Source organism: Zalophus californianus, chromosome X (assembly GCF_009762305.2).
Source record: "Zalophus californianus isolate mZalCal1 chromosome X, mZalCal1.pri.v2, whole genome shotgun sequence".
Taxonomy (NCBI): domain Eukaryota; kingdom Metazoa; phylum Chordata; class Mammalia; order Carnivora; family Otariidae; genus Zalophus; species Zalophus californianus.
This window is the reverse complement of record NC_045612.1, coordinates 87,671,229-87,743,012: the sequence shown is the minus strand read 5'-3', so window position 1 is coordinate 87,743,012 and position 71,784 is coordinate 87,671,229. Positions and strand designations below refer to the sequence as shown.

Genomic DNA, 71,784 nt, shown 5'->3' with positions numbered 1-71,784 from the left:
TATCATTGATTTCTGCTCTATATTATTTCCTTCCTTCTGCTGGTTTTAGGCTTTGTTCTCTTTCTAGCTCGTTCAGGTGTAAGGTTAGGTTGTTAGGATTTTTCTTGCTTCATGAGGTAGGCCTGCTTTCATTCCCTGTTAGAATCACTTTTGCTGCATCCCAGTGGTTTTGGATGGTTGCATTTTAATCTTCATGTGTTTGCATGTACTTTTAAATTTCTTCTTTGATTCCCTGGCTAACCCATTCATTCTTTTTCTAGCACGTTGTTTACCCTCCATGTATTTTTGGTCTTTCTGGATTTTTTCTTGTGATTTACTTCAAGTTTTGTAACATTATGGTCAGAAAAGGTGAATGGTATGACTTCAGTCTTTTTTAATTTGTTGAGGCCTGTTGTGTCCTAATATGTGATCTATTCTGGAGAAGATCACATGCATGCTTGAAAAAAAATGTGTATTCTACTGTTTTGGGATGGAATGTTCTGAATATATCTGTTAAGTCCATCCGGTCCAGTGTGTCATTTAAAGCCATTGTTTCCTTGTTTATTTTCTGTTTGGATGATCTATCCCTTGAAGTAAGTGAGGTGTTAATATTACTGTACTATTTATCAATTAGTTCCTTTATGTTTATTAATTATTTTATATATTCGGGTACACCTTTGTTGGGTGCATAAATATCTACAGTTGTTAGATATTCTTGTTGGATTGTCCCCTTTATGATGCTATAGTGTCCTTCTTCATCTCTTGTTACAGTCTTTGTTTTAAAGTCTAGTTTGTCCCACATAAGTATGGCTACTCCAGCTTTCTTTTGATGTCCGTTTACATGGTAAATATTTTTCCATCCCCCTTTCAATCTGCAGGTGTCTTGAGGTCTAAAGTGAGTCTCTTGTAGGCAGCGTGTAAGATCTTGTTTTTTTTTTTATCCATTCTGCCAGCTGTGTCTTTTGATTGGAGCATTTAGTCCATTTACATTCAGGGTGATTATTGATATGTGTTTAGTGCCATTTTTACTTGTTTTGTCATTGTTTCTGGAGATTTTCTCTGAATCTTTATTGTCTTTTGTCATTTTTGGTATTTCCTTCCCACTCGAAGAGTCCTCTTTAATATTTCTTGCAGAGCTGGTTTAGTGGTCATGAACTCCTTTAGTCTTTTTCTGGGAAACTCTTTATCTCTCCTTCTATTCTGAATGCTAGCCTTACTGGTCAGAGTATTCTTGGCTGCAGATTTTTTCCAGTCAGCACTTTGAACATACCATGCCACTCTCTTCTTGATTGCCAAGTTTCTGTTGATAAATTTGTAGCAAGCTGTATGGGTCTTCCCTCGTAAGTCAAGGACTTCTCTTGTCTTGCTCCTTTTTTATCAGCACATTTTGCAAGTTTAATTACAGTAGATCTTGGTGTTGGCCTGCTTTTGTTGATTTTGATGAGAATTCTCTGTGCCTTATGGATCTAGATGTCTGTTTCCATCCCCAGATTAGAGAAGTTTTCACCATTATTTTCTCGAATGAATTTTCTGCCCCATTTTCCCCTCTCTTCTCCTTCTGGAACTCTGATAATACAGTATTACATTTGATGGAGTCACTGAGTTCCCTGAGTCTGTTGTCTTATTCCATCATTCTTCTTTCTCTCTTTTGTTCAGTGTCTTTGTTTTCCATTATTCTGTCTTCTGTATCACTAATTCACTCCCCTGCTTCTTCCAGTCTGCTCGTCATTGCATCAGGCCTGTTTCCAATCTCAGTTATTGCACTCTTCATTTCTGTTTTTTTTTTTAACTCTTTTCTCTCGGTGGTGAGGGCCCCCATGAGGTCTTACAGTGAGTCTTAAGCCCAGTGAGTATCCTTATCATTGTTGCTTTCAATTCTCCATCAGGCATGTTACTTAGATGTGTTTCAGTTAGATCTCTGGCTGTGGCCTTATCTTGTTCTTTTCATCTGGGATGAATTCCTGTGTCTTGGCATTTTGTCTAAGTCTCTGCCTTCTTCTCTGTGTTGGAAAAGCCAGTTATGTTTCCTGCTCCTGAGAGTAATGGCTTTTTGAAGAAGAGGTCATGGAGTGCCCAGGGCCTGATGCTTCAGGGAGTGTCTCTGGTGTGTGCTGCATGCACTCTGCTGCTGTGTTCTGGCTGCTCTGTCCATCAGGCCCGTCAACTGCGGAGGCTCTCCCTGCCTGCAGCGCGAAGTGTTGTTTTGTCCTTGGCCAGAATGTAGGGAGTTTGCACTAGGTGTGCTCTGGTCTGCTTATGAAATGAGACCTGGTGCTACTTCCACTAGAACTGAAGCCCTGCAGAACTCTGGTCAGGAGACATGGTGCGGGCAGGGGTTTGTACCCGTCTCTGGGGAAGGGGCCCGCTGTGTGGGGACTGAGGCAAGCTCGACTGAGAAGGGCAGTCCCACCAGATCAGAGCGGGGAGGGGCTTGGTGTAAGCAGGTTAGGCAGCCAGCGCCAGCACTGCACCGCTTCCCTCCATGGCTGTGTTTATGCTGAGGAGTGGGAGAGGGAAATGGCGCCAGCCAGCTCCTTTGTCCCCAGAGATGCGTCTCTGTGAATGCTGCCTGTCAGGGAAGAACTCCAAGAAGAGTGAATAATCTCCCCCATATGTCCCAGGTGTTTTTCGTTTTTCAGATAGCTGTTTCCATGACCTCTGCTCCCGAGTTGTTTGCCTCCTTTCTCTCCAGGAGCAGGGCAGTGCCCTCCAGGCTCCATCCCAGCCAAGCCCGCTGACCTTTACAACTCCAGCCTTTAAGCCCCACTCGCTGCAAGAACTCAAGAAAATCAGCCCCTCTCCTTTTCCAGCCAATAGCTTTGGGGAAGTATTCTCCTTGTGCATTCCCCTATGTGCTTCTCTCCCCCCCTCCTCCCTCTCTCTCTCCCTCTATCCCTCCTCTCCCATCTCTCCCCCCTCTCCCCTCTCTGTGAGTACAGCTCCCTCACTTCCATAGCACCTGCAATCCATTTGTCCCCTAAATCACATCTCCGTGGTTGGTTGGTTGGTTTTACCTTGTTCAGTGTCGCTTCTTCTCCCCGCCCCCTTTTTGTGGAGTTTGTTCTACAGGTCTTTCTGGGATATGGAGAATGATTTGATAGTTACCTAGTTGTGTTCATGGGATGAGAAGAGCCTAGCGTCCTCCTACTCTATCATCTTCCTAATCCCTCACTTTATTAAATGTTGTTTGGTTCATAAACATTCATTACCATTATATCTTTTGATGAAGTTTACCTTTATTAATATAAAATATCTTTCTTTGTCCTGCTTAATGTTTTCTCCTTCAAATTTATGTCCCTTTCTCATTATTTTGTTAGCATTTGTCTAATCTTTTGGTTTATTATTAAATCATTTTTTTGAAATTATTAAATATTTCAAACCAAAAGATATAGAGAAAAAAACACTTGAGTATTCTGCCTGGTTTTAATATTTTGCCATATTAGCTTCAGATATTTCTTTTATAAACCATTACAGATGCAGTTGAAACTTCCTGTGTATACCACCCTTCTCTCTTTCACCTCACTCTCCATAGTGTTCATGAATATCCCAAATTTAGAGGTTCACGTCCCCATACCTGATATTGGTATAGACGCATCTAGTTTCTTGAGTTACTCTTGACATCATAGGTCTTTCTCCATCCTTTTGCTCTCTACAGTTTTTGAAGATTTTATTTATTCAAGAGAGAGAGATCACAATCAGGGGGGAGGGGTAGAGGGAGAAGCAGACGCCCCGCTGAGCAAGGAACCCGATGCGGGACTCAATCTCAGGACCCTGGGATCATGACCCTAGCCGAAGGCAGACACTTAACCAACTGAGCCACGCAGGCGCCCTCTACATTTTTTTATAATAAAGACACCTCACTCTTCTTGAATGCTGAAGACAGGGGTGGCTCTGTAGTCAGAACACTAACAGATGAGCTGATACACGGGCCCACGCATGTAGCTCAATCCCAAGGGTTGGTGGTGGACCTTTATAGCTCAGAGCCCAGAATGCATTCCATGTTCACTGTGAGCATCATCCAAAATTAGTGTGTCAGTACCATTCTGGTGGCCTAATCTCATGAGAGTCCACGAGAGAAACGTGGTACCATGCAGTAAGTGCTGTCTGTTTGCAATACTAGAACCAGCCCTGGGGACCTACCCAGATGGCACTGGCCCCAGCTAGTCTCAGGCACTGGACAGAGACAGTTTAGAGGCAGCCACCCACACAGGGCCTGGAGTCCCCACTTGCGGCGTCTAAGGGCAAGACCAAAGAAAGTGGTCTCTCCTATGTAGCACATGCTGTAGTTGGGCTTGGTACTCCTCTGGTCTGACAACTTCGGTCTTGGAATTCTCTGTGCTCCTGGCCTCTCAAATCTCCATCTCCCTAGCAGCTTTATGATGCCTCCAAATAAATAATGTCTTTTATCCAGTTGTTTAGTTGATCTCAGCAGGAAAATTGGTCTGCTAAAAGCTTCTCTATCATCACCAAAAGCAGAACTTTCTCCAATTAGATTGTTTCTCCTCCAACATGTAACACAAACCAGGTTGAGCACAGGCATTCTTTGTTTTGTTTTTTTAAGATTTTATTTAAGAGAGAGAAAGAGAGAACATGCCTGAGCAGGGAGGAGGGGGACAGGGAGAAGCAGACTTCCCACTGAGCAGGGAGCCCGATATGGGGCTCGATCCCAGGACCCAAGAATCCTGACCTGAGCCAAAGGCAGACGCTTCACCGACTGAGCCACCCAGGTGCCCTGCAGGCATTCTTTCTTGAACAGGGAAAATGTTGCCATATATCTTCCTCATCACCCAGGGATGGCCATTTAGATGTAGTCATCACGTGTCATTACAAACTCAGGACGTTTGAGGATGAGGAAAAAAGATAGCTTTCAAGACGTAAATATGAAAGGTTCTATGTAGGACACGATAATCATGAATGCCAGATTACCCGGGCGAGCCTTCCTTGCCCAGGGACCAGGTGGCTGTCGTTCTGTGACATGACATCTCCACACAGAGGTCTCTGAGCAGGGCCACTGTGCTGTCACTCTTGCCAGCTGAAGTCCTCAGCCTTCTCTTCCGATGTCACTGATCTTGTGGTGGCTCCATCTGAAGCGGTCATCTATTAGTGAAGGTCATCAAGAAGATGTGACCACCAGGTGACCTGTGAGCTGGAGCCCAGCAATGAGAGGCCCCTCACCCCCTCTCCTGTCCTTGGAATGCCCGCCATTCCCACGGTGGGAGCCGTTTTCAAGGATGCAGCCTCAAGAGAGTGATGTGTTGTTGACACTACTTGGATTGTATATGTGACCAAACACTGTTAAAGGCCTGTATAGAAAGTTTTAAGATTCTGGCAGGCAGACACCGAGATCTACTCATCTCACGGCCACCCACGACAAGCCTCGGAAGTTCCCTTGCTTATTAGAGCTGCCATTTGCCAATCTGGAATGGGTTGCCTCTTTCTTTGGTCTCCCTTGCTCTCCATGTATGGGGGCCAGTTTGTGAAGCAACAGCTGGTGAGCCGTCCCAAAGTCCAAACAAATGCACCAGCTTGCAACCCTCTCAGGAGCTTTCAGGGTATAATCTGAAACTGGCCTCTGGTACTCAGAGGGCGGGGAGAGAACAGAGAGTCAGGCCACACCAGCTTAGTATGTAGCCGGTTTAATAAGCAAAGGAAACTTACGTACAGGATTTGTCTTGGGGAGAAGCAAGATGAGTAGATCCCGGCACCTGTCCAGCAAATCTTAAACATTGACATAGAGGGTTTGACTGGGTTCCGTCAAGCGTGCTTGCTGGTGTTCTCAACACCACATCACTATCTCAAGGCTCTGTCCTTGGAGCAGCCTCTGGGAGCAGGAAAGGCAAGTGGAACCCACACTTCAAGGGCAGGGCTGGGGAGTAAGGAGCCTCTGATTGACCGGCTCACATGTTAACTGTCAGACACTTCCTCTTGATGACTTTCTCCAACAAAATGGGCCTTGGGGAAGAAGGATCCACAGGAGAAATCCTGAGTTGGCCATCAACCTCTCTGGGGCGGGGGGGCGGGGGCGGTTCAGATGTTAGATGCTTGTGGACTGCCATGTGAGTGTGGAGATGCCCCACAACACTGGCCGGTTTGATGTGCTTGCCTGAGGAACCACGCAGAGTGTACCGCAGCAGAGAAGGAAAACAAATGGCAGTTGCAGTGGGCTGGGCACTGCTTGAAATGGTCCATCTGCCCAACTAGAGGCTGAAGCGCGAGTTAGAAAGTTGGGAGAAGCGCTGAGATTAGAGAAAAACATGCAGTTGTCTACTGCTATACTAGCTTCGGGGCTAGCACACCAGATGGGGGAACGGGATAATAAGCTGGAGACCTTAGCGTGCCATTTTGTGAAGCTATGAGGGTGCAAGCTTCTACAGATGAAGGTCTGAGCATTTAAAAAAATTTTTTTCATTCATTTACTTGAGAGCGAGCACAGAGGGAGAGGGAGAAGCAGGCTCCCCACTGAGCAGGGAGCCCAACGTGGAGCTCGATCCCAGGACCCTGGGATCATGACCTGAGCCGAAGGCAGATGCCTAACTGACTGAGCCACCCAGGCGCCCCAAGGGTTTGAGCCTTTGTGGCAAAATCTAATAAGGATGCTGAGAGGTGGAATCCCTGGAAAAGTGAGAGTGAAGAGGAGGGTGTTGTGGTAATTGATGGTGGAATAGACGAAGTGCCCCCGTGCCATATGATCCCTGATACAAGGGAAATTTTTAAGTAGTAGTTGTCCTAGACTTCTGATAATAGAGAAATATGCCCCAAAACTCTTAGGAGAAAACTTGCATTCTTTCTCTGTCCCTTGAAATTGCAAATCTTATTGTGTCTTTGAAAAGGAAACACCCCAGGAAATAACGAAAACACTGTCTATGATTGCCTGAGACTGAAGAGAGAAAAAGGGAAAGAGGCTTTTTAAAATACTACTAGAGAAGAGTGCTTGCCCAAAATCTAGCCCACAGCTTCCGTAAGATTTCTAGTCAAAGGCAAATACAAGTCTTCAGATCTTCTCCACAAATGTCAGTGAAAAGCTTTAGCCATGTAAGCTGGTAACCTTAACTTGTTCCATCTTCCAGAGATACAATTTGGATTCAACTGTTGGCTATAAACTAGTGAGTTTTGCGTTGTTGTACCTGATTCGTGACTAAAGTTTTGGAATGATTAGCTATGGAGGCTCTGTGCCTCTATGTTTATGTTTGTCTGTGGATATTAGGCTATAAATAGAGGATTTCCTACGTCTGGAGGATATTGCTAAAATCAGTTTGTAAAAGGGCTTGACTTAATTGGCTTAAATAAGTTTTAATATTAATAGTGGACTTATGTAAAACTATAACTTAATTTTGTTTCGTCTGCTAGGACGACAAAGTTTTCTTGTACTGTTGGTCTGTTCTTCAGGAAGTTGTGAAAAGTTTTTCCTTAAGTAACCTGCCTAGAAAACAAAGATTCCATGTTTTATCAAAGTAGTTTCCTGTGCGCAATGTTGTCTTTAGCATATCTGTGATTACTCAAGAAAACAGTCCTCTCTATTGAAAGCGCTAAGTTGTTTTTATAACTATGTAACTTTCTATATTTGCCTTTGAAGTCTTTGTCACTGATTAAATGGATAACTAAGTATTGTTTCACAGTGATCTATGATTTTGTTTAATGAAGTGTTTTAAATTCCTTTGATATTTTTGACAAATGTTATAAAAACAAATTCTGAAGTCTTGTTTTTTAGAGATTTTATTTATTTTAGAGAGTTGGGAGGGAGCAGAGGGAGATTATCTTGAGCAGACTCTTGCCTGCTGAGCACAGAGCCTGATGTGGGGCTCGATGCCACGACCCCAAGATCACGACCTGAGCTGAAACCAAGAGTTGGACGCTAAACCGACTGAGCCACCCAGGCACCCCAAATTCCGAAGTCTTTTTGACCTCAAACTAACTTCGGGATTTTCTAGATGTTCCCTGGAACATCTCAAAAGATGTGTTCTCTCTCCTTATAAAAGAAAGATATTAAACTAATTAGGCTTATTTGATATGTTAAATTACACGGGAAGCATTGTCAGATAAGTGATGCTAAACTTTTATTAGGTTACATTCATATAAATATGTTTTATTTATTTAAGGTTTTTATTTATTTGTCAGCACAAGCAGGGGGAGCGGCAGGCAGAGAGAGAGGCAGACTCCCCACTGAGCAGGGAGCCCCACCCGGGACTTGATCCTAGTACCCTGGGATCATGACCTGAGGCGAAGGCAGATGCCCAACCGACTGAGCCACCCAGGCGTCCCAAATATATTTATGTAAATGTAAGTGACCCAGAAATTATATGAAATTTCTAAAACTCTGATATTTCCTGGTATAATGTTATCAATCGTAAGTCTAGTTGTTATTTTTTTAAAGATTTTATTTATTTATATGCCAGAGAGAGCAAGCACAAGCAGGGGGAGCGGCAGGGGCAGAGGGAGAAGCAGGCTCCCCGTTGAGCAGGGAGTCCGGTGCGGGGCTCGATCCCAGGGCCCAAGGATCGTGACCTGAGCCGAAGGCAGATGCTTAACCGACGGAGCCACCCAGGCGCCCTAGCACCTGTTTTTTTTTAATAGTTTTTTTTTAATTTTATTTATTTATTTGACAGAGACACAGCGAGAGAGCGAACACAAGCAGGGGGAGTGGGAGAGGGAGAAGCAGGCCCCCGCCAAGTAGGGAGCCCGATGCAGGGCTCGATCCCAGAACGCAGGGATCGTGACCTGAGCCGAAGGCAGATGCTTAACCAACTGAGCCACCCAGGCGCCCCTCTAGTTGTTATTTTTTTAAGGATGTCACAGAAATAACCAGATTTCCTCCAGATCTTCTCACCACGTTCCACAGACTCCTCCTCTCCCAGCAGGGCCTTAAGAGGCCTATCATTCCCTTCCTTGTCTCCTGAGCCATAGCAACACTTTCCTTGGTATGTCTTTTGCTTAATATGCCCCTTTTTATATAAATAAAAGATACGTTAGAGTTGTTCTCTCCGAAAAAAAGAAAAAAAAGTCCTCGTTCATTGCATTATCATGAACTCTCATCAGATCTTTATGACTATTTTTAAGTCTTCTGTCATTTATAGACGGTTATCCTTTTACTGTAATGCTTTGGCAAAAGTGTTCCTACAAAAGTGCATCATCTTCAAGGGGATTCGTGGAAGAGGCTCTGACAGGCACGGGTTTCTGAGAACGATGATGAATGTGCCTTCATGTGGGAGGGGCAGCAGTGGATCTTCCAAATGGTTCCCCAAGGCTACCTGCACAGCCCCACAGTACATCATGGGACGGGAGCCTGAGACCCGTCCCCGTTCTCTTTCCCCACATTGGTAAGATGGGCCCATTGCATTGATGATATCATGTTAACATGTGAAGATTTGCTTCTGCTGCGGGACACTCTGAAGGCTTTGCTGGAGCATCTGTGAGGGAGAGGATGGGCAGTGAACCCACAGAAAATTCAAAGCCCAGGCATCACTGTAGTGTGGGGAAGCTGTTTGGGTAAGATGTGCGTTGTCTCAGAAGCTGTGACTGATCGGGATGCCTGGGTGGCTCAGTCGGTTAAGCGTCTGCCTTCGGCTCAGGTCATGATCCCAGGGTCCTGGGATCGAGTCCCACATCGGGCTCCCTGCTCAGCGGGGAGCCTGCTTCTCCTGCCTGCTGCTCCCCCTGCTTGTGCTCTTTCTGTCTCTCTTTCTCTGACAAATAAATAAATAAAATCTTTAAAAAAAAAAAAAAAAAGCTGTGACTGATCAAGTACCTACCCAGCCGCTAAGAACGTGAAAGAAATGCAGGCCTTAGTGGGAAGTTGGCGGTTTAGGAGGACTTGTATTCTCCACGTGGCACGGTGCCTTCATCCTTTATACCGCCTCGTAAAGAAAGGGCACGTGTGGGCTTGGGGATCAGAACAGCAGGCCCCCTTTGAGAAGGCAAAAAATATTAATGAAGCAGATGAAAACTCTGGGCATCTCCCAAGCCTGTAAGGCTGCCATTTGAGCTAGACGTGACTCCAGAAGGTATGGGTTGGGCACTGTGGCAGAGACAACAGGAGGAGAGACTACCCCTAGGAATTGGGGCCCAGCTCTGGAACGGGGCAGAAGCCCAGGATACCCCCGTAGAGAGAGAGCTTCTAACGGTACACAGTGCTCCTTCAGGTCGAGCCTCTCATGAAGGAACAACACATCATGGAAAGAACTTCCCTCCTTATCAAAGGGCGGGTTGAGAGTACATTCCATCTACCCACCTCTGCCATGGTTCAAACCCCCCCCCTTTGAAGAAGTCCCGTGCCTATTGGCAACAGAAGCGCACCCTGTCAGCCCACTGTCTCCAGAAGTACGGGGGCCCCTAGGTCCTTTAGAGTATGTAGATCCTCCAAATGCCCCTGCCCCTATTCCTGTGGCCACCTGCAGCCCGTAGAGTGGGAGCGGGGGCAATTCCCGTTGATGCCTAGAAACAGGAACAAGCCACAGGAGCCATAAAGCTGAACTCAGAGCAGTTTGGCTGGTGATCACTCCTGAGCCCCAGCTGCTAACCCTTTGCACTGACAGGTGGGCGGTTCTAAAGGGATCAACCCCGTGGCTTGGACACGGGGAAGCTGAGTGGTGGATGATCATGAGTAACCCTCTTGGGGTCAGGATAGGTGGAAAAGCATTTGGGTGCACGTTCGAGAACCTGAGGCAGTCTTCTCTGTCTTCTACATCCTAGGTCGTAAGGCACTGACACCCCCTGGCAACCAGGTAGTTTCTTCCCAGCGTGGGTACAAGCCCTAGCAACAGATCCTTCAGTAGATACAACAGATTAGGTGCATAGGAGGAGTGGCCCCCATAGCACCTGTGTGGGATAGTATATTGCCCTTGAAATGCAGTGACTTGGTTAATGCAGTGACAGCATGTCCTGTGTGTTCTAAACAGTGCCCACACAGCTGCTGATGGAGTCGGAACATCCACGGGAGTTCCCAGCTGGTGAGAGATCGGCAAACTGATGATACTGGCCCCCGCCTCCCTCTTGAGTCAGGGTTCTATATATGCCTCGGTTTGTATGGACACTGTGTCTGGCCTGACCCAAGCTTTCCCCAATCACTGTGCAAACCAGGCTGCCACCATTAGGGGATTAAGAAGCTGCGTACCATGTACAGATACCCTCACTGACTAGACAGTGATTGGGGGTCACAGTTCAAAGGTCATAATGTGCAAGACTGGGCAAAAGAACATGGCATTGAACAAAGCAGCAGGGTTGATAGAAAGGAATAATGGAATATTAAAGCAGCAGATTAAATTACTAACAGGTAAACCCACCTCGGCCAGGTGTTATAGCCATTTTTTTTTTTTAAGATTGATTTATTTGTCAGAGAGAAAGAGCACAAGCAGGAAGAGTGGCAGGCAGAGGAGCCCGATGCAGAACCCGATCCCAGGACCCCAGGATCATGACCTGAGCCAAAGGCAGACGCCCAACTGACTGAGGCACCCAGGCGCCCTGTTGCAGCCTTTAATACATTTGAATGATCAACCAGTAGGGCCTGTTGCCCCCTATGCCAGACCAGGGGCCACTGCTGAGATACCCAACACTATGATGATATGGAAGTCACAGGAGATGGCCATTGTCCTGTCACCGTGGATCAACGTGCTGTGCTGCTGAGAACATACCTGGGGAAGACATTATCTGCTGGAATTTGCAATGGGGCATTTCACCAGGATGGGTGAGTTACATCACACCCCTGGTGAGGGGGAGCTACTCAGTCTCCACTGGGATGCCATTGTCCCACTGCAAGCTGGACCCGTTGAAATGCCCTATGCCTGGAATGGAACATGCAACATTGAAAGAAGGGAGGAGGAAGTCCTGTCCCTGGTCATTCTCACGTCTGACAGTACTGCCTCCACCAGCCAAATATATGGCATGCACAACCTGGTCAAGTTCCTAAGGCTTCCAGTCTCCCTTTCCTTGAGGCCAGGTGGGCACATTTTCTTTTCCACCGGTATGATCATCTGGCCACCATCTTTGTCCCCTCCATTGGCCTGGAGGGTGTTACCGCACCCACAGAAACCTTACTAATTCACCCAACAAAATGATAGCCAGCAGACCCTTCCTTGTATTGAACACTGAAATGTCTCTGATGAGAACTGTCCTCCAAAACAGGATGGCCTTGGACATTATTACTGCCTTGCAAACAGAACGTTGTGTGTTCATACCTGATGAGTCTGCTAATGTATCATCCTTATTAAATCACATGAGGCCCCAAGTGAACATCTTGAGTGATCCAATCCCCAGCACATAGGAATTAATAAACCAGTGGTTTGGGTCATGGGGTTCTTGGGGGAAGAAAACTGTTGCTTACTTTGGGAATTATCATCTGAATCTGCTGCTGTGGGGGTCTGCCTCCAGAGGAGCCGCTTCCATGCTATCGAAACCTCTTGCTGGCTGATCAGGGCCCATTGCAGAAGAGGGACATGTGTAAGATTGTAAGAACCAATCGCAAGGGCTGGGGTGTTGGAGGAGGTCAGCGAGAGGACGTGACTTCCAGTTCATCCGTGAGCTGGACCCAGGCAATGAGAGGCTCCTCACACCCTCTCCTGTCCTTGGAATGTATACTCTGTCCACCATTCTCACGGTGGGAGCCATGTTCAAGGATGCAGACTTCAGAGAGTAATGTGTTGTTGAGACCATCTGGCTGGGGTATGTGACTGAACCTACTTAAGGCCTCTGTATACTTTTAAGATGCCGGCCAGCAGGTGTGAAGATCTGCTCATCTTGTAGCTACCCAAGACAAGCCTCATAAGTAAGTTCCCTTGCCTATTAAGCTTGCCACATACCAATTTGGAACAGTCTGCCTCTTTCTGTGATCTCTCCTTGCCTTCCATGTACAGGGGCCGGCTGGCAAACCAAAATCATCCCTGGGTGACAAAAAGACGTATAGGAGCTCCTTGCCTGTAGAGTGCTGAAAATGTTCAGGAAAGATTCCTTATCCCTTTTGGACCCTGGAAATAGTCTCTCGCCTCCCAAGGGAAATGGCCAGACTTTGCCAAGATATAATTTGGGCAGCTTTGTTACGTAGTCCATGAAGCTACCCCTTTCTCGGTCTTCAGAGACCCCCCCAAGCCCAAGCAGGTGCCTTAAATCCTGAATCATGTCCTCTTACAATTGATCAAGTTACCAAACCAGACCTGATCTTCACGTTTGAGAGTCTTGGATGGCAGAAAAATCTACAGTCCTCCGCTCTACCGACTGAGCTATCGAAGGAACCACTGGATGGCAGAAAAATCTAACATGGCATAGATGAGTGAGAACTAGGAAGATTGGGGATGGTGGATGGAAGGTTTTATCTGGTGAGAGACTTGACGTGCAAACGACATATCTTTGGTCTTCCTGAAAAGAGAGGAGGTAGGCCTCTGGTGATTATAGGACATGGGCGTGAGCTCCTCAGATTAAATGACCTCTCCACATTCCCGTGTGTGCTCCCCCCCCCCCCCCCAATATTCTTTGCTTAGCTTTGAGAAAGAACCACGCCTGCCTGCCTTTTCCTCAAGATCTCATCCCTGCCTTTCAGCTGGAACAAGCCCTTCTAAGTCATTCTCCCTTTCCCTGGCCTTTGAATTTTCCAACCCTCCAGTTGTCATCAATCCCTTTTCTTATGCATTCAGACATTTATAGATCCGTCCTTAACTTCGTGACCTTTGTTTCTTCTTTCTTCTCTCCTCCTTGTGAGAAGCTTTAAGCTGTTTTCTGTGTCTCCCAGTCAAGTTCCACCCCACCCACATGTAAACTCCTCCTTTCAGGGATCTCCATTCCCTGGCCCTATCCATTATTTGTTCTTCTCTGCGCACACCCCCCCCCCAAATTGAAGCTATGGTGTTTGTCTTCTAGTTGTTGTCAGTAGAAAGAAAAACAATTTGTGTTCTAGCTTATATTTAGCAGCCTTGCAAAATTCACTGAAGTCTAACAATTCATTTACAGATGCTTTTGGATTTTTCTGTGTAATGTCATCTGTAAAAATTGGGGGCTTTATTCCTTTCCAGTCATTCTTTTCTCTCTATCACTAAGTCCTCCAGTACCGCAGGCATCCCAGTCCTCCTTCCGAGTCTCACGAGGAAAGTTTTTACTGTCACCAGTTTTTCTTTTTTAATACACCCTTTATCAGACTAAGGAAGTTCTCTCCTCTTCCTAGTTTGCGAAGAATTTATATTCTGAATGGGTGCTGAATCGTGTGAGATCCCCTTCTTGTTAATTACATTGGCTTAATTGTCGATTTTATTGGCATAAGGTTTTTTTCATAATTCCCTAATTTGTTTAATGTTTATAAAATCTGTAGTGAAGTCCACTGTATCACTCCTAATTTGAAAATTTGTGTTTTCCCTTTTTCTTGATCAGTCTGGGGTTTCTCACATTTATTAACCTTTTCAAAGAACTCCCTTTGATTTTTCTCTTATTGCCTGTCCTCTAGAAAACAGGAAAACAAACGTGATGGAGGAAACTCCTAAGTGTTAAGCACAGATAATAAGCGAGGAGCTTGAGATGTATCAAAACGCATAAGGCGTGAAGTATAGATAATGAGTAAGCAAAGCGCTTTGAAGGCACTGGCAGAATTCGTAAGATGTGTTAAATATAGTTAGCAGGTAAGTTAGTAGGTGATGGGATACGCTCAAGATAAATAGAATAAATGGAATATATGATGGAACAAACAAGAGCGGTACTTAAAGACAGAAAGGAACACAAAGACTAGATCATAAGGTACCCTACCACCCAAACCAACAGCTACATTTTACTTAAATTCACCACCAGTTGGTGACACTCGGGATGGTTCTATTGATAAAACCCAGGACCGTGCAGGAAGCTAACTGGTGAGCTACAGTGGAGGCAAGCAAGGGGATGTCCTTGGCCCTGGGCATCCTCAGTCTGATCGGCCCCTTGTTTAAACTTCAACTCTGGTCCTCATCATCAGCGAGGCTGATGCGAGAGACACAGAGTGAGAACAGAGATAAGGGTGTATGAACATGACATAACAAAGCAGTCAGGAAATGTGGTCCTTCACCCTGTTTGCCCCCTATTTTAAATGTTAACTTAGCCATCTCTTTCCGTTTGCTTCTTGGTGGGTTTTTAAATACATGGATCTTGTGTTTTTTAAGTGACAGTAAGCCACACGACTGGAGCATTTTTATTTTGGTCTGTGAGCCTTCCTATTCTGAGACCTCTGGGACAGCTTGCCTGGTAGCAGACTGGAGTCCATCATTCAATCAAGGGAATTTCTCATGGTAACCATTCCCAACGGAGGAAGTGAGAAGGGATCCCAATTCACAGTTTGGAGATTTTTCCTAAGGAAGACAATAGGAAGTATTTGGTTACAATACTGCGGGTCCAGTGCTGATCTGGGTGGTCATGGGGCCAATCAAGGGTCACAGGGCTGATCTTAGGGATCCGAGGGTAGTCTCGAGGGGTCCTGGGAAACAGGTTGAAGAGCCATCATTATGTATATCATTTTAGAGGTTTTAGCTAAAGCAAGACGACAAATAACTGGCATAAATAATGGGGGACAGGACTCAGGGCTGGCCTATGGGCACAGCAGAGCTGATCTGGGGGTGGTATCAGGGTTACACTTGTGGTGGGGCCTCTCCCTCTCCCAGGATATACAAATAAGGACATGGGACATGGGACATTCATTGAGCACTGTGTCCCAAGCATGGGTTCTTCCCATTCCCATATACCTCTAGTCACCATGAGGTCCTCGGGCCAGCTCCTCTTTATGCAGAAACCCATGACCACCTCCTCCACTCAGTCCTCACCAAACCCTCATTGCTGATACCATGGGATCCTGCATCCCTGAAACCCAAGACTCTCCAGCCCAACTCCACAGAGCACCCTTCACTCCCCAGATCCAGAGGTCTGTCCCACGTCAACCCGTACTCTTCCTCTTCACACCTGCTAGTGCTCTGCCACATTTTGCCACTTGTCTGTTCTTTACTGTCCGCCCCATTCACCACTGTCATTCCCACAATGCTTCACATCCCAACTTACTGTGCTCCATCCACATTTCCAACATGCACTCTCTGCCCATTCACTCCAACTACTCGCTTCCACTTTCCCCAGCATTACTCCCATTGACTTCTACCCTTTCTTCTCCAGCAACTGCCCCCACTGGCTATTTACCCTTTTTCCCTACTCTTCCCTGTTCGCCCTCATTCTGCACCCCCCATCTCCCCCCACCTCCCCCGACTCGGCCCTTCATTACCCTCATCTATTTTCCCCCGATTCTGGTCCATTCATCCACATCCTGCTGTTCAACCCCCACCCTTTCCCCGCCGTGGTCCATGCCTCACTCACTTCCACTCACACACATGGCCCATCAGACTGCCATCTGTGTCCGAGGAAGCCGGTGTCCACAATCAACCTGAAATGGCGAGATCTGACTGCTGTCGACACTGCCCTTCAGGCTGACCTTTGACGGTCCTGAAACCCCCAGGGATATTCTTTATTGGCAGGAAGAGGAAATGCTTCATTTCTGGTGCCTTTGGGCATCCTCTCAGCAGGCTGTCCCAGAAGCAAGTCCTTTAGCCCGACATTTCTTCCCCAAGCTTCCTTCTCCCTGGAGAGGCACTCAGTGTGACCTGACTTACATAGCTCATAAAAAGTGAGCCCACACCTCATTTTCTTGTAGGATAATTTAGGGGAAAAACAAGGCCCGGCAGGAGACAGGAAGGGTCTCAGAGGTCTGACTCACTCACCTGTTCTGTTAAATCCAAACACTGACCCTGCCCTGGTTTTACACAGCTTGGGTTCCCCAGTTCCACCAGAGATCTAGTCCCAGGGAAAAGCTACGGAATCACGAGGGCCACAAATATGGTCACATAGTGGGGCCTCTTACTCTGGGGCAGACGTGCTGCTACCTGGTCTTTGGCTGTGTCCATTCGGGCCGTGGCTCTCGACAGATCACCGGCAGTAGTGTGACCTAGGGGGCGAGCTGCCCAATTTGCCTGGGTATTCACGCTTTTATCCCTTAACAATAAAAATTCGCATACCCACAAGCACAAAATGAAGTAACGTAAATCATTTTGTTAAAATATGGAAAGACAACAGTGGGCTTTATTACAGGATGCTTTCAGAGGTCACAGTGCACACTAAATTAAGAAATGTATTCCAGTCTCAGTTATTTCAGGTTTATGTGATGTCCCAGATGACCTAAGAATCACCTTATTTGGCACCCTCAGGAAAGCAAGGCCTATGTGCCTTTGGAACCGGCTGGATATCAGTTTGTTCTGACAGATGATTCTATTTATCATTCACTCAAAACATTAAACTCCACATTGAACATCTGTGTCTTGAATGTTAGGAAATCCTGTATCTAGAATCTAACTTCATTATCACAGCAATGGAGCAAAACATTCATTTTAAAATGTTTTATTTATTGAAAAGGTAGTACAGCCACAGAGCACAATTTTCGAAAAGTTATGGAAGGACATACAGTTGTCTCCCAATTCCAGTCCCCCAGCCACCCACGTCCCCTGCCCTTTCCCAGAGGTAATCAGGGTTCTCAGCTTTCGTGTATCTTCCCAGAGACAGCTTATGCATATATGCTCAATCATGTACTTGCAATTTGTTCTTTTTATATGCGAATGTTAGCGTATTGTACTCGCTATCCTGCACCTTGCTTTTTGCACCTAATAATGTATGTTGGAGATGTCCCACATCACTACACACATGATGTCCAAGTTCTCTTTCGTTTTGTCTACCTAGGAGGTTTGCTGTAGGAACATACCAGGATTTCAGGATCCAGACCCGTCATCTGGACAGCTTCCAACCTTTGGTTTTCACAAACAGTGCGCCAGTGAGTATCTCTGTGTGTTCATTTTGTACATGCATGAGTATATACATTCCTAGAAGTAGAATTGTGGGCTCCAAAGCCACTGCCTTTGTGGTTTTCATTACTTTGGAATCATTTTTATTTGAATAAGAGTTTTTCCTGGACTTGCTGTTTCCTGGAGGTTCACGTGGGGTAAGAAATGGGGGCCACATTCTAGGCAGATAAAGAGTTTTTCCTACAACTGGTTTTTTTCCCCCATTTGCTATTTCTTTTAGATTTGACTTCTCCAGAGTCCGTAAACCGGGGCAGCTGTCGGGTTCTTCACAAGGAACACTCCCTTCTCTTGCCCCAGCCCGTCGAGTGCTCCTCTCATGAGTGCAGACTACTTTCTACAAATATGGCTTGTCTGAGCGATTCCTTGTAGAGGCCTCTGCCGGTATCTCCTCAGACCCCAAATGGGTCTGGGAGACATCCTCCCTCCCACCTGCCAATGCCCTCTGTTACTGCGGTGGATGTAGTTGGCCTTGCACTCGGGGGATATCCTGAACCTCAACTAAGAGTCCTCGCCAGTGCGGCCCCACGTGTGCAGCCTTGAGCGTTCGCTTCGAAACCTCCTGCCCTGGCGCTCGATCCCCTCTGCCTCCGGCAGTGCGCTCATCAGGGTTTCCGCTATCTCCTCGTGTCAGATACAGAGATTACACTTCCGCTTTTGCTCCTTGTAGTGTTTGGGCGAAGACTGAGATGAAGAGACTGACTTTTACTCCCCATATTTAAACCAGAAATCAGAACGTACTTTTCAAATGTTGTTTAAACGGACAAAACTTTCCCTCCGTGAACGTTGACGGGCACCCTTGATCTACTCTCTAATGTGCAATGAGCTTTGACTTCCGGCTGTGGCCCTTCCCGTGGGCCTTCTTTCCCGTGTGTGTTCTCTGATGTACAATCAGGTTTGATTTTTGGGTAAAGGCCTTCCCACACTCTGCACACTTATAGGGTTTCTCTCCGGTATGAGTTCTCTGGTGTACAGTGAATGTGGATTTTTCTCTGAAGGCTTTGCCACACTCAGAGCATGCGTAGGGTTTCTCTCCTGTGTGTGTTCGCTGATGTATTATGAGCTGGGACTTTTGGCTAAAAGCTTTCCAACATACGGGACATTCGTAGGGTTTCTCTCCTGTGTGAATTCTCTGATGTATAATGAGCTTGGACTTTTCTCTGAAGGCTTTGCCACATTCGTTACATTTATAGGGTTTTTCTTCCGTATGAGTTCTTTGATGTATGATGAGGTATGATTTCTGGGAAAATGCTTTTTCACATTCACTGCATTCATAGGGCTTCTCTCCTGTATGACCCCTCTGGTGGAGCATGAGATAGGATTTCTGAGAGAATGCTTTCTCACATTCATTACATTCAAAAGGTTTCTCTCCTGAATGAGTTCGCTGATGTACGCCAAGGTTTGATTTCTGGGTGAAGGTTTTCCCACACACATCACATTCATAGGGTTTCTCTCCTGTATGAGTTCGCTGATGCACTATGAGGGTTGACTTCTCATTGAAAGACTTCCCACATTCAGTACATTTATGAGGTTTCTCCCCTGTATGAGTTCTTTGATGTATAATGAGAGTTGACTTATCACTGAAAGTTTTCTTACACTCATTACATTCATGGGGTTTCTTTCCTGTATGAGTACTATGATGTATAATTAGATCAAGCTTCTGTATGAAAGATTCCCCACATTTAGTGCATTCGTAAGTTTTCTCGCCCGTGTGGGTTTTCTGATGGACAATGAGGTTTGACTTCTGAGTGAAGGCTTTTCCACATTCATTACATTCATAAGGTTTCTCTCCTGTATGAGTCCTGTAATGTATGATGACGGTTGACTTCTCTCTGAAGGCTTTTCCACATTCTGGACACTCAAAGGGTCGCTCTCCTGTATGACTTCTCAAGTGTATAATGAGCTGAGATTTTTGGCTAAAGGCTTTTCCACATTCAGTACATCCAAAGGGTTTCTCTCCCGTATGAGTTCTCCAATGTACAATGAGGTGTGACTTCTTGCTGAAGGTTTTCCTACACGCAGTGCATTCGAAGGGTTTCTCTCCATTTTTAATTCTCTCTTGTAGACTAAGCCCTTTCTTCCGCCTGAGGGCCTTCCCGCACTCTTTATATCCGTGGGGCTTTACTCCAGGAGTTGTTTTCTCATACTCCGTATGGAAGAATAATTTTGCACATCCATTATCATGTTTCTTTCCTACAGAGCTTCTGGTAAATAAGTCTAAACCATCTACCATATTTCCAAATGGCTCATGTTTATGGGACCTTTGTATTGAAGCAACAAGGTTTGTATTCAGAGGAAGTGCATTTCCAAATTTATTATAGTCATGTCCAGTCTTGGTGATAAGTGCTTTCTTGTCAGGGAATCCAGCTTGCATCAACAGATACCTATCTTGGTCATCCTGGTGCTGTCTCTCAATCTGTTCATCAATTTGACAGGCTGCTTCTAGAAGGAAGTACAATAAACCATTTTTGTAACTTAACATTATATAATGAACCTTCTTTAAAAATGCCCTATCATATGAAAGCTGATACTATTATCTCATTTTATCTGAGCTCCTAGAGAGGATCTTGACCGTCAAATCCTGTTCTTTTACTAAACTCCCACCTGCTAGGCTTTTTGTTACCCTGACACCTCAGTCTTACCTCTACGTTTACATCATCTCTGATTTCCGTCAACTCTGGGGACCTTATCAACCTTTATCTTCATTTGTCATATGAACTCCTAAGTGTACATGACTTATACTATTTCTAACTAAGTAGAAATGCAACAGTGTGGTTAGTGGGCTCAAATTTTACAATCCTGAATCCACATTCTTAGTGAATCAGAGAAAGATCTAGAATAACCTTACAAAAACAAAGAAAAACTCAAAGATCTTTCCCCAATCTGGATTCATCCAAGCTTGCATTCACAGTTCTTCAACACCACCTTCTCCTGTCTACACTATTTTCGCTAAAAACTATGACTGTATTCGACAGATGAATGGATAAAGAAGATGTGGTATATATACACAATGGAATATTATGCAGCCATCAAAAGGAATGACATCTTGCCATTTGCAACGACGTGGATGAACTGGAGGGTGTTATGCTGAGTGAAATAAGTCAATCAGAGAAAGACATGTATCGTATGACCTCACTGATATGAGGAATTCTTAATCTCAGGAAACAAACTGAGGGTTGCTGGAGTGGTGGGGGGTGGGAGGGATGGGGTGGCTGGGTGATAGACACTGGGGAGGGTATGTGCTATGGTGAGTGCTGTGAATTGTGCAAGACTGTTGAATCACAGATCTGTACCTCTAAAACAAATCGTGCAAAATTTATAATGTTAAGAAAAAGGAAGAATGAAGGGGGGGGAAACTGGAGGGGGAGACAAACCATGAGAGACGATGGACTCTGAAAAACTGAGGGTTCTAGAGGGGAGGGGGTGGGGGGATGGGTTAGCCTGGTGATGGGTATTAGGGAAGCCACGTTCCGCGTGGAGCGCTGCGTGTTATGCACAATGAATCATGGGACACTACATCAAAAACTAATGATGTATGGTGATTAACATAAAATAAAAAATTTAAAGAAAAAACTATGTATTGATGCCAAACCCTTCCTTATGTTCTATCACCCACATAGCCTAGTCTCCCATATTTTGCTATATTCAAAATCTAGGTAACTTTCAAGAAGCAATTCAGTCTTTTCATTTCAAAGAAGCTTATTCTGATCTTCCTGTATAACTTTTTGTTAATTTCTAAAGTAGTTATCGATACCACTCATTTAGACAGTTTAAAGTTGCAAAGCTTTGCCTTAAATATACCATATTTCATCAACTGCAAGATGCATATTATTTCACATTTTAACACATTTCTGAATCGAGATGTGACTTATAATCAATGGCATGTCATCAATTGGTGGCAATTTTTCTTAGTGGTATGTATTAAAATCAATTGGATCTTGAAGTCAATAAAATATGGTAAATACTTTTTGCATATATACTGAGTTTTAATCATCTTCATAGTTTACTTTTCACCTTTTCCTAAAATTTTGTGTGAAAAAAATGTACAGAAAAGATGAAAGAGTACAAAAACCACTCATACTACCACTCAGATTTAATAGTGGTAACATTTACAATATTAATACTGAATTTTAAAATGGACCATGTTCCTATGACATCCTTAATATCATTAGCAAAAAAACTAGTTCTTAGGCATGAATATCAGAATCACAGAAAAAGTTTTTACAAAATACATCTGCTGGGACCACCTAAGTTCCACCAAGCATCTACTAAATCTGGACATCGTTAGGTGGTAAGAAGCGGCATGGTTAGGGCCATAAGCTCTCTAGCCCAGGATCAAATCCTGGCTCAACCATTCACTTGTGACCTCAGCAACTTACCTAATCTGTTTGTATTTTATTTCCCACCTGGAAACAGGAATTATAATAGTGCCCACCTAAATATGTTAACAGGGATTAAACGACTTCTAACGGGGCATGCATGACACACAGGAAGTACTTTCAACTGTTTACTAGAACAACTGATGCTACTACTACAATAATCTGGTTAAGAGCCACTACACTACTATAAAAAATAACTCAATATATTTAACATGCTCTTGACCATTAAGTGAAAAAAGGTGAATAAAACTGTACATAGTAGGCTACCATTTTTCTAAGGAAAGAAATATGAATACCTACTTATATAGACCCATCATGTAAACAAGGGAAGAATATACCTTTAAATTTTAATAAATGGTTACCTACAGAAGGAAGGAAGAGAGTGAAATGAAGGGAAAGAAACTGAACTTCTTTAAATATACCTTGTTTTCTAGATTCGACTTTGGAACCAAGTAAGTGTTTTATATATTCATAAAGCAAAACTGAATTTAAAAGGATTCCATAATAATAATATACCCTCATCTGTATTTCCAAACAACCACTGCTGAAAAGTCTTGATTCTCAATGGCACCAACATGATTACCTCAATTGATTCAAACCACTATCGACAGCAGTCTCAGAATAATAACAATATTACCATCAGATGTAAGATTAACAAAAACCTTTAAGCCCAGAATTTGATTTGGAAATACCAATTTTTTAAATGAAGGGGAAGTATCAATTTGAATACATGATATATTTTCTCTTAAAAATCTTTTTTACGGGGGGGCGCCTGGGTGGCTCAGTCTTTGTCTGCCTTCGGCTCAGGTCATGATCCCAGGGTCCTGGGATCGAGCCCTGCATCGGGCTCTGTGCTCGGCTGGAAGCCTGCTTCTCCCTCTCCCACTCCCCCTGCTTGTGTTCCCTCTCTCGCTGTGTCTCTGTCAAATAAAATCTTAAAAAAAAAATTTTTTTACGGGGCACCTGGGTGGCTCAGTCAGTTGAGCGTCTGCCTTTGGCTCAGGTCACGCATCAAGCCCTGCATTAGGCTTCCCCGCTCAGCAGGGAGTCTATTTGTCCCTCTGCCCCTCCCCCTGCTCGTGCACACACACTCTCGCTCCAATAAAATCTTTTAAAAAATCGTTTTTACATGGTTCCTAGCTCTGTCAATTTTTAAAAAGCCTAGAAACAATTCCCTAACATCCTAATTGTGGTCTCAAAACACTATTACCACAAAAAAAAAAAAAAAACACCAAAAAAACAAAACAGGGTTCCTTGGAAAAATGGCTGATTCCAGGCCAGAAATGGGAACTATGTAAAATGAGCCTGGAACATCTTGTAACACCAGAAAGCAAAGCTACCAAAGACTCAGGAGCCAATCTGAAGGGGTTTCTGCTCACCAGAGATAGGGCAGTTTGATTCATAATGAGGATAAGGCAATGTTTGATTAAAACACAAGATACTGATATTAAAAAAATATTAGTCAACTTTTGATGCTACAAAACCAACTCATTTTTAAAAGTGGTAAACAAATGGGCAAACACACATAACTGAAATGGAATTCCTGGAACTAACATATAAGCAAATAACAGATGAGAGGCAATCCTCTTTACAGAAGTATTCCAGCTTATCAACAAGGCACGAGAGAATTCACCATTTTGCAAACATTAGTGCATACAAGCAATAATCACCGAGAACTCATAACTATAACAGACAACCATGCACTGCATGCCTCCTGATGAAAGGATGTCATAGCAGCTAGGAAGTAAACTTGCTAAAAGAAAAAAATAAAACCCTGAATCTGATCAAACTTCAAAATCTAACCACCAATTTACAAGAAAAAAATAAAGGACAGAGGAATATGTTAAATACCATAGGGTACTTAGCAAAGTCCAGAACATGGGAAACTAAAAGACAAATTAACCAGTTACTTAAAAAAAATAAAAGGGGGGGAAAGATAGCTGGGAATCATTTGTAGGTTATGAGAAACAAGAATCCAAGTAGCTATGAGAACACTCAGCACCCAAACCCTGATTTCTCAGTACCATTCCCCATTAAAAGGAATCAAAAATCCTTAGAGAAGCTGCTGATTCTAGGTCTGAAACAGGGAAAGTACAGTGTGAACCTGGAATATATTTTTGTGCTAGAAAGTGCTCAAAGAATGATGGAGTCATGTTAAGAGATGGAGGAGCCAGCCCGAAGGGACTCCTCCTGGACAAATTGAGGACAATTTGAACATCAAAATGAATAATGACAGAAGACATTAATGCATTCTAACACACTGAAAAATAACAATCTGAGTCCATACTGATACTAAAATTAATTCATTAATGGGATGGGGCAAGAGAAGAGTGCCAACTTATAAATGGAGAAGGAGTGAGAGAAAATTCCCCCTTCTTCCAACCATCTTATAAATTGATTCAGGCAAAGAATCCTCTGTGAATGTTAAAACACTGGGTAAAAATTTTTGAAAATGGGATATTCATCATTTGGCAGTTCCACAAAATGTTAAACATGTGGTCCAACAATTCCACTCCTATGTCCACACTCAAAAGGAATTAAAACCTTCACCTCCATAAAACATTCTACATGAATGTTCATAGCAGCTTTATAATGGCCAAAAAGTGAGATCGACCTAAACACCCATCAACAGATAAATGGCTGAAAAAGTGGTGTATCCAGACAGCAGATATCATTCCATTAGAAAAAGGAATGAAGTCCTGATACATGCTACACCATGAATGAACCTTGAAATCATGCCAAGTGTAAGAAACCAGACATGAAAGGCCACATTTTGTATGGTTCCATTTACATGAAATCTCCAGAATAGGCAACACCATAGAGGCAAGAGGGGCGCCTGGGTGGCTCAGATGGTTGAGCGTCTGCCTTCGGCTCAGGTCATGATCCCAGGGTCCTGGGATCGAGCCCCACACATCGGGCTCCTGGCTCAGCGGGGAGCCTGCTTCTCCCTTTCCCTCTGCCTCTCTCCCTGCTCATGCTCTCTCTCTATCTCTGTGTCTCAAATGAATAAATAAAATCTTTAAAAAAAAATCATCTTTAAAAAAAACAAAAAACCATAGAGGCAGAAAGTGGTTGCCAAGGGATGGAGACTGACTGGTAAAGGGTATGGGTTTCTTTCTGGGGTGATGACAATGTTCTAGAATTAGATAATGGTGATGGTTTCATAACTTGGTGAATATACTAAAAATCACTGAATTTGTATACTTCAAAAAGAGCAAAGTTTATGGTCTGAATTCTATCTCAAAAAAGCTACTTTTAAACAAAGATAATCAAGATGTTTTAGGAGAGCAAATCTGATCGAAATATCTAAACTGAATGGAAACAGGTAATCCAATATGGAATTAGAGCAGTAGTGCCTATGGCCTGTGACTCAGGTGGGCCTGGCTTCAGATAAAGCAGTGAAGTGAGAATGGGAGAAGTGGCAGGGCGTAAGCGGGGACTGGCACTTACAAGACACTTATCCACCGGGAAAAGGAGCTATGCAGAAACTTCTGGGTGAGCACCAACTTAAGGGGAGTGGTCTGGTGGGTGTGGGACAAGGGCGAGGGGTGTCAGTCTTATGTCTGAGGTATTCATGTCCCTGTCCAACAAGATCAAAGGGTCACAACCTTTCTCCAGACATTCCTGAAAGCCCTTTCAGAGGTCCTCACCCGTGGCTGACAAGCTGGCACCTCCTGTCCCTGTCGTCTGAGTCCATCCCACTCACCTGGAAAGCTCCAAAAGGAGATTTTTGTTTCTGCTGGGCATGGCTCTTCTACCTCCAATTTGAGGATGAGGTCTGGTTTGGTCACCTGCGGCCCTGCTAATGAGAAATGACAGTGATACGTCCTGGATCTTCAGAGCCTCTGAGAAAGAGGGCAGTGGGGTCTGGGGCAGCATGAGAGACCGATCACTTGACACAGTGGTCCAATGGTCAAGTCGAACCATTTCACCTGGGTTTTGAGTTCACAAACACCCTGTCAGGAAACTTCAATCCCTGGAACTCAATGTCCAACTTTTCAAGCAGTTCAGAGACCTTACAAGTTTTCCAAACCGAGAAAGGAAAGGCCCTCTATCAGACACAATAATCACAAGCAGCAAAATTACCTGAGGAAGCCATTCTTACCCACAGAGACCAGGTTGCTGTAGGTCTCCAGCATCACTTCTCTGTACAGAGTCTTCTGTGGAGGGTTCAGGTACTGCCACTCCTCTGGGGTGAAATCCACAACCACATCCCCGAATGTCACGAGTCCCTGTAATTGCACATTCCTTTTACTCTAAAATACTGACCACTCGGTGATGAGGATGAAATGTAGGGAACTGCTGATTGGGTTCCCAGTTCGTGATGATGACTTAATACAGGATGCCTACCTTGTTGGAAAATCACAAACCATGGCAGAAAAACTATTCCATCAAGTACATGGAATATTCCATAAGTGTACAGAATATATGTAAGACAATGTGGTATTTGCACAAGGATAGACAAATAGTCCAGTAGGACTAAAAAGAGAATCCAAATGCCATATGGACACCTGAGTTATGACAAAGTTGACACTGCGAGGCAGTGGGGAGAGGATGATCTTTTCAAATAAATGTGGATGGATTACTGGATATCCATAGGGGGTAGAATTTAGCCACTAACTCACCACACACAAAAATGAGCTACAGAGAAATTGTAAATCTAATGTGAAAGATAACACAATAAGGTGCCTAGAAAACAGTACAGGAAAATGTTTTCATAGTCTTGGTGTAGGGAAAGAATTCTAAAATAAGATGTGAAAAGCACTACTCATGAAGGAAAAGATTTATAAAAAATACAACAGTCAGGGAAATACAAATCAAAACCACAATGAGAGAGTTACCACCTCACACCTGTCAGAATGGCTAAAATCAACAACACAAGAAACAACAGGTGTTGGCGAGGATGTGGAGAAAGGGCGGTGGGAATGCAAACTGGTACAGCCACTCTGGGAAACAGTATGGAGGTTCCTCAGAAACTGTAAAATAGAGCTACCCTACAATCCAGCAACTGCACTACTATTTACCCAAAGGATTCAAAGATACTGATTTGAAGGGGTACATGCACCCCGATGTTTACTGCAGCATTATCAACAATAGCCAAATTATGGAAAGAGCCCAAATGTCCATCGACTGATGAATGGATAAAGAAGATGCGGTCCAGATCTACAATGGACTAGTATTCCGCCATAACAAAGAATGAAATCTTGCCATTTGCAACGTGGATGGAGCTAGAAAGTATTATGCTAAGTGGAATAAGTCTGTCAAAGAAAAATAAATACCATATGATTTCACTCGTATGTGGAATTTAAAAAACAAAATGAATGAGGAAAGAGGAAAACAAAAGAGCGAGAGAGGCAAGCCAAGAAACAGACTCTTGACTACAGGGACCAAACTGCTGGTTACCGGGGGGGGGGGGGGTGGGGGGATGAGTGAAACAGGTGATGGTTTTAAGGAGAGCACTTGTGATGAGCAGCGGGTGTTGTACGCCAAGTGTTGAGTCACTCTATTGTATGCCTGAAACTAGTAATACACTGTATCTTAACTAACTGGAATTTAATAAAAACAAAAAAATAAAAGTAGAACAGTAAAAAGGCAAGCCTTAAATGGGGAGATTATCTGCAACAATCAAAAGTGATAAAGGGATCTTATCTGGAAAATATAAAACCCCTGCAAATCAATAAGAAACACACAAACAACACCAAAAAACAGAGAAGAGATGTGAATATGTACTTCACTAAAAACAAAACCCAAATGGCCTATGAGTATAAGAAAATGTACCAATCAGCACTCAGGTAAATGAAAATTTAAGCCATGCTGAGACACTCCTATGCCCCCACTAAAAAGGTTATAATGAAGCAGACTAAAATATCATAAGATTGTGGTGAAATGAGAACTCTCACACTTAGCAGGAATATATACTGGCAGAGTCGCTTGGGGAAATTGACAGTGTTTACTAAAGTTAATGATTTGCATACATTATGACGCAGCAATTCTACTTCTAGGTACACAGCTTAAAGAAAATCATGCATATATGCTCTAGAAAACAAGTACAGGATGTTCACAGAAGCACTACTTCTAAAACTAAATTGTGGAAAAAATGCAGATGTCCCTCAACAACACAAAGAGAGGGCAAGAGTGGGGGTTCCGAGGTCCTCGCCCTGTTCTAATCTTGACCTTTATACTTGAAAATTACTTTCGCCAAAAGTACAAAGGCAGTTCAAGGGAAAATGGGAGTTCCCATGTCAACAAACGATGCTGGAACAATTGGATCTACATATGCAAAAACAACTCCAGCAAATACCTCCCACATGTATAAAACTCAAACCTCAAAACAGATCGCAGACCTAAATGTAAAATCTAAACCTATAAAATTTCTAGAAGAAAATACAGGAGGGGCGCCTGGGTGGCTCAGTCAGTTAAGCGTCCAACTCTTGATCTCAGCTCAGGTCTTGATCTCAGGGTCATAAGGTCAAGCCCTGTGTGCTGGGCTCCACGCTGGGTGTGGAGCCTACTTAAACACACACACACACAGGAGAAAATCTTTTAACCTTCGGTTAGTCAAGTATTTCTTAGATGGGACAGCAAAATTCAAAAGACCGTCTTAAGAGAAGAAAAAGCCACAGAATGAAAAAAAATATTTACAAATCATATTCTGGCAAAAAAAAAAAAAATTGTACTGAGACTATATAAAGAACTCTCAAAACTAAAAAAAAAAAAAAAAGGCAAAAGAAAGATATTAAACCAAAGAAGATATACAAATGAAAAATAAGCACATGGAAAGATATTTAACATCTTAGTCATGAAGAAATTGCAAATTAAAACCACAATGGGAGTTCGAGACGGCCCTGTGGGAAGACCAGGAAATCACCTCCTTCCATGGACAAAACAAACTTACAGCTCTATATAGAATAACTTTCCTCCAAAAAGGACCTGAGAACTAGATGGAACAGCAGCGCCTCCACAACAAAAGGCAAAGAGACACAACGAGAAGGCAGGAGAGGCAGTGACAGAACCTCCTGTGGGACCCCACGAGTGGTGACCCCCCACAACTGGAAGAGGTCACAAAAATATGGAACTCTACTCAAAGAGTAAAAGGACTGTGTCCCACATCAGCAACCTCTGACCCTGGGGGCCCGCACCAGAAAGCCCACAAAATGTTTGGTTTTGAAAATCAATGGGGATCAAGACCAGGAGAATCATAGAATGTAGGGAACATAGAGTTCCCATTCTTTTGTTTTTTTTTTTTTAAGATTTTATTTATTTGACAGAGAGAGATACACTGAGAGAGGGAACACAAGCAGGGGGAGTGGGAGAGGGAGAAGCAGGCTTCCCGCGGAGCAGGGAGCTCCATGCGGGGCTCCATCCCAGGACCCTGGGATCATGACCTGAGCCGGAGGCAGACGCCCCTAGAGCTCCCATTCTTAAAGGGCTCTCGCGCGAAACCTACTCACCCTGATATCCAGTGCAGAAGCAACAGACTGAAAAGTGCCTAGACAACAAAGAAGAGAGAGACGCTAATTTTTTTTCCTTATTTATTTGTCAGAGAAAAAGAGAGCACAAGCAGGGGAAACGGCAGGCAGAAGGAGAAGCAGACTCCCCGCAGAGCAGGGAGCCCAATGCGGGGCTGGATCCCAGGACCCCGGGATCATGACCTGAGTTGCAGGCAAATGCCCAACTGACTGAGCCACCCAGGTGTCCCAAATATATGTTATATTTATATAAATGTAAGTGTCCCAGAAATTCTATTAAATTTCTAAAACTCTGATATATCTTGGTATAATGTTATCAATCATAAGTCTAGTTGTTATTTTTTTTTTAAGATTTTATATATTTATTTGTCAGAGAGAAAGAGAGCAGAAGGAGGGGAAGCAGCAGGCAGGAGAAGCAGACTCCCCGCTGAGCAAGAAGCCCGATGCCGGACTCGATCCCAGGACCCCGGATCCTGACCTGAGCCGAAGGCAGACACTTAACTGACTGAGCCCCCCGGCGCCCAGCACACACTAATTTTAAAGCAGCTGCCACAGAGACAGGAACTTACAAGGACTTTATCTGGAGATGGATGTGCTGGCCAACAGCATTTTTGCAATCTCATCCTAATTTGCTGGTGATGAAGCCAACAGGCACCATTTTTGGTGCCTACTAGCACCAGAGGACATGCTCTGCCCACCCCATGCCATGACCGGGCTGGGCTAGCACCCCATGCACCCTGCACAGCGTCCAAGCCACAGGGAGGACAGGTGGACATTCCAAGCCCCATTCGCCTTGCTCAGTGGCCAAGATGCCAGCAGGCCCGGTCAGTGACCTGATCCACACCTTCCCACATAGTGGCTAAGCTGCAAATGGATACAGGGCAAGTGCCCTGAGCCCTGCCCTCCCCATGCAGAGACCAAGCCACAGTGGAAGGGCAAGCAGCTTGAATCCCACTCTCCCCATGCAGCAGCCCAGCCACAAAAGAGCCGGGCAAGTGCCCTGAGCCCTGCCTTCCCCACACAGCAGCTGTGGTCCGATCACAGCCAGCATGCACAAGCAGCCCACACAAGGGACACCATAGAATGCCTGACTCTGGGGGCCAAGGGAGACTTTTGGGCCACATGGAACATTTCCTACACAAGACTGTTCCTTCAAGACTGAGGGAGGTAGCTGTTTTACCTAATACATGTAGACAAACACAGAGAGACAAGCAAAATGAGGACACAGAGGAATATTTTCCAAACCAAAGAAGAAGGCAAACCCTCAGGAAAAGACCTTAATGAAATAGAGATTAGCAGCCTACCCGATAAAGAATTCAAAGTAATGGTCGTAAAGATGTTCACTGATCTCAGGAGAAGAAAGGATGAACACAATAAGAACTTCAACAAAAAGAGGGGACGCCTGGGGGACTCAGTCGGTTAAGCGTCAGCCTTCAGCTCAGGTCATGATCTCAGGGTCCTGGGATTGAGCGTCGGGCTCCCTGCTCGGTGGGGAGTCTGCTTCTCTCTCTCCCTCTCCCTCTGCTCGTGTTCTCTGTCACAAATAAATAAATAAAATCTTAAAAAAAAAAAAACAAAAACAAAGAACTTCAACAAAAAGAAAAAATATGTGGGTACCTGGGGGGCTCAGTAGGTTAAACGTCTGCCTTCAGCTCAGGTCATGATCTCAGGGTCCTGGAATCGAGCCCTGTGTCGGGTTCCCTGCTCAGTGGGGAGCCTGCTTCTCTCTCTCCCTCGGCCCCTCCCCCCCGACTCATGCACACACTCTCTCAAATAAATGTCTTTTGAAAAAAAAAAGAAAAAATATGTAAGTACCAAACAGAAGTTATAACTAAACTGAAAAACACACCTGAGGGGTTCAAAAGCAGAACAGATGAGATAGAAGCACAAATCAGGGAAGCAATGGAAAACATCCAGAAAGAGCAGCAAAGAAAAAAATAAGAACTAAAAAAGTAAGGACACCTTGTGAGACCACTGGCACAACATTAAGCAGAATAACATTTGCATTATAGAGTTCCAGAAGGTAGGAGAGAGAAAGGATCAGAAAAATTATTTGAAGAAATAATGGCTGAAAACTTCCCTAACCTGGAGAAGGATACAGACATCCGGTTTAAGAAGCCCAAAGAGTTCGACATAAGATGAACCCAAGGGAAAACATACCGAGACACATTACAATTACAATGGCTAAAGTTAAGGATACAGAGAAAATCTTAAAAGCAGTAAGAGAAAAGCAAAGTATTATGTACAAAAGAAACCCGAGAAGTCTATCAGATTTTTCAGCAGAAACATTGCAGACCAGAAGGGAGTGGGATGACATATTCAAAGTGCTGAAAGGGAAAAACTGCTAACCAGGAATTCTCTACCCACAAAGGTTACCATTCAGAATTGAAGGAGAGAGTAAGAGTTTTTCAGATAAGCAAAATCTAACAGAGCTCATCACCACTAAACTGGCCTTACAAGAAATGTTAAAGGGACTTCTCTAAGCTAAGAAGAAAAGGCACTAATTTGTATTTTTAAAAAAAGCAATATAACAATACTTGTATCAGACAAATTAGACTTTAAAACAAAGACCATAACAAAAGACAAAGAAGGGTACTACACAATGATAAAGGGGTCTATCCAACAAGAGGATATGACATTTGTAAATATCTATGCACTGAACATAGGGGTGCCTAAATACATATAACAAACATTAACAGAAATAAATAGAGAAATAGACAGCAATACAGTAATAGTAGGGGACGATAACCTCTCACTTAAATCAATGGATAGATCATCCAGACAGAAAATCAGTAAGAAAACATTGGCCTTAAAATACATTACACTAGATGGATCTAATAGACAGATACGTAACACCCCATCCAAAAACAGGAGAATACATATTCTTGAGGGCTCAGGGAACACTCTCCAGGATGGACCACATGTTAGATCACAAAACAAGTCTTAACAAATTTAGGAAGACTGAAATCATATCAAGCATCTTTTCCACCACAGTGGTATGAAACTAAAAACCAATTACAAGACCCAACTGGAAAAACACAAACATATGGAGACTAAACAACATGCTATTAAATAACCAATCAAGAAATCAAAAGATAACATGAGGGGTGCCTGGGTGGCTCAGTCGGTTAAGCATCCAACTCTTGGTTTCAGCTCAGGTCATGATCTCAGGGTCTTGAGACTGGGCCCCAAGTCGAGCTCTGTGCTCAGCGTGGAATCTGCTTGGGATTCTCTCCCTCTCCCTCTCCCTGCCCCTCCCCCCACTTACACATGGGCATGCACTCTCTCTCGCTCTCTAAAATAAATAAAAATCTTTAAAAAAAAAAGATAACATGACACAAATGAAAATGGAAACACAATGGACCAAAATCTTTCGGACACAGGAAAAGCAGTTCTAAGAGAGAGAAGTTCATAGCAATATAGGCCTACCTCAGGAAACAAGAAAAACATCAAATAAGCAATCTGTCTTAACATTCAAGGAAATAAGAACAAAGCCCAAAGTTAGTAGAAAAAAGGAAAGAATGAAGATCAGAATGGAAATAAATAGAGACTAAAAGCACAATAGAAAACATCAATGAAACTAAGAGCTGGTTCTTTGTAAAGATAAACAAAATCAACAAACTTCTAGCCAGACTCAAGAAGAGACAGAGCCCAAATAAAATCAGAAACAAATGAGAAGTTATAACTGATACCACAGAAATAACAAAGGACTGTAAGAGAATACTATCAACAATTATACACCAACAAATCAGACAACCTAGAAAAAAATGGATAAACTCCTAGAAACAATATCTTCCAACACTGAATCATGAAGAATTAGAAAATCTGAAGACTGATTACTAATAATGAAACGAATCAAGGGCACCTGGGTGGCTCAGTCGGTTAAGCGTCTGCCTTTGGCTCAGGTCATTATCCCGGGGTCCTGGGATCGAGCCCCACGTCGGGCTCCTTGCTCAGTGGGGAGCCTGCTTCTCCCTCTCCCTCTGCCTCTCTCCCCGCTCATGCTCTCTCTCTCTCTCTGTATGTGTCTCAAATGAATAAATAAAATCTTTAAAAAAATTTTTTTAAAACTCCCAACAAACAAAAGTCCAGGTCAAGTTGGCCTTCTCAAATTATTCCAACCCTTGAAGAGGAAGGAACACTTCCACACTCATTATACAAAGCCAGCATTACCTGGATACCAAAACCAAAGACACTACAAAAAATTACAGACCAATATCCATGATGAACATAGACGCAAAAGTCCTCAACTAAATATTAGCAAACCGAATTCAATAAAAGGATCATACCCCATGACCAAGTGAGATTAATTCCAGGCATACAAGAATGGTTTAACATCTATAAATTGATCCATGTGATACACCAAAAAAAGCATTTGACAAAATTCAACATTCATTTGTGATAAAAACTCTCAACAAACTGGGTATACAGAGAAGGTATCGCAACACAATAAAGGCCATATATGACAAGCCCATACCTAATATAATACTCAACAGTGAAAAGGTGAAAGAAAGCCTTTCCTCTAAGATCAGAGACAACATAAGGATGTCCACTCACCACTTTTATTCAACATAGTACTGGAAGGCCTAGCCACAGTAATTATGCAGAAAAAAAAAAAAGAAATAAAGGAACTAAATGGGAAGAAGTAAAACTGTCACTATTTGCAGATAACATATTATATAAAAAAACCTTGAAGACTCCACCAAAAAATCATTAGAATAAATTCAGTAAAGTTGCAGGACACAAAATTTATATACAGAAATCTGTTGTGTTTCTATACACTAATACCAAACTATTGAAAGAGATATTTTCTTTTTTTTTAAGATTTTATTTATTTATTTGACACAGAGACAGACAGCAGGAGAGGGAACACAAGCAGGGGGAAGGGGAGAGGGAGAAGCAGGCCTCCCGTGGAGCAGGGAGCCCGATGCGGGGCTCGATCCCAGGACTCTGGGATCGTGACCTGAGCCAAAGGCAGACGCTTGACGACTGAGCCACCCAGGCGCCCCCATCGAAAGAGATATTAAGATAATCAGATTTACAAGTGCATCAAAAAAAACCCTAAAACACCGAGGAGTAAATTTAACCAAGGACATGAAAGACATGTATTCTGAAAACCATGAGCCACAGATGAAAGAAACTGAAGATGAAATAAATGGAAAGATACCATGCTCACAGATTGAAAGAAATAATATTGTTAACATGCTGTAGCTAAAGCAATCTATAGATTTAATGCAATCCCTGTCAAAATACCAAGGGCATTTTTCACAGAACTGTAACAAATGATCCTAAAATTTATATGGAACCACAAAACATCTCCAATAGACAAAGCAATCTTGAGAAAGAACAAAGCTAGGTATCATGCTCCCTGATTTTAAACTATACTACAAAGATATAGTAATCAAAACAGTATGGTACTAGGAAAAAACGGACACACAGATCAATGGACCAAACTAGAGAACCCAGAAATAAACCTATGCTTATATGGTCAATTACTCTAGAACAAAGGAGGCAAGAATCTAACAATGGAGAAAAGACAGTCTCTTAAATAAATGGGTGCTACATGCACAATGGGCAGCTACATGCAAAAGAATGAAACTGGACCACTTTCATACACCATATACAAAAATAAGCTCAACGCCTGGGGAACACGGTAGGGAGATTATTCACTCTTCTTGGAGTGCATGCCTGAGAGGCAGCACTCATGGAGACACCTCCCTGGGAACAAAGAAGCTGGCCAGCGCCATTTCGATTCCCCACCCCTCAGCATACACAGAGCCATCTGTGGCAAGCAGTATACGCTGATGCTAGCTACCTGACTTGCTTACACCAAGCCCCACACCCCTGCAGGCAGGTGGAACTGCCCTTCTCAGTCATGCTTGCCTCAGTCCCAGCATGGCAAGCTCCTCCCCCAGAGACCAGCATAAACCCCTGTCCACACCACAACTCCTAACCAGGGAGTTTTTTCTGCAGGGCCTCAGTTTCAATGAAGTTGGTGAGAGGTCTCATTTAACAAGCGGACCAGAGCACACCTAGTTCAAACTTGCCACATTTCAGGCCAGGGACCAAACACTGCCCACAGCAGGCAAGGAGAGCCTCCACAGATGACTGGCCTGCAGGACAGAGCAGCCAGAACACAACAGCAGAGCTCAAGCAGCACACACTGGAGACACTCCATGAAGTGCCAGGGCCTGGGCACTCCATGGCCTCTTCATAAGGCCATTACTTTCAGAAACAGGAGACATAAATGGCTTCTCTACTGCACAGAAAAAGGCAGAGACTTAGATAAAATGTGGAGACAAAGGAAATTATCCCAAATGAAAGAACAAGGCCATGGCCAGAGATCTAACCAAAACAGATATAAGTAACATGCCTGATGGAGAATTTAAAGCCACGATAATAAAGATACACACTGGGCTTGATAAAAGAATAGAAGACATCAGTGAGACGCTTTCCAAAGAGAGAAAAAAGTTAAAAAAGAATCAATCAGGGGCGCCTGGGTGGCTCAGAAGGTTAAGCGTCTGCCTTCGGTTTGACTCTCACCTCAGGTCTTGATCTCAGGGTCATGAATTCAAGCCCCATTTTGGGGGGGGGGAGGTCTACTTTAAAAAAAAAAAAAAACTGACCAGAGATGAAGAGCGCAATAAACAAGATTAGAAACACACCTGATGTAACAACAGCAGGCTAGAAGAAGCAGAGGAATGAACTAGTGACCTAGAAGACAAAGTAATGGAAAGTATGTAATGAAGATGAAGAAAAGAGAAGAATTATGCAACATAAGAACGGACTTAGTAAACTCAGTGACTCCACCAAACGTAATAACATTCATATTGTAGGAGTCCCAGAAGAAGGAGAGAGAGAAAGGGGGGGCAGAAAATTTATTTGAAGAAATAATAGCTGAAAACTTCCCTAATCTGGGGATGGAAACAGACATCTAGATCCACAAAGCACAGAGAACTCCCATGAAAATCAACAAAAGCAGGCCAACACGAAGACATATTGTAATTAAATTTGCAAAATATACTGATACAGAAAAAAAATCTAAAAAGCAGTAAAACAAAAGAAGTCCTTATTGGCACCCAGCTGGCTCAATCAGTACAGCATGTGACTCTTTATCCCAGGATTGTGGGTTTGAGCCCCACGCTGGGTATAGAGATAATTTAAAAAATAAAATCTTAAAAAATTTAGTCCTTGGGTTGCCTGGGTGGCTCGGTTGGTCAAACATCTGCCTTTGGCTCAGGTCATGATCCCAGGGTCTGGGATCGAGTCCCACATCAGGCTCCTTGCTCAGCGGGGAACCTGCTTCTCCCTCTCTCTGCCGCTCCCCCTGCTTGTGCGCTGACAAAAAAATAAATAGAATCTTAAAAAAAAATTAGTCCTTAACATACAAGGTAAGACCCATAAGGCTAGCTGCAGATTTATCAACAGAAACCTGGAAAGCCAACAAGGAGTGGCATGATATATTCAAAGTGCTGACTGGAAAAATCTGCAGCCAAGAATCTATCCAGCAAGGCTAACATTCAGAATAGGCGAGATAACAAGTTTCCCAGACAAACAAAAAATAAAGGAGTATGTAACCACTAAACCAGCCCTGCAAGAAATATTAAAGGGAACTTTTTGAGTGGAAAGGAAAGACCAAAAGTGACAAAGACAAGAAAGGAACAGAGAAACTCTCCAGAAACAGGAAATAAAATGGCAATAAATGCATATCTATCAATAATTGCTCTGAATGTAAATGGACTAAATGCTCCAATCAAAAGACATAGGGTGTCAGAATGGATAAAAGAAAACAAGATCCATCTATATGCTGCCTACAAAAGATTCATTTTATTTCACTTTTTATTTTTTTAAGTAATCTCTACACCCAGTGTGGGGCTCGAACTCACAACCCCGAGATCAAGAGTCACATGGCTACTGTCTGAGCTAATCAGGCACCCCATACAAGAGATTAGATCTAAAGACATCTACAGATTGAAAGTGAAGGGATAGAGAAAAATTTATCATGCAAATGGATGTCAAAAGAAAGCCAGAGTAACTACTTATACTGGACAAACTAGACTTTAAAACAAAGACTGTAACAAGAGACTGAAGAAGCGCACTATATCATAATAAAGGGGACAATCCAACAAGATATTATAATTGAAAGTATTTATGCACCCAACCTGGAAGCACCCAAATATATAAAACAATTAATAACACGTGCTTTCTTTAATGTTAATAGTGTCCTTGTTTATGTCTAATGTCTGGCCCCCTTGCAAGTTACTTTTTTTTTTAAGATATTTATTTATTTATTTATTTATTTAAAGACTACTTATTTATTCATGAGAGACGGGGGGGGGAGGCTGAGGGAGAAGCAGGCTCCCAAGGAGCTGAGCCACCCAGGCGCCCCCTTGCAAGTTACTTTTATTTGTTGTTATTATTATTTGTTCTTGACTATTAACTGTAAGAGGTAACAAAGTGTCTTTGGTTAAAAAAAAAAAAACAATAACAAACATAAAAAACGAATTGATAACAATACAATAGTAGAGGATATTAACACCCCACTTACATCAAGGGACAGAAAATAAACAAGGAAACGACAGCTTTGAATGACACACTGGACCAGACGGACTTACAGATATATTCAGAACATTCCATCCTAAAACAGCAGAATACACATTCTTTTCAAGTGCGCATGGGACATTCTCCAGAATAGATCACAGATTACATCACAAAACAGGTCTCAATAAATACAAAAAGACTGAAGTCATACCATGCACCTTCTCTGACTGCAACATTATGAAACTTGAAGTCAACCCCAAGAAAAAAATCTGGAAAGACTGCAAACACATGGAGGTTCAACAATATGCTACTGAACAATGAATGTGTCAACCAGGAAATCAAAGAAATAAAAAAAAAAATACGCGGAACAAATAAAAATTAAAACACAATGGTCCAAAACCTTTGGGATGCAGCAAAAGCAGACCTAAGAGGGAAGTATATACCAATACAAGCCTACCTCAAGAAGCAAGAAGAAAATCTCAAATAAACAACCCAACCTTACACCTAAAGGAACTAGGTAAAAAACAAATGAAGCCCAAAGCCAGCAGAAAGGAAATAATGATTAGAGGAGAAATAGAATGACAGAGAAATTTAACAAAACAATAGAACAGATCAATGAAATCAGGAGCTGGTTCTTCGAAAAAATTAATAAAATTGAGGGGCGCCTGGGGGGCTCAGTCGGTTAAGTGTCTGCCTTCAGGTCAGGTCATGATCTCAGGGTCCTGGGGTCAAGCCCTGCGATGCGGAGTCTGCTTCTCCCTCTGCCCCTCCACCTGCTCATGCTCGCTCGCTCTCTCTCTCCTAAATAAAATCTTTTAAAAAAATTAATAAAATTGATAAACCTCTAGCCAAACTTATCAAAAAGAAAAGAGAAAGGACCCAAATAGATAAAATCATGAATTAAAGAGATCACAACCAACATCACAGAAATACAATTATAAGAGAACATTATGAAAAACTATATGCTAACAAATTGGACAACCTAGAAGAAATGGATAAATTCCTACAAACATATAAGCTACCAAAGCTGAAACAGGAGGAAATAGAAAAGTTGAACAGACCCAACACCAGCAAGGAAATTGAATCCGTAATCAAAAAACTCCCAACAAACAAAAGTCCAGAGTGCTCACTTCAGCAGCACATATACTATGAAGTCCAGGGCCAGATGGCTTCATAGGCAAATTCTACCAAACATTTAAACTTTTTTTCTTTTTAGATTTTATTTATTCATTTGAGAGACAGAGACAGAGATAGTGAGAGAGAGCACAAGTGGGGAGGAGATGGAGAAGCAGGCTCCCCCCAGAGCAAGGAGCCCGACGCGGGACTCGATCCCAGGACCCCAGGATCATGACCCGAGCCGAAGGCAGATGCTCAACCGACTGAGCCACCCAGGCGCCCTCTACCAAACATTTAAAGAAGAGTTAATACCTATTCTTCTCAAACTATTCCAAAAAACAGAAAAAGAAGGAAAACTTCCACATTCATTCTAGGAAGGCAGCATTACCCTGATACCAAAATCAGATAAAAAAACACCACTAAAAAAGAGAACTACAGGCCAATATCCCTGACAAACATGGATGCAAAAATTCTCAATAAAATACTAGCAAACCAAATCTAACAATACATTAAAAAAATCATTCACTACGATCAAGTGGGATTTATTCCTGGGTTGCAAGGGTGGTTCAATATTCACAAATCAATGTGATACATCATAGAACCATACGATCATTTCAATAGATGCAGAAAAAGCATCTGACAAAGTACAACATCCATTCACGATAAAAACCCTCAACAAAGCAGGTTTAGAGGGAACATACTTCAACATAATAAAGGCCATCTATGACAAACCCACAGCTAGCATCATACTCAATGGGGAAAAACTGAGTGCTTCTCCTTTACAGTCAGGAACAAGACAGAGACGTCCACTCTCTGAGTACTTTATTTACCTGAGTACTGGAAGTCCTAGCCACCACAATCAGAGAATGAAAAGAAATAAAAGTATCCAAATAGGCAAGTAAAAACTAAAATTTTCACTATTTGCAGATGACATGATACTGTACACAGATGATCCCAGGGTCCTGGGATCGAGTCCCACATCGGGCTCCCTGCTCAGCGGGAAGCCTGCTTCTCCCTCTCCCACTCCCCCTGCTTGTGTTCCTGCTCTCGCTGTGTCTCTCGGTCAAATAAATAAATAAAATCTTTTAAAAAAAAAAAAAGAAAGAAAACCCAAAAGACTGCACGAAGAAACTGCTAGAACTGATACACAAATTCAGTAAAATCACAGGATACAAAATCAATGTACAGAAATCTGTTGCATTTCTATATACCACTAATGAAGCAGCAGAAAGAAAAATTAAGGAATCAATCCCAGGGGCACCTGGGTGGCTCAGTCAGTTAAGCATCTACCTTCAGCCCAGGTCATGATCCCAGGGTCCTGGGATCAAACCCCACATCAGGCTCCCTGCTCGATGGGCAGCCTACTTCTCCCTCTCTACTGCTTATACTCTCCTGCATTCTCTCTCTCTCAAATAAATAAAATCTTTAAAAAAAAAATCAATCCCATTTACAATTGCACCAAAACCAGTAAGATACCTAGGAATAAACCTAGCCAAAGAGATGAAAGATCTGTACTCTGAAAACTAAAACACTAATAAAAGAAATTGAAGATGACACAAAGAAATGGAAAGACAGGGGTGCCTGGGTGGCTCAGTCGGCTAAGCATCAGACTCTTGATTTCAGCTCATGTCATGATCTCAAGGTGGTGATATCAAGCCCCACATCAGGCTTCAGGCTCAGCATGGAGTCTGCTTCAGATTCTCTCTCTCCCTCTCCCCCGACTCATTCTCTCTCCTTCTCTCCCCCTTCTTTTTTTTTTAAGATTATTTATTTATTTATTTATTTGACAGAGAGAGAGAGAGAGAGAGAGCGCGCACACAAGCAGGGGGAGCGGCAGGCAGAGGGAGAGGGAGAAGCAGGCTCCCCGCACAGCAGGCGGAGCCCAATGTGGGACTCTATCCCAGGACCCGGGATCATGACCTGAGCTGAAGGCAGTCATTTAACCAACTGTGCCACCCAGGCGCCCTCTCTCTCTCTCAAAATAAATTAAGTAAAATCTTGAAAAAAGAAATGGAAAGACATTCTGTGCTCATGGATTGGAAGAGCAAATATTGTTAAAATGTCTATATTAAAAATTAGATTTATTACAAACTACAATAAAATACAAACAAAAACTTTCCAATTTTTTCCCAGAATACCAACTGAAGTAAGTAAAGAAAAGATTCCTGAAACTGCAAATGGACCTGAGTGTCCCAGTGCAGTACAATCCTAATTTTTAAACAATGTGCAGGGGTCACTACGAACCCTGTGTCACCAGCAAAACCTGGCAACAATTTGAATGTTTTACTTAAAGTGGAAAAGCAGCTTGCAGTGACATCAGCTTTAGCAAATGAAACATCTGTAAAGCATGAAAATAAATACATCTTTAAAAAAAATTAAAAATGGGCAGAAGACATGAATAGACATTTTTCCAAAGAAGGCATCCAGATGGCCAACAGACACATGAAAAGATGCTCAACATCACTCATCATCAGGAAAATACAAATCAAAACCATGATGATACCACCTCACACCTGTCTGAACTGTTACGATCAACAACGTAAGAAACAACATGCACCCCAATGTTTATAGCAGCATTATCTATAATAGCCAAATTATGAAAACAGCTATATGTTAGCTAACTGGAATTTAAACAGAAGCATAAAAAAAAAAAGCATGGTACTGGCAGAGGCTTAGGTATATAGATCAATAGAACAGAGGAGAGTCCAGAAATAGATCCACAAATATGCCGACTGATTTATGACAAACCTGCAAAAGCAATTCAAAAGAGAAAAATGATCCTTTCAACAAATGGGGTTGGAACAAATGGAATTCCATATGCAAAATAATAACCCTCAACCTAATCCTCACCCCTTATATACAAATTAACACAAAAGAGATCATAGGTCTAAATGTAAAACCTAAAACTATGAAACTTACAGAAAGGAAAAAAAAATCATGACACAGGATCCAGCAAAGAGTTCTTAAATATGACACCGAAATCACCATCCATAAAGGAAATAATTCATAAATTGGACATTTTCAAAATTAAAAATTCTTGCTCTGTGAACAACACTGTTAAGAGAATAAAAAGACAAACCACACAAACTATGTATCTGACAAAGGACTTGCACACAGACTATATAAATAACTCTCAAAGCTCACTAGGGAGAAAACAATCCAATTTTAAATGGGCAGAAGAGTTGATTGAACACTTCATCAAAAAGGATACACAAAAAGTAAATAAGCATATCTAAAGATCTTAAACATCATTAGCTATTCATGAAACCCAAATTAAAGCCATGATGAGATACCAACTATACTGCTAGAATGACTAAAATTAAAAATACTGACAATACCAAGTGCTGACAAAAATGTGAAGCAACTGGAATTCTTATACATTGCTGGTGGAAATGAAAAATGATTCAACCATTCTGGAAAACAATCTGGCAGATTCTTAAAAAGGTAAACATACACTTACCATATGATCCAGCAATCCAATATTTATTCTAGAGAAATGAAAACCTATGTTGACACAAAAACCTGTGTATGAAGGTTTAAAGTAGTTTTACTCATAATTGCCAAAAACTGGAAATAATTCCAATGTCTTTTCAACAGGAGAATGGATAGATAAGCTGTGGTACATCAATACCATGGAATACCACCCAGCAATAAAAAGAACTGACACACACAGCTCGTCTGAATCTCCAGGGAATTATACTGAGTCAAAAATATCCCCAGTTTCAGAAGGTCACATACTATATGATTTGATTTTTATCACATTCTTGAAATGACAAAATTCTAGAAATGGAGAATGGTAATTCCTAGGAGTCTAAGAAGGGGAGGACTGGAGAAAACGGATGGATCTGGCTCTAAAAAGGTAACATAAGGGATCTCTGCAATGCTGGAGCTGAGTCTTTTTTTTTTTGGAGCTATGTCTTGACCACAGCAAAGTCAACATCCTGGTCATGACATTATCCTATAGCTTTGTAAGATGTACTACTGGGGGAAACAGGTAAAGGATACACAGGATCTCTCTGTATTATTTTATATAATTGCACGTCAATCGATTATCTCAAAAGAACGTTTTTTTTTTTTTAAAGGTTACATACCACATGATTCCTTTTATATGATAAAACTGTAGTGACACAGAACAGATCTGTGGTTGCCTGAGGTTACAGGTGGGGAAGGACAGAACCATAAAGGGGTAACATAAGGCATTATTTTGGCCTGATGAAACTATTCTCTATCCTATAGATTAGTTACACGCATCTGTATTCGTGAAATGCCTTCATCTCAGCACTGACCTTAACAATGCCAAATGTGTTCACATTTATGGTACTGGACAACAACAAAATCAGTATTCTTACACACTAATTTAAAAAACCATTTTTTTAGTGGAAGAAAAAAGATGGTTGGCTGTGAGCATCTGCAGGACTCTGTCTCTTGGCCAAATGAGAATCCAAAGCTGGACTGATAAAATTACTTCGGAAAAATGATTTCAAGAAAAATTTCAAGTTCCCTAAGACATTTGATTCCCAAATTACACCTTGACATTATGTCTCCAGCTCACTGAAGAATGCTCTAAGAAATACTGGCAGGAAACCAGGCTGTGGTTGAAGACAATTCCACCATCCACATGAAGACTCAGAAAAGAAATGCCATGGAAGGCAATTCCACCATCCACATGAAGACTCAGAAAAGAAATGCCATGGAAGGCAATTCCAGGAAACCTTTACTTCCCTGAGGACTTGGTGTGCTCTCTCCTGATGAGTAAGGTGAGCCAGCTTCCTAATTAAGTTTCCCTCTGGCAGCCAGAGGCTCGAAGAGAAATCTGTAAGTCAACATTAGTATCTGTCACACCCTAAGTCCTCCGCATGTCTACACTCTAACCTGGCCTTGCTGCTGTCTCTCATTCACCCTGATTCTAATGCTTATTTACAAATGATTTCCTATCTTATGTCAGAAATTCCTACATAGCTCATCACATCCATGGTACCAAAAAAAAAAAAAAAGAGGAAGGAACAGACTACATACTTACCTGGGGTTTGGCCATTTCCTGCTCTTCTTCGGAAAAGGCAGAGATGTGTGAAGCCCGAGCTGGAAGAATGGAGAAGGGTACAGCATATGAGAGAACCCATCAGGCATATCTGCCCAGAATTATCTGCCTAGGAATCCCCTCACATGAGCTGGGCATGAGGCCACCCTGTGGAAGTTTGGGCAACCATGCGGTTTTAACAACCACCTGTGTATTCTTGACTCTTTTCCTCCCCTGACCATCTAACACAAAAAGTTTCTTTTTTTCTATATATACTTGTGTACTGACCCAGAAATTGTATTTCCAGGTATTTTCTTTAATGAAATTATTCTAATATATCACAATTCCTCTATAAGTACCTTCATCTCAGCACTGACTTTATGAATGCCAAAGTTAATCCTATATGACTCAAAATAAGAGACTAATAAGGAAATACAAGGGGTGAAATCCTATATAGCTATTAAAGACACTGTTGTATGGAACTGTGTGCTTTAGTATCTGTGTACTCTTCTGTACATATACCTAAATTAAAAGTTTTTAAAATGTCACAGAATAAATTAAGCTGAATCACAGTAAAACTTCTAAATGAAAAAAAAGGTAGGTTATAAAACTGCAGGAACCCATCTCAAACTATATGTGAAATGTTTAAAAAACACACACCCCTAATACACACCAAAAACTCCAAGAATGGACGTTTAAATGTAGGGGGATAAAATGAATTCCTTTTGATTTTCTTCTATTTTTTTAATTAATCTGTAATTCAAATGTGCTAGTATTTGTTACACGCCAAGAAAACTGAACTTTTAAAAAACTGTCATCCTCCGGACGTTTTAAGCCCGACGATGCCCGCCCCCCCCCCCCCCCCCCGCCCAGACCCTGCAGCACCAAGCCTGGCCCACCCCCCCCCAAACCCCAAGCTCTAAGCTCTGAGGTGAGTCCTCTCAGGTGCCTCTTCCTTCTCCTCACCTCACTGGGGCCGGCTTGCCCAGGAGCCAGAAGGAAGCCTTCGGGTGCAGATTCACTTCGGCTGGAGCATTCACACCAGGCCCCTACGTTGGGGCGTGAGCAAGGAGAGAGGGGCACAGGGAGAGGTGGGGAGCGCCTAAGGAGGGACCTGAGGAGTGCGTATGAACCCTTAGCGCAGGTCACTGTGCTGGAAAATGTGTAGAAGTCAACGTTTAACAAGCCCCACTCAACCCCGACTAGTCCCATAACTTTGTCCACCATCGTGCCCAGAGACCTTCATTCGATCTCCCATCACTCACCCCACAATTCCCCACATCAATGACCGCCCCCATCCCCCTTCATTCGTTCCCCCCAGAACTCCCCATCACTCAACCCACCACCTCTAGCACTCGCCCTCTCAACCCCTCTCCCTCTCTCCCTCTCTCTCTCTCTCTCTCTCACCCTCTCGACAATAGATTTTTCTGCTCACTGCAGAGGAGACCAGTACAAGAACTGGCCCTAAGAAGCACTTCCGCTTCGGGACCAACTCGGGCTCCGCAGCCCAGAGGGCTGCAGCAGCTGGGTGTGCGCACGCTCAGTGGGGGCTTTGAGCCCGCGTCCGCCAATAGTCAACACCGGGCCCCCTCCCGCCCCCCTCCCACCGGCCCCACGCGAACGCGGCGGGGCCGCGGCGCCTGCGCGGAAGAAAGATGGCCGCGCCCGCGCGGTCCCTGCTTTGAGATGGCCGCGCCCACCAGGGCTCTACACCTCGAGGGCCGCCGTGTGGAGCAGGTGTTTACTTTGTTCAGCGGACACCGTCATTCCCGAGACCTCGAAAAGCATTTTGCTTAGGGCGGGGAGGGGAACTGCCCAATTGAGGAAAGTTCTGGCAGGCCGGAATTTGGGGTCTTGAACCCGAAGGGCAGCGTCGGGTTTACAGGTGTAATTGAATAGGAAGACGGGATGCGTGGCCGAGTCGCCCAGCGTGCACAAAGGCGGAGAGGTAGGGAAAGGTCACACTGGCTCCATCCAGTGGCTAGAGCTGGGAGTTTTTTGAAGCACGGCATACAAACAAGCTGAAGGATAAAAATAAACGGGGACCTAGGACGCACACACCCCGGGGTGAAGGGAATGTGTTAAGCAGTGGCTGACGGGTTGCTTTCTCTGGCTGGGCAGAAACGAAATCCTTTCGTCGGAGGTGACCATTTTGCTGACCGAAAGGAGCCGGCCACACAAATAGCCGAAGCAAACTGGTGGAGCGCACGGCTGTTGCAAAGGCCCGGAAGTGGGACCCAATTCGGCGCGTTGGAGGAATGGAAGCTGGCAGTGTGTTTGGGAGCGTAGGAGGTGTGAGGGAGGGAGAAGTGGGTGGGGGGCCAGATGCCGTAGGGCCGCCTCTGCCAGGAACAGAGCTCATGCTTCACTCTAGACAGAATGGGAAGCCATAAGAGGGATAAGATTTTTTAAAGACCCATCAGAAGCAATCTCGCATTCTTGTTTATTGCGAGTCTTGCACCCACTAGAACATGAGCTTCACAGGGATTTGCTTAAGCATCTCCTGTATGACAGACAGTATTCTAGACATTGGAAATATAGCAAGGAAGAAGGCAGAACCAAACAAACATGATGGAGACAACCTGGTTTCAAACCCCCACCTACGAGTTTTGTAACTAGGGCAGAACTCTTCTCTCTGCTGTTTCCTCATCTATAAAATAGGGAGGATGACAAATGAACTGATAATTGTAAAGACTTAGAACAATGCTCGGCACATAGCAAGTGCTACATGTTTTAGTATTATTATTTAAATAAAATTAGGCATCTGTATGTATTAAGCTTTTGTTAATAAAAAGGAAAAAAATTCAAAGATAACCCGCAGGCTGCTTTGGAGAACCACAACAGAGGGCAAGGGCGAAAGCAGGTGAAAAACAGTGTGGCTTCTGCCAACAGGCCCAGCAAGTGATAATGGGGGCTCAGACCTAGCTCAGTATCTCCTGTGTGCCACACACCGTCTGAAGCACATGATATGACCTGCCTCACTCAGTCCCCACTATCTGTGAACAGTCCCATGGCCTCCACTTGTCAGAGGAGGAAACTGAGTCCCAGAGGGACTAAGTAACTTGCCCAAGGTCACACAGTTTCCCAAGGTTGGATCCTTTACTTCTACCCAATAATATTCTTCTTTTGTTTATTCACTATCCCGCAGGACTTCCAGAAAGTATCTGTGGGTCCTCATCCCAGAACCATTAAAACTAGCCAAGGAATGTTTTTACCAGAAATCTAGATGGAGCTTCTGGGCAGACAAAGCAAAGACAGAGCAAAAACAGAGGAATAGCTCCTATCTCTTGCTCCCTGAAGGATAAGCACTTCTTGGGTACAAAACATGTCCGTTCTCTCTGAATGCATTAGAAGGTGGGAAATAGGAAGGGCTGGACCTGTAGGGCTCATCCCAGCCTGGCCTCTTCCATCTTAACAAACATCGTTCCCCCACCACCTTGTGTGTACACACACACACACACACACACACACACACACACACCTGGCCTCTTCCATCTTAACAAACATCGTTCCCCCACCACCTTGTGTGTACACACACACACACACACACACACACACACACCTGGCCTCTTCCATCTTAACAAACATCGTTCCCCCACCACCTTGTGTACACACACACACACACACACACACACACACCGTGTATAGAAAGAATCCTTTAGGGTTGGTGGGTGTTGGGGTAAAGTGATTGCCAGCTCCAGAAATGTCCCTGAGCCAGTGATACAGCCCCTCAAAAACTGTCCCAGGGTTCACAGTGCACATCCAGAAGCTCTGTGAGGCCAGCTTTTCTGCGCTGAGGAGCAAGGACTCCCACTAGGTCTTGGGCATCCTCTGCCATCAGTCCCTGCAGGTGCAATCTCATACAACGGTCTAAGCCGCAGGTAGCTAGGTAAAGGGCTATGGGAGGCTGACCGTAGCGGGTACCACCACAGAGTCTCTACGATGTGACACTCCCACCCAGAGGTCCCCCACCTCACCACTGAGTCATCACCACAATCATTCTTAAGATACATTTCATCGGGCGCCTGGGTGGCTCAGTCGGTTAAGTGACTGCCTTCGGCTCAGGTCACGATCCCGGAGTCCCGGGATCGAGTCCCGCATCGGGCTCCCTGCTCGGCGGGGAGTCTGCTTCTCCCTCGGACCCTCTTCCCTCTCGTGCTCTCTGTCTCTCATTCTCTCTCTCTCTCTCTCTCAAATAAATAAATAAAATCTTTAAAAAAAAAAGATACATTTCATCAAGGGGTATCTGGCTAGCCCAGTTGGTAGAGCATGTGACTCTTGATCTTAGGGCCAGTTCAAGCCCCACACTGCGTGGAGAACTTACTTTAAAATAAAAGATACATTTCATCAAAACTATAGAAGTGTGGCCAATTGTGAGCAGTGAACTTACTTTAAAATAAAAGATACATTTCATCAAAACTATAGAGGTGTGGCCAATTGTGAGCAGTGATTTGGGACCATAAGGCAGCAGGTGAGTTTGTCAGAGCAAAAGCACACGAGCCACTTCTCTGGTGACCTTGAAGGTAGCATGATAGCCCTGAACTACCTGCTTCCAAGAGAGGAATCCACTTCCATTCTGGTATTTGTAGTATATACCATCACTGGTATATGAATCCTGAATAATATGTCAGATTTACTGTCTTGGCCAATGCGAGTGTCACTAAATGGGAGACATATGGGATGGGCAGGGGTGAATAATGGTGAATGAAGGGCAGACTGGGAGTGAATGGGGGCAAGCAGAGACAGAGGGTGATGGGAAGGAGGTGAATGAACAGAGTGGAGTCAAAGGGGGCAGTGTGGAGCCACACGAGGGAATGACCATGCATTCGATTTTGAATTAATTGGAGATTATGGATGAGACTGAGTAAATGATGGGAAAATGAGGCACGGGCTAAAGTGACCAAAAGTGAAAGTGGAAGCAGACTGAGTGAGTGGAGCAATTCAAGGCGGTGAACATGAATGGAGTTGATAAAGCAGGAGAGTGCAAGTTGTTTTGAGCACTAAGGACCAGAGTGCGAATAAACGATGGTTCATGGGGCATGTTAAGAGTGAGAGAGGTGAATTTAGGGGGAGCGTGGGAGCGAATGGAGGTAATGTGGGGCATGGAGGGAAGAATGGGGAGTACAAGGGACAGAAGAGGGACTGAAGACGTACACATGGTAGAATGTGAGTATGTGAATCAGGTTGAGTTCGAGTGGCGACACTCTGAGAGAGAAATGGAGTGGCTAGAGGTGAATGAGGGGCAGACTGGGATTAGATAGGGGGGATGCGGGACTCCAGGCATGTCCAGGGATCCCAGCATCAAGCAGCCCAGGTGAAGGAGCTGCCGCGTGTGCCTGTTGGGCAGAGTGAGAGGGAACAGAAGCAAAGAGAAGAAGGTGAGTCACCGTGGGTATTGTGAGCCAAAGGGAAAGACGAAGGTCACACGGCCCCAAGTGAATAAAGTGGGGGAACATGGGGCCAAGTGAATTCAAGGCAGAGTGTGACTGAATGAACGGAAACTAGACATGAGATCAGGCACAGAACGGGGGTTGTGAGCGGGAACAGGGGTTACACAGGAAATGAGTTTCAATGAATGAGATCATTTCGAGGAACGAGAGGCAGAGTGAGAGTAAATGGAGCCAATGAAGAGAAAGTGAGGAATGGGGCTGAGCAAGCAGAGAACGAGAATCTGCAGGTAACTTGCGCCAGGGTTTGGGTCCTCCCAAACACGGGGGTAAACAAGGGAGCAGCGCTGGAGAGAATAAAGGTGAAGAAGGGGCCGCAAGAGAGAGAATGAGGCCCAGAGTCCACGAAGCAAGCTGAAGAGTGGGCCACGTGACGGTGAATGGGAGTCACTTCATGCGGTGTCAAGAAGCGGAGGGGAGGGCGCCTGGGTGGCTCAGATGGTTAAGCGTCTGCCTTCGGCTCAGGTCATGATCCCAGGGTCCTGGGATCGAGTCCCGCATCGGGCTCCCTGCTCCTTGGGAGCCTTCTTCTCCCTCTGCCTCTCTCTCTCTCTCTCTCTCTCTCTGTCTCTCATGAATAAATAAATAAAATCTTAAAAAAAAAAAAAGCAGCAGAGGGGAAAAGTAGAAAACAAGCGTCTGAGAGTGAATGGAGGTGAAGGAATACGACATGAGAGAATTGGGGCCATGTAAGGAGAGGGTTAAGGAGTTGTGGCACTATGAGGCCCAGCGTGAACGAAGGGTAGTGGCCCAGAGGCAGTGTAAGTGAAGCGGGGGGGGGGGGGGGGGGGGGGGGGGGGGGGGGGACGGGGATGAAAAGCTGGAATAAGAACGGAGGTGAAGCAGCAGTAGGGGGCGCATCTCTGTGTCGTGTGTCATGTATAATATGTAACGGAGGGCAGAGTGTGATTGAATGGGGTGACCATGGGCCAGATTCCAGGAAATTAGGGTGGAACTGTGCATAGTAAGTGAAGCGAAGGAGGTGCCAAGAATGGGTAAATGGAGGCAACGAGGGGCAGAAGGCGAGGGCACGGTGGCCATATTGTGCAGAGTGTGGGAGGAGGCACAATGTAGTGAACAGAGCTGGCTGCTGAGCAGAGTGGGGGGAATGGAGGGGACGAGGGGCAGAGTGAGTGGAAATGGAGGGAACCAAGTGGTAGAGCGTGACTGAAAACAGTGGAGTGGCACCGTGTTAAGGAAAGTGGGGGAATGTGGCTGACTGTGAGGCCCAGGGCCTGAGTCCTATCTCTGTGTCTCCAGCCCCTCTCTTCCTGCATCTCTTTCTGACATCTCAGGGTTTCTCCCTGGTTTTGCCTCCTCCCATCTTTGTGTACAGGTCAGTATCTTTCTTTTCCCTTGTGTGTCCGTCTCCAACAGAGGTGGCACTTGGAAAGACAGTGAGCCCTCTGGCTTCTGTGTTTCAGAATCTATTAGATGGTATTTGCTCATAGAGCCCAGAGGTCCAGAATGCCCCTAGTTCTGAACAGGGCATTTGAGTCCGGAGCAAAGAGTTGGCCAGGAGGGCCTATGGGTGTTATAATGCAGACCTGGGTCACTGTGGCGGTGACTCTGGCCACACTGATGGTCGCCACTGTGGATGCGAAGATCCATAAACGCTGTGAACTGGCAACGAAGCTGGAGAAGGCGGGCCTCAGTGGCTTTAAGGGCTACAGCGTTGGAGACTGTGAGACTCCAGCTGCCCCAAGTCCCACCCACACCCGGAGCTGCCCACCACACTCAGACCCAGGCCCCCTTCCTCATCTATCACCTCCCTAGGCCAGGGCATGATCCTCTCGGCCATCCCCTGACTGACTCCAATGTCCTTACCATCATTGCCTTCACAGCCATCACCCCCATGTCTACCATCAACACCATCACTACCATCAAAGTCATCACGAATACCATCACCCCTGCCATCCCTCATACCTCACCAGAATCACCAACATCAACACCACCACCAAACCAAGATCGTCACCTCCACAGCTGGGATGACAACGACCCCTGTCCCCTCCCCTTATCCTACCATCCCCTAGCTGTGCCTACCCCCTCCCTGCCCCAGGGCTGTGCATGCCACACTATGAGAGTGGCTCTGACACCGTCTTCGTGGACCACGATCACGACGGCAGCACCGGATACGGCATTTTCCAGCTGAGCTCCACCTGGTGGTGTAACAATGGTATTACACCCACCCAGAACCTCTTGTCACATCAAGTGTTGATGTGAGGCAGCACTGGAGACACCCCGAAGCCCTCCCTGCCTGGCCCCACTGCCCAACACACAGAGTTCAAGGTTGCCTAAGCCATAACCTCCAGTAAGAAGCAGAAAAATGACAAGGAAAAGAGCACATTTGCCTGGGCTGTTAGAGACACCATCCATACCGTACCCTTACCGACTACGCTGAGATGTGGTCCAGGTCAGGAGGGCTCAGAAGTCCTACACCTCCCCGAGAATGGAGGCTGCAGTTTTCGGGGACTCAGAAAACCGGAAACTTACCTCCATGTGGAATGGAGGGGGAGATTGTCCTGATTTGGTGTTGAGGTTGTTCAGGCCCTGAGGGAAGAAACACATTATCTGGCTATAGGAACAGAAATAAGGAGTGTCTGTGCAGAAAGGAGAGAACTTTCCAGACAAGGGTGTGGTGGTATTGAGGACAAAATTTAATAGCGGTAGTTGTTCGGGGTTGGCCAAAATGGTGCTTGAGGTTGTCCAAGACAGACCAAAATGGGGACTGAGGTTATTAGGGTCCACGCCAAATGGAGGTTGAGGATGTCCAAGTCCTGCTACAGTAACAGAAGAGGTTACCCAGGATTGGCCAGCTTGAAGGTTGAGGTTGTCCAAGACTAGCCACCACAGAGGCTGAAGCTGTCTAGGACAGGGTAACATGAAGAGTAAGGTTTCTCAAGACTAGCTAAAATAAAGGTTAAGGTTGTTCACTTTGAGCCAACATGGAAGTTGAGGTAGTCCAGGATCAGCTATAATGGAAGTTGAGGTCCTTGAATGGTCAACATGGAGGCTGGAATTATTTGTAACTGGTCAAAATGGCAACTGAGGTTGCCCAGGACTGGTCAACATGGCAGTTGAGATCATTTACCTGTCAGAATGGCAGTGAAGGTCGCCCTGGTTGAGCAGTTGGGATCATCTAGAACCAGGCACCATGATGACTGAGGTTGAATGGAACTAACCAGCATGGAGGTTGAGGTCATTTGTAACCAAAGCGGCAGTTGAGGTTATCCAAGACCTGACAACACAGTGTTTGAAGTCACCAAGACTGACCAACCTTGCAGCTGAGTAGCTTCCCAACCAGCTGACATGGTGGTTAAGGTGATGTCAGACCAGCTGCTGTTGCAGTTGAGATCATCCATAACCACACAAAATTACAATTGAAGTCATCCAGAACTGGCCAACAGAGTTTGAGGTTGTTAGGACCAGGCAGTATGATGGTTGAGGATATTCATAACCAGGCAAAATAAATCAAGATCATCCAGGATCTGGGGGCACCTGGGTGGCTCAGTCATTAGTTGTCTGCCTTCAGCTCAGGTCATGATCCCAGGGTCCTGGGACTGACCCCCACATTGGGCTCCCTGCCCCGCGGGAAACCTGTTTCTCCCTCTCCCACTCCCCCTGCTTGTGTTCCCTCTCTCACTGTGTCTCTGTCAAATAAATAAATAAAATCCCCTAAAAAAAAAAAAAAGATCACCCAGGATCTGTCAACGTGAATTAAGGTTCTACAGAACCAGCCAACATGGCGGTTGAGGTAATTCATAACCAGCTGACAAGTGAATCAAGGTCATCTAGAATCAGTCAATGTAGTGGTTGAAGTTATTCAGGCTCCAAGGAATCCAGAACCCCTGGGCCTACCATACACTGTCACCCTGTCCCCAGTGCACCAGCTCACTATGTCCCTTTCTTCCCTCCCCCCCGTAGACCTGCTCAGCCACCATATTCTGGATGATATCTTGTGTGCCAGGCAGGCGGTGTCCTCAGAGAATGGCATGACTTCTTGGTAAGTTCATAGGGGCAGCTTGGACCTTGGGCAGCAGGGATAATGGCACTACCATCTTATCAGCCTGTCCACTTCACCCTCCTTCTCTCCCTTCATTTCCCAGGGATTCATGGACCCGGCACTGTTCTGGCCATGATTTATCTGAATGGCTCAAGGGATGCAATATGCATGCCAAAGCTAACTCAAAGAAAACTAGTAATTCATGATTCAGTTTCCCAGAAGTAGAAATTTTCTTTTCTTTTCTTTCTTCTGTGGGTTTAATAAAGAATGGTATCTATAAACAATGCAGGAGTCCTCTGATGCCTAACTCTCTTCATTTTTCAGAAGCAGACTCCCCGCTGAGCAAGGAGCCCAATATGGGACTCGATTCCAGGACCGTGGGATCATGACCTGAGCCGAAGCCAGACGCTTAACCCATGAGCAACCCAGATGTCCCTAAATAAAAAATTAAAAAAAAAAAAACACTTTTCCCATAGGAGTCCTATATATAGAGTGTGTGTAATGCAGAAACCACCCAACCACCCATGTGCTCTCAGGAAGTCGGTTTACAAATCCATTATTTTCATGACCTCACTCCTTAGTGACATTTTTCTAATGGATGTAGCTTGCCTCAGGTGTCTATTTTGGTTTTTCTGGTGCCTCTCCAGCTGGTCAACTTGGCAGACTTCTAGAAAGACGAATAATAAACCATTCCCTGTGAATATACCTTTTGTTAGAAGCAGACCTCTGATAAGGTTGACTTATTTTAAGTCTAGATACCAGTCAGAAAGAAATTCAAATTACATGTCTCCTATACTCTGAGCTTGAGGGAAAGAAAGCACAAATTGCTCTGACAGAAATTGGAACAAGAAAGTAATGATAAATATCAGTGACTTTGATTAAGAAAAATACCTTAAAATGGAAGAGAGCAGGTGAAAATAGGTTTAGAGAGCTGTGAGTAGGGTAAAGGGATTTTGAAAAGGTAGTAGACCCAGGATTTGGATCTCAAACAGAAGAGCCTTTCAGGAAGGCTGAAAATGGGGTGCCTGGATGGCTCAGTCGATTAGGCATCCGACTCTTGGTTTCAGCTCAGGTCATGATCTCAGGGTCATGAGATCGAGCCCCATGTCAGGCTCCACACTGAGCATGGAGCCTACTTGGGATTCTCTCCCTTTCCCTCTGCCCCGCCCCGACATGCTCGTGCACGCATGCGCGCTCGCTCTCTCTTGCTCTCTCGCTCTCTTAAAAAAAAAAAAAAAAAAAAGGAAGGCTGGAAACAACTGAGGTGACCAAGAGAATAAGTAGAAGGATGAGGCAGATTGTAGTCCAGTTCCTTATACCACTTCATTCCAAGATTACCACGAGACAGCTCACAAAACTAACAATTTGAAGTTAGCAAAAAAAAAAAAAAAAGTCATATCCTTGAGGAAGATATTTCTCAGCTTTTAAAGACGTCCAGCCCTCACTCGCCCACTGGGGCCTTACTCATTATCTCCATCTGTCCGTTTCTTCTCTACCTGTGTAACTCGAACTTGGAATTTCTCTATGATCTGGAGTCCTCTCTTCTCAAACAGGCGATCACATCTGGTTTGGTAACAGGATACCCTGTAATGGAAATGATAGATGATTTAGGCACATCCGTGTGGGTTTCACAGCCTCGAGGTAATTAGGAAGGTACATTTTAATAAGTATAAATTTCACACGAGAGATGAAAATACAAACACCTTATTCAGTCTAAGAGGGATTAGGAATCTTGAATCCCTGGAACCTGAGGTCAAAGTATTGAAACACTTCAGAGGTGGAAAGTCATCCTATCTGGTACACTGTGAATTACTCAGGGAAGCTGTGCTCACCCACAGAGACCAAATGGCTATAGCTCTCTAGCATCACAGCTCTGTAAAGTGTCCTCTCAGAAGATTCCAGATGATTCCACTCCTGGGTGAAGTCCACAGCCACATCCTCAAATGACACTGATCCCTGTAATTGCATCCTTCTATTCAATCAGTTTGATAGAAATTTAAATGGTGATATATTTTAAGATGAAGGGACTATTCTTCAGCGAGAGGCTGTTTAATAATTTCCAAAAAGTTTTCTCTGAGATATTTGCAATAGCTATCTCTAGCAAAGGACTAAAGAACTCCTCAAAATCAAGATGATAAATGTAGGCAATCTCATAGAAAAACCAGAAAAAGATTTGAACAGATACTTCACAAAAGATGATATCCAATTGGCCAGTAAACATATGAAAGGGTGCTCGAGGGGCGCCTGGGTGGCTCAGTCGGTGAAGTGTCTGCTTTTGGCTCAGGTCATGATCCCGAGGTCCTGGGATCGAGCCCCATGTCGGGCTCCCTGCTCAGCGGGGAGCCTGCTTCTCCCTCTCCCTCTGCCTGCCGCTCCCCCTGCTTGTGCTCTCTCTCTCTCTCAAATAAATAAAAAATCTAAAAAAAAAAAGGTGCTCAACATCTTTAGTCACCAGTTATATATATAGTTATATATAACTATATACCAACAGAATGGCTAAAATTAAGACCAAAAATCCAAATGTTGGCAAGGATGTGGAGCAACTGGAACTCTCATATATTGCTGGTGAGAGTAAACTATAAAATAGTACAGCCACCATGGAAAACATTTTAGCTGAATCTATTAATTAATACTAAGCGTACACCTAACCTAGGACCCAGCAACCCCACTCCTATGTATATATCTAATGGAAATGCACACACATCAAGACATGTACAAGAATATCCATAGACGTATTATTTGAAATTGCCAAAATGGAGACATCCACCAGCCGCAGAATGAATAAACAACTGTGATGTATTTATACAACAGAATAGTACACAGTAACGGAGAGAACGAATGATACATAAAATGACAAGAATGGATCTCAAAAACATTATGATAACTGAAAGAAGCCAGACACAAAAGCATAACGTAAGATTCCATCCATGTGACATTCAAGAACAGGCAAAAATAATCTATGCCTATAGAAATCAGAAAGCATTACCCATGAGGCAGGGGATAGTGATTGGACGTGGCATGAAGGAGGCTTCTGGGTGACTTCTCACTTTCTGTTTCTTGATTCAGGTACTGGTTACACAGGCGTTTCCAATTTGTAATTCATGAAAGTGTACACATTATACACTTTTCTCTGTATGCTATGCTTCAACAAAATGTCAACCCCCCAAATTCTTATCTAAGTAGTATTCCCATAATATTTCCATAAAAAATAGTAAGACAAAGATATAAGAACAACAACAAAAAAAGGATTTATGCACCTACAGGCAAGGGGCACCTGGCTGATTCAGTCAGTAGAACATGGCAGTTGCTCTCAGGGTTGTGAGTTCGAGCCCCACCTTTAATTTAATAGAAATTAAATAATATATTAAAAAAAAAAGAACCCACATGAAAAAGAGCAATGTACGTAAAAGAACAATTCACCAAAAGAGGAAAGAATATGAAAAGATACTCAACCTCGTGGCTAACTAAATAAACACGAACAAAAGAAATGAGATATTTTAACTATCAAATGGCAAGGATTAAAAATATGACAAAAGGATTAGGAAGGGTATTTTCATTTATAGATAGAGCTAGAGTATTATGCTAAATGAACTAAGGCAGTCCGAGAAAGACAAATACTATGTGATCTCATTCATAGGTGGAATTTAAGAAACAAAACAAATGAACAAAGGGAAAAAAAAGAGAAACAAACCAAGAAACAGACTCTTAAGAATAGAGAACCAACTGATGGTCACCAGAAGGGAGAGAAGTGGGAGAATGGGGGAAGTAGGGAATGGGGATTATAGAGTACACAGCTCATGATGAAAAAAATAAAAAAGTGACGCCTGGGTGGCACAGTCAGTTAAGCGTCTACCTTCGGCTCAGGTCAGATCTCAGGGTCCTGGGATCGAGCCCCCCGTTGGGCTCCGGCTCAGCGGGGAGTCTGCTTCTCCCTCTCCCTCTGCCCCTCCCCCCGGTGCGCTCTCTCTCTCTCTCTCTCATGCTGTTTATTTCTCACTCTCTCTCTCAAATAAATAAATAAGATCTCTCAAATAACTAAATAAGAAAAAAGAAAACAAAGTTTTAAAAATAAAGTATTGAAAACAAAGAAAAGAATGAAGAGAATTTTTTAAATAAATAAATAAATGAAACATCTCTTTCTACCAAAAATAAATAAAATAAAAATATGACAGAAGGATTAGGAAGGGTATCTTCATTCATTAGTAGGAGTACAAACTTGCACAAACTTTTCAAAAGGCAATTTGGCAAGGTCTGTGAAGGTTCAAAACGTGCCCAACTTTTGAACCAGAAATTGTAGAAATGCTCAGCACGGTACAAGATAGAGGAGAAGAAAGATTACTGCCATGCTATGCATCGTGGCACATGCATACAAGACAAAAATAAGCAGCTGTTAAAGATATTGGTCTAGGGGCAGCTGGGTGGCTCAGTCGTTAAGCGTCTGCCTTCGGCTCAGGTCACGATCCCAGGGTCCTGGGATCGAGCCCCGCATCGGGCTCCCTGCTCAGCGGGAAGCCTGCTTCTCCCTCTCCCACTCCCCATGCTTGTGTTCCCTCTCTCGCTGTGTCTCTCTCTGTCAAATAAATAAATAAAATCTTAAAAAAAAAAAAAGATATTGATCTTGACAGTGAAATATCTTCTATCGACAAGTATTCACAGAGTGGGGACTGTCCCAGCTATGCCAGTAACCAGCTCTGCAACTCCACGCCACTTGCTTACCCACTCTGGGACTCAGTTTCCACATTAGTAGAATGCGGATATTAAAGGTACCCACTTCTCAGGGTGGTTGTGAGGACTAAGGTGGTCATGTGTATGAAGTACTGAGTAGGGGGCGCCTGGGTGGCTCAGTCAGTTGTTAAGCATCATGTGGGCTCAGGTCATGATCCCAGGGTCCTGGGATCGAGCCCTGCTCAGGGGGGAGCCTGCTTCTCCCTCTCCCTCTGCCTGCCGCTCCCCCTGCTTGTGTGCTCTCTCTCTCTCTCTCTCTGTTAAATAAATAAATAAAATCTTAAAAAATAAAATAAAGTACTTAGTAGAGTGCCCGGTGCAGTGCAGGCTCATTACGTGTTAGCTTCTGTTCCTGCCACTAACATCATCATCATCCCCATCCTCTGTATTATCATTATCATTACTCCTACTACCTTCATCAAATGTAAAGAGAAAACAGGGAATTGCAAAAGTTTGTATATTATGAGCATATGTTAGCAAAGGAAGTTCTGTATCAACAATATGCTTTTACGTGTATGTAAATATAAAGAAGAAGGGACAGAGAGAGGTATAGATGGAAATTAAATTCACCATAGAATTGGTTATCTGGAATGAGTGATGATATGAAACCTGGACGTATTTTCTCTTTTTAGGTTGTACATTCCTAAAAGAGTTTGAGTTTTTGGTGCTACTTCTTTTGTAGGGAGAGAGAAAAAAAATGACAAAACAATATAGACATGTTTAAAAAGGGCAAAAGGGAGAGAGAGGCGTCTAGGTGGCTCAGTCACTGGGCGTCTGCCTTTGGCTCAGGTCGTGATCCCAGGGTCCTGGGATTGAGCCCTGCAGTGGTCTCCCTACTCAGTTCAGTGGACAGTATGCTTCTCCCTCTCCCTCTGCCCCTCCCCTCGCTTGTGTGTGTGTGTGTGTGTATGTGTGTGTGTGTGTGTGCAGGCGCGCTCTCTTTCTCTCTCAAATGAATGAAAGAAAGAAAGAGAGAGAGAGAAAGAAAGAAAAAAGGGCAAAAGGTAAAGAACTGAACATAGTCAGGGACATCATGAATTCTCAGCCTGAAAAGGAAAAACGCAGACCTTTGGATCACTCCGGCTTTGCTGAAACCCCAGATGAGGAAAAAAACCGTATTGGAGGGGAGGTGTGTGGGAGGATGGGTGAAACAGAGAAAGGGGATTAAGAAGTACAAACGGGGCATTCGGCGGCAGCCACTGAGCAGACCGGACTTCACTTGCACGCACACCTCGCTCCGCTTCCTCTGCAACCATGTCTGACAAACCCGATATGGCTGAGATTGAGAAATTCGCTAAGTCGAAATTGAAGAAGACAGAAACGCAAGAGAAAAATCCACTGCCTTCAAAAGAAACGATTGAGCAGGAGAAGCAAGCAGGCGAATCGTAATGAGGCGCGCGCCGCCAATATGCACTGTACATTCCACAAGCATTGCCTTCTTATTTTACTTCTTTTGGCTGTTTAACTTTGTAAGATGCAAAGTGGTTGGATCAAGTTTAAATGACTGTGCTACCCCTTTTCACATCAAAGAATCGAGAAGTACTGACAACCAAGGCGCCTGCCTCTCCCATCTGCCTGTCTGGCTGGCAGGGAAGGAAAAGAACTTGCGTGTTGGGGAAGGAAGAAGCTGGGTGGGAAGACAGTGAAATCGAGAGTAAAAACCAAGCCGGTCCGGGGTGTCCTGCAGGCTGTCAAATGCAGTTTAATCAGAGCGCCATTTTTTTTGTTCAAATGATTTTAATAATTGGAATGCACAATTTTTTAATATGCAATAAAAAGTTTTAAAACCTGAAAAAAAAAAGAAGTACAAATGGCCTGTTATAAATAAGTCAAGGAGAGAAAAGTGCAGCATAGGGAATATCGTCAATAATACTGCAATAATGTCGTCTGGGGACATATGGTGACTACACTTACTCTGGTGAGCATTGCGTAAGGTAGAAAATTGTCAAATCAATATGTTGATTTGAAACTAATATAACATCGTATGTTAATTAAACTCCAATTTAAAAAAATCCTGGAAAATAACTTGAAGGGTATGGGGTTTACTGGTTATTTCTTTTAAGATTTTATTTATTTATTTGACAGAGAGAGACACAGCGAGAGAGGGAACACAAGCAGGGGGAGAGGGAGAGGGAGAGTCCCCACTAAGCGGGGAGCCTGATGTGGGGCTCCATCCCAGGACGCTGAGATCATGACCTGAGCCAAAGGCAGCCGCTTAACAACTGAGCCACCCAGGTGCCCCGTTTACTGGTTATTTCTTGACCGTTAAGGTTTTATCCTTGTACTGACCCCGAACACGAGAGCTGCTTGTGCTGACATGACTTTGGTTTCCTGAAGTGTCACATCCCTTTAGTTCTGTCCCAGCAGGACGCCTTTGGCTGGTATGAAGACATACTTTAAGTCACATGCAGAACAATCGTCTCCCTGTGATTATCACAAGATTGCTGATGAGGACATGGCTGACCCATAAGAGAAATACCTTGAAACCTCAACATCAGGAAATCTTTGCTTCTGAGGGAGTGGCTTACTTTCTCTCTATGGGTAAGATAAATCAAGTGAGTGTTTCTCCCCTTTATGTGACGGCTTCCAGGAAGCTCAGAAAAAGAACTGTAGCTCAACATAAGTATATAGGATCCTATGACCTACATATATACATTTCAACCTTGCTTTGGTATTGCTCTGTTTCCCTAATCCTAACTTTTTATGTGTTTATACATGTACATTTTATGGTATAAATAATAACGTCAAACCCATATATAAAGCTTATTATGTGTGTGCCAGGCTTTGTTCTAAACACTTAATTTTTTTTAAAGATTTTATTTATTTATTTGAGAGAGAGAGAGAGAGAGCACAGAGGGGAGGGAGAAGCACACTCCCCGATGAGCAGGAAGGCTGAGGCAGAGCTTGATCTGAGGACCTTGAGGTCATGACCTGAGCTAAAGGCAGACTCTTAACCAACTGAGGCACCCAGGCGCCCCCTAAACACTTAATATTAACTCAAGTGATCTTCACAACAACCATAAAGGCTTAGGTATCATCATCATCATTTTACAAATGGGGAAACTAAGCTACAGAGAAGTTAGAGACCGCCTAAGCTCACAAAGCTATTATGAGCATTTTGGCCCCAGAGTCTGTGCTCTTTACCACTACACATTACTGCTTCTTTGCTTCTAAATGTTTTCACATTGGTCAGGGAGAGGGGAGCAAGTAAGAACTTACCTGGAAATTAGTCATGTCTGCCTTATGGAGAGAGGGCAGTGGCCTAGAAAAGCAAAGCTGTTGAGAGGGGGGAGAAGAAAAGAGAAGAGGTTGCAATAACATGGAAAAATGGAAAGCTCACCAAATCATCAGGCTAGCAATCCATAAACGCCAACTGGTTAGCTGTAGCCAAGAAAAAACAGGAAAGAACATTCATTTGCCCCACACAGCCCCATCATTCAACAACACCAATCGGTCACGGTCCTCACAGACCTCCCAACACTCACCCTCACCCATCACTGACTCCAGACACCCCCATCACCCCAAAAACCCTCATTATTCACCCCACGGACCCCATGACGCACCCCAGAGATCCCCCGTCACTGACTCCAGAGACCTCCCATCACACACCCCACCCCCTACAGCCCCACTCCACAGACCCCACCACTCACCTTAGAGGCCCCCTTACCTAGCCCCCAGAGACTCTCACGACGCATCTCAGAGCCCCCCTCCAAGTACTCACCCGGCGAATTCGCGTCTTTACAAAGCCCGCACTCGCACGTGCCGTTCCGCCCGCAGACCAGCGCTGTCTCCCTGCCGCTCCGAGCGAACTGTCCGCCCTCCATTCCCTGCTCTCCGGGTTTCCACCTGGATTCTGGCGAGGTCCGCCTGGAGTTTCTCAAGTTCCTCCAACAACCACTTTATTGGTCCTTTACCCCACCGTCGGTGGGGGCCGGCTCTAGTCCTCGCATGCGCAGTTGCCCTCGCTGCAGCCGTCGGGTCAGCGGCCAGTAGCAGCTCGGTGCGTGTGTGCTTTTAGCAACGGCCTTGACCGCACGGGGCGGGGGGGGGGGGGGGGGCAGAGAAATGGCCGCGCCAGTAAACCGGTTTGGCAGGGAGCAGACATCTTTCAAAGGTTCCAATTCCGTACAGCGGAGATCGGCGCCTCTGAAAGTTCAGAAGACATGGGATTTCGGGAGGACTTTGAAAACTTGCCACGAGCGAGGCCCTTGGGGCAAAGGCTAGTGATGGGCGAGTTATGCGCGTGGTTGCGAGTCTGATGGGAACTGATCTGAACCGACGCAGGGCTGAGGACAAGACCAACCCCTCCGTGGGAAGATACCACGGCGGAGTTGGGCATGGGGAGACCGGGAATAGTACAGTTATCCCTGGGAACTATTAGTGGGAAGAAGGGAGGCAAACTGGGAATGATCCCTTCCTCTACCACTGGGGAAATGGGGAGAAAGTGTAGGGGTGCAAGAAGGTAACACTGGGGAGATGGGGGGGTGGAGAACCGGGGGAGTACAGTCCTTCTGATAGATACTATTCAGCTAGCGGTCCTCTGTGGGAGATACCACTAGTGCAGATGGGGGAAAGTCTGTCCTCGGAGAAAGAGACCTATGAAGAAAGTGACAAGGGTAAGCATAAGTGCAAGGAGAGCCAGAGACAGAAGCCTGAGAGATCTGGGGCAACAGGGAGGTCCTAGTCGGCGACTAAATAAGAATCCGAACCTGACAGTGATCCGCCAGGTCCACATTCCATCCCCTTTCTAGGAATCTGCCCCCAGAAAGTTATGGGAGGGTCGAGATGCCAGGGTCCGGAGTCCTTTGGGCCCAGGTCCCAGGCCTCCGGGCCTCAGTAACCTGTGGAGGAACAACCAGCACACAGGGCTCAGGTCCTGGACCTTAAACACTCTACCCTATTAATCACACTCTACCACTTAGTCATGTGAAAGGGAAAATGCACGGGATAATTAAGGAGATAATTTTTTCCCAGGCTATTGCAATGGGGAAAACTCGTTAATGAGGAACATCTCAAAAGCAAGGAAAGGGACCTGGGGTTTTATAGAGTGTTAAATAACCAAACCAAGTAAATTTGAAGATCTAGTTGGTTTTATTAAACGGTTCATGAGTCGGGCGGCAGCACCCCACCCCCAGCAAGTAGCGAGGTGCTCCAAGGAGTTGTAAAAAATGCCAGGTTTGTACAGAAGGGTGGGGGCAAGAAAGTTATTAACAAAAGAAAAGGATTGTTCCAGGCCAGGCCTCGCTCTAGGGGGAAAAGCAAGGTGTCTTATCCTGCAGATTACCTCATCTTTTGGGGGAGGGGTATGGAAAGGGCTCAAGTGGCAGATTCATTGGTGTGGATTTAAAAATTCCTGGCTGTCTGATTAAGACTGTACTTCTGCGGGAGGTTGAAACTGCAATTAGATTATGACTTTGGGGGATACAAAAATGCAGATTTGAAGGGGTACATGCACCCCAATGTTTATAGCAGCATTATCAACAATAGCCAAACTATGGAAAGAGCCCAAATGTCCATCGACTGATGAATGGATAAAGAAGATGTGGTATATATATACGATGGAATATTACTCAGCCCTAAAAAGAATGAAATCTTGTCATTTGTCACGGTGTGGATGGAGCTAGAGTGTATTATGCTAAGTGAAATAAGTTAGAGAAAGACAAATACCATATGATCTCACTCATGTGTGGAATTTAAGAAAGAAAACAGATGAACATAGAGGAAGGGGGAAAAGAAAACAAGGAGAGAGGGAAACAAGCCGTAAGTGACTCCTAATGATAGAGAACAAACAGGGTTGATGGAGGGAGGTGGGTGGGGATGGGCTAGATGCGCGATGGGTATTAAAGAGGGCATTTGTTGTGACAAGCCCTGGGTCTTGTATGTAAGTGATGAATCACTGAATTCTACTCCAGAAACCAATATCGCACTGTGTGTTAACTAACAAAATTTAAATAATAAAAAAAGATTATGTCTTTGGGAATATATTTGGGAACTCAGCCTAAGTGACTCCATTTTGAGCCTATGGGTGTTTTTTTAACAAGAGGCAAATAGAAAAAGTGTCACCCTTGAGTCAGAAAGGACGGAGACAGGTCTTACCTTGAAATATGCAAAGGCATTGGGAATTGCTATGGACTGAATTGTGTACCCCTCAAAATTCATATGTTGAAACCCTGGCCCCCAAAATGATGATATTTGCAGATGGGACCTTTGGGAGGCTAATTAAAGTTAGATGAGTTCATACAGTGGGGCCCCAGTTGGATGGGATGAGCATCCTTAGAAGAGACACCTCTGCCCAAAGAAGAGGTCATGTGAGGACACATTGAGCAGGTGGCCCTCTGCAAGCCTGGAAGAGAGTTCTCCCCAGGAACCAAATCAGCTGGTGCCTAGATCTTGGACTTCCCAGCTTCCAGAACTGTGAGAAATTAATTTCTGTTGTTTAAGCCCCCAGTCCATGGTATTTTGTTATGGTGGCCTGAGCTAATACTGGGAACTCTGCGGTTCTCCATTTCCTGGAATGCAAATAAGTAGGGGTATTTCTTCTCCATCAATGCTTTCCAGAAGAACAGGACTCATTCAGATATAAAGTCTGACTCTGCCAGGCCCCTCCATTCCAGCTCACCTTTGCCCCTCGTGGTTCCCCATTCCTTCCTACGCTGCCAATCATTCTAATCTATTCCCTCCCACTGTGCCCCAGATTTCCCCATTCAGTCCTACTGTTTATTCACTTCCATCCACTCTGCTTCGTGGCCACCATTCACGCATACTGCACCCCATATTAACACCTTTAAAGAAAAACAAAAGGTCCCACATATTCATTACTGAAACAACCTGCTGGTGCAGAAGCACAGAAACAAACAGAAAAATCATTTTCCCAATTAAACATGTCCAGCTGTCCAGGTAGTGGTGATGTTTTCGGCTTGATAAGGTAAGACACAAGTGACCTTGATACAGCATAACTATGTGTGTGAGATCCTGTGCAATTCCTTACACACCTAGCTTGGTTCTTCCCCAGTGTCTCCTCTTGGAGTTGTACCTGATTTTATCACCAGTTTTCTTTCAAACCCAATGAGGAATAAGTTAATTCTGCTTATGTTTCTTGGCCAGGAATCGCTTGATCCTGAAGGTCTTGTGAGAAGACATGATGAGGAACAAAATCAATCACACACACCACAATAGTAGAGAAAGGGAGAGAGAATGAACACCTTTTTTATTGTGATAAATACATATAACATGGAATTTATTATTTTTACCATTTTAAAGTGTATAATTCAGTGTCATTTAGTACATTCCCAATGGTGTGCAACCATTACCACTATCTAGTTGCAGACTATCTTCACCACCCCGAAATGAAACTCCCTACCCATAAAGGAGTCATTCCCCAATTCCCCCCTGCACCCTCAGCCCCTGCCTCACACTAATCTGTTTTCTGTCTCTATGGATTTGCCAATTTGGGCTATTTCGTATAAATAGAATCATACACTATGTGGCTTTTTGTGTCTGGCTTCCTTCACTGAGCATAATGTCTTCAAGATACATCCATGTGGTGTCATGTATCAGTATTCATTCCCTTTTATGGCTAAATACTCTATTGTAGGGATATACCACATTTGGCTTATCCATTCATCCGTTGGTAGACATTGGGGTTGTGCCCACCTTCTGGCTATTGTGAATACTGTTGCTATGAACATCTGTGTACAAATTTTTGTTTGGACACCTGTTTTCAATTTTATTGTGTGTATACCTATGAGTGGGATTGCTGGACCATATGGTATTTCTATGTTTAACTTCTCAAGGAACCACCAAACTGTTTTTCACTGTGGCTACACTATTTTACATTCCCACCAGCAGCGTAGGAGAGTTCCAATTTCTCCACAACCTGCCCAACACTTGTCATTTTCTATTTGTTTTTATTATAGCCATCCCAGTAGGTATGAAGTGGTATCTCATTGTGGTTTTGATTTGCATTTCCCTGATGACTAATGATGGTGAGAATCTTTTCACGTGTTTATGGGCCATGTGTATATCGTCCTTGGAGAGATGTCCTTTCAAATCCTTTGCCCACTTTTTAAATCTTTTTTTTAAGTAGGCCCCATGCCCAACATGGGGCTTGAACGCATGTCCCTGAGATCAAGAGTCACATGCTCCACAGACTGAACCAACCAGGTGCTTTTACCTATTTTTTAAATGGATTTTTGTCTTTTTATTAAGTTGTAAGAGTTCTTTATATATTTTGGATACCAAACCCTTATCAGATATCTGATTAGTAATACTTTCTCCCATTCTCTAAGTTGTCTTTTTACTCTCCTGATAATGTGCTTTGATGTACAGAAGTTTTCAATTTTGATGAAGTCCAATTTACCTATTGTTTCCTTGTTGCTGATGCTTTTGGTGTCATATGTCAGAAGCCACTGCCAAATCAAAGGTCATGAAGATTTACCCCTATGTTTTTGTCAAAGAATTTTATACTCTTAGTTCTTATATTTAGGTCTTTGATATATTTTGAGTTAATTTTTATATGTGATGTGAGGTCAGGATCCAACTGCCTTCTTTTGTATGTGGATATCCAGTTGTCCTAGCACATTGTTGAAGAGACTGTTCTTTCCCCCATCTAATTGTCTTGACACACTTGTTGAAATCAACTGACCGTACATGGGTGGGTTTGTTTCTGGACTTCCAATTTTATTCCACTGACACACACACACACACACACACACACACACACACACACATACATATATATGTGTATATATATATGTATATATACACATATACATATGTCTATCCTTGTGCCTGTACCACACTGTTTCAATTACTGTAGCTTTGTAATAAGATTTGAAATCAGGAAGTGGGAGTTCTCCAATTTTTTTCTTTTTCAAGAATATCTTGACTAGTTGGGGCTCCTTGCAATTCCATATAAATTTTAGGATTTGCTTTTCCATTTCTGCAAAAAAGGCCATTGGAATTTTGATAGGGATTACATTAAATGTGTACATTGCTTTGGGGAGTATTGCCATCTTCACAATTTTAAGTCTTCCAATCCATGAACACTGGATTTCTTTCCATTATTTAAGTCTCTTTCATTTCTTTTACTGATATTTTGTACTTTTCAGTGCACAAGTCTTGCACCTGCTTAGTTAAATTTATTTCTAAGTATTTTATTCTTTTTGATTCTATTATAAATAGAATTGATTTCTTAATTTCCTTTTCGGATTGTTCATTGCCAGTATATAAAAATACAAGTGTTTTGTGTGTTGATCTTCTATTCTGCCACTTTGCTGAATTCAGTTATGAACTCTAATAGTTTTTTTGTGGACTCTCTAGGATTTTATATATATAAGATGATATTATCTGGGAATAGAAATCGTTTTACTTCTGTTCCAATTTGAGTATCTTTAATTTCTTTTTCTTGACTGAAAATTGCTCTGGCTAGAACTCTGAGTACAATGTTTATTAGAAGTGGCAAAAGTGGGCCTCCTTGTCTTGTTCCTGATCTTAAGGAAATGCTTTTGTTCTTTCACTATTGAGTATGATGTTAGCTATGGGTTTCCCATAAATGCCTTTTATCAGGTTGAGGAAGTTCCCTTCTACTCCTAGTTTGTTGAGTGTTTTTTCATGAAAGGATGTTGGATTTTTGTCAGGTTTTTTTCTGCATCACTGAGATGACATATTCTCATTAACATGTGGTCCAAGACATTTTCTAATTTCTACTGTGATTTCTTCCTGACCCATGAGTTATTTACAAGTGTGTGACTTATCTTCAGACATTTGAGGATTTTCTAGTTATCTGTTGTAGATATATAATTTAATTCCACTGTGGCCAGAGAACATACACTGTTAAACTTCATCCTTTGAAATTTGTTGAGACTTTCTTTATAGACCAGCATGGGATCTACTTGGGTAAATGTTCTTTGTGCACCTGAAAAGAATGTGAATTCTTCAGTTGCTGGGCATGGTGTTGTCTATGTACCAATTACATGAAATTCGTTAATTGTGTTGTTCAAATCTTTTATATCATTTCTGATTTTTTTTTCTGCTTGTTCCATCACTGAGAGAGGTGTGTTAAAGTCCATAGCTATTTTGGGGATTTGTCTATTTCTCCTTTTAATTCTATCAACTTTCACTTTATATATTTTGAACCTATGTGATTAGGCGATATAATAGGCAGAATCATGGACACCCAAAGATACCCTGCCCTAATTCCCAGAAACTGAATATGATGAGTTGCCATATAAATGAATATATTTAATCACATAACAAAAGGGATTTTATAGATATAATTAAGATTATTAATCAGTTCATCTTAATGTAGAGAGATTATCCTGGATTACCCATATGGGCCTAGTGTAATCACATGAGCCCTTAAAAGCAGATGTTGGGGGGTGGAGGCAGGAAGATGGCAGCAGAGTAGGAGGACCCTAGGCTTGCCTCATCTCACAAACAAAACTAGATGACTATCAAATCATCCTAAATACCCCAGAAATCAACCTGAAGACTGACAGAACAAACTCTGCAACTAAATGGAGAGAAGAGGCCACCTTGAAGAAGGTAGGAAGTGCAGAGACTTAGTTTGGGGGTCAAAGGGATCATGGGTGCTGCAGAGGGGAGGGAACTATGGTCACAGAGAAAGCCAAGAGAGAGAAGAACACACAAGGAGGTTTCCCCAAAGCCACTGGCTTGGAAAACAAGAGGGGCTGAATTTCACAAGTTCTTGCAACCAGTTACCAAAACTGAAACAGGAAAAAATAGAAAATTTGAACAGAGCAATAACCAGCAAAGAAATTGAATCAATAATCAAAAAACTCCCAACAAATAAAAGTCCAGGACCAGATGGCTTCACAGGCAAATTCTACCAAATATTTTAAAAAGGATTAATACCTATTCTTCTCAAACTATTCCAAGAAATAGAAAAGGAAGGAAAACTTCTACATTCATTCTATATTACCCTGATACCAAAACCAGATAAAAAACACCACTAAAAAAGAGAACTACAGGCCAATATCCCTGACGAATACGGATGCAAAAATTCTCAATAAAATACTAGCAAATCAGGGACGCCTATGTGGCTCAGTCGGTTAAGCGTCTGCCTTTGGCTCAGATCATAATCCCAGGGTCCTGGGATCGAGTCCCACATCGGGTCCCTGCTCAGCAGGGAGTCTGCTTCTCCCTCTCTGCCTGCCGCTCCCCCTGCTTTGTGCTCTCTCTCTGACAAATAAATAAATAAAATCTTTAAAAAAATATTAGTAAATCAAATCCAACAATACATTAAAAAAATCATTCACCACGATCAAGTGGGATTTATTTCTGGGTTGCAAGGGTGGTTCAATATTCACAAATCAATCAATGTAATATATCATATTAATAAAAGGATAAGAACCATGCAATCGTTTCAATAGATGTAGAAAAAGCATCTGACAAAGTACAACATCCATTCATGATAAAAACCCTCAACAAAGCAGGTTTAGAGGGAACATACTTCAACATAATAAAGGCCATCTATGACAAACCCACAGCTAGCATCATACTCAACGGGGAAAAACTGAGAGCTTCTCCTCTACAGTCAGGAACAAGACAGGGATGTCCACTATCACTACTTTTATTTACCTGGGTACTGGAAGTCCTAGCCACCACAATCAGAGAACAGAAAGAAATAAAAAGTACCCAAACAGGCAAGGAAAAAATAAAATTTTCACTATTTGCAGATGACATGATACTGTACATAGAAAACCCAAAAGACTGCACCAAGAAACTGCTAGAACTGATACACAAATTCAGTAAAGTTACAGGATACAAAATCAATGTACAGAAATCTGTTACATTTCTATACACCAATAATGAAGGAGCAGAAAGAGAAAATTAAGGAACCAATCCCACTTACAATTGAACCAAAAACAATAAGATACGTAGGAATAAACCTAGCCAAAGAGATGAAAGACCTGTACTCTGAAAACTATAAAATACTGATAAAAGAAATTGAAGATGGGGTGCCTGGGTGACTCAGTCAGTTGAGCAGCTGACTCTTGGTTTTGGCTCAGGTCATGATCTCAGGGTCGTGAAATCAAGCCCTGTGTCAGGCTCTGCCCTCAGCAAGGAATCTGCTTGAGATTCTCTCCCTCCACCTCTCCCTCTGCCCCCCCCCCACTCGCTTGCTCTTTCTCTCTCTCTCTCTCTCAAATAAATAAATCTTTTTTAAGAAAAGGAAATTGGAGATGACACAAAGAAATGGAAAGACATTCTGTGTTCATGGATTGGAAAAGTAAATATTGTTAAAATGTCTATACTACCCAAAGCTCAATCTACACATTTAAAGCAATCCCTATCAAAATACCAACAGGATTTTTCACAGAGCTAGAATGAACAATCCTAAAATATGTATGGAACCACAAAAGACCCCAAATAGCCAAAGCAACCCTGAAAAAGAAAAGCAAAGCTGGAGGCATCACAATTCTAGACTTCAAGTTATATTACAAAGCTGTGGTGATCAAAACAGTATGGTACTGGCATAAATATAGACCCATAGATCCATGGAACAGAATAGAATACCCAGAAATGAATCCACAACTATATGGTCAATTAATCTTTGACAAAACAGGAAAGAATAGCCAATGGGGGAAAAAATTTCTCTTCAACAAATGGTGTTGGGAAAACTGGACAACAACAAGCAAAAGAATGAAACTGGACCACTTTCTTACATCATACACAAAAAAATAAATTCAACATGGATTAAAGACCTAAATGTGAGACCTGAAACCATAAAAATCCTAGAAGAGAACACAGGCAGTAACTTATTCGACCTCAGCTGCAGCAACTTCTTTCTAGCTTGTTTCCTGAGGCAAGGGAAACAAAAGCAAACTACTGGGACTATATCAATATGAAAAGCTTCTGCACAGCAAAGGAAACCATCAACAAAACTAAAAGACAACCTACAGAATGGGAGAAGATATTTGCAAATAACATATCTGATAAAAGGTTAGTATCCAAAATATATAAAGAACATATAAAACTCAACATCCTAAAATTGAATAATCGAATTTAAAAATGGGCAGAAGATATGAATAGACATTTTCAAAAGAAGACATCCAGATGGCCAAAAGACACATGAAAAAGTGCTCATCACTTATCATCAGGGAAATGCAAGTCAAAACTACAATGAGGTATCACCTCACACCTGTCAGAATGGCTAAAATCAACAACACAAGAAACAACAGATGTTGGAGAGGATGTGGAGAAAGGGGAGCCCTCTTACATTGTTGGTCGGAATGCAAATTGGTGTAGCCACTGTGGAATACAGT

General features: G+C 43.5%; 3 protein-coding genes across 18 annotated transcripts; 2 read left to right on the top strand and 1 right to left on the bottom strand.

The window, feature by feature from the left end:
* Positions 1-17,327: 17,327 nt before the first annotated feature.
* Positions 17,328-62,442, bottom strand: ZNF182 (zinc finger protein 182). Of its 16 annotated transcripts, none has more exons than XM_035725516.1 (12): positions 62,217-62,439; positions 61,836-61,876; positions 60,785-60,919; positions 57,032-57,105; positions 55,267-55,354; positions 52,859-53,005; positions 52,157-52,317; positions 45,287-45,473; positions 44,324-44,382; positions 26,283-26,409; positions 25,884-25,979; positions 17,328-20,240 (listed from the first exon to the last, which is right to left on the bottom strand). In XM_035725516.1, the coding sequence occupies exons 9-12, from the start codon at positions 44,336-44,338 to the stop codon at positions 18,610-18,612; spliced, it is 1,869 nt and encodes a 622-aa protein (XP_035581409.1). In that variant the 5' UTR covers positions 44,339-44,382; positions 45,287-45,473; positions 52,157-52,317; positions 52,859-53,005; positions 55,267-55,354; positions 57,032-57,105; positions 60,785-60,919; positions 61,836-61,876; positions 62,217-62,439; the 3' UTR covers positions 17,328-18,609. The 16 variants fall into 16 exon arrangements, with proteins under 16 accessions (XP_035581409.1, XP_035581410.1, XP_035581420.1 ...); XM_035725517.1 differs by lacking the exon at positions 61,836-61,876 and adding an exon at positions 61,715-61,771; XM_035725527.1 differs by lacking the exon at positions 60,785-60,919 and having other exon boundaries at positions 17,328-20,237; positions 62,217-62,442.
* On the top strand, positions 50,615-53,976 carry LOC113930216 (sperm acrosome-associated protein 5-like). Its single transcript, XM_027607395.2, has 5 exons — positions 50,615-51,451; positions 51,827-51,978; positions 52,543-52,552; positions 53,692-53,770; positions 53,874-53,976. Exons 1-5 carry the CDS (start codon positions 51,202-51,204, stop codon positions 53,974-53,976), a joined length of 594 nt encoding a protein of 197 aa, XP_027463196.1. The 5' UTR covers positions 50,615-51,201.
* Positions 59,634-60,150, top strand: LOC113930221 (thymosin beta-4-like). The gene has a single exon (XM_035725530.1). It carries the CDS (start codon positions 59,750-59,752, stop codon positions 59,882-59,884), a length of 135 nt encoding a protein of 44 aa, XP_035581423.1. The 5' UTR covers positions 59,634-59,749; the 3' UTR covers positions 59,885-60,150.
* Positions 62,443-71,784: the final 9,342 nt, after the last annotated feature.

Bases quoted from the DNA above. Each gene is read 5' to 3' on its own strand.
- ZNF182 (XM_035725516.1), bottom strand. The intron at 25,980-26,282 runs GTAAGAATGGCT...ATTTCTCATTAG, and splicing joins CAGCAACCTGGTCTCTGTGG to CAGGGCCGCAGGTGACCAAA. The intron at 20,241-25,883 runs GTGAGTGGGATG...ACTTCCTTCTAG, and splicing joins CTCCTTTTGGAGCTTTCCAG to AAGCAGCCTGTCAAATTGAT.
- LOC113930216 (XM_027607395.2), top strand. From the start codon at position 51,202: ATGGTATTTGCTCATAGAGCCCAGAGGTCCAGAATGCCCCTAGTTCTG. The intron at 51,452-51,826 runs GTGAGACTCCAG...TCCCTGCCCCAG, and splicing joins GGGCTACAGCGTTGGAGACT to GGCTGTGCATGCCACACTAT. The intron at 53,771-53,873 runs GTAAGTTCATAG...TTCATTTCCCAG, and splicing joins GAGAATGGCATGACTTCTTG to GGATTCATGGACCCGGCACT.
- LOC113930221 (XM_035725530.1), top strand. From the start codon at position 59,750: ATGTCTGACAAACCCGATATGGCTGAGATTGAGAAATTCGCTAAGTCG.